Genomic DNA, 72,089 nt, shown 5'->3' on the forward strand with positions numbered 1-72,089 from the left:
GTCTGTCTGTCTGTCTGTCTATCTATCTATCTATCTATCTATCTATCTATCTATCTATCTATCTATCTATCTATCTATCTATCTATCTATCTATCTATCTATCTATCTAATCTACCAAATAGAGTACAAGTACAATTTGTTAGCTACTACACCACACAGCACTGTTCTGAGATGTTACAATTGCATTCAAAAAAGAGGAGCTTGTCGTAGCCCCTTTTCTCCCAGACTTTGCTTTCATCAGGAACTGCGACAGAGAGAGTAGATGTGATGAGGATGTTATTAGATGCTTTGTTGGAGGAAATGGTGGTGCAGGACAGAAAATCTCAGAGGGATTGAATCCTGATCATTGCACCGAAGGTAAAGCTGGGTTCTAACACACGGGCAATAAAGAGTAGAAGTGCAATCAGCAGGAAGCTAGCTTTGTTATTGTATTGAAAATGCAATAAAGATGATGTTATTGTTGCACTAATTAACTTATTTTACTGACTAACAGATGATGATATTTTATATCAATCTTGAAGAAGCAATAAGGAAGAATAACAGAATATCATTTGCATCAATTTAATCATCCTGATCTTCCTGGTTATATTTGAGAAAACAGAGTTTTGAAATATATTAAGTAGGCTTACATGATTATAAATCCAACTAAGCAATAATTAGGCTGCATCTCTGTTATCACTCATTATCTGCAAATGTAGCAGACTTTCCATTTTTAGTATAATCCACATTGCATACTACAGGAACATGTAAACAAAAACTACAGATTTAGAAAAAGCATGAACCAGTGCGTATTTCATGTGTTTAGGCACAGAACTTAAGGTGGGATCTTTCCTTTTTATACATATCGACAAACTCATCTCCTGAAATGTATTATTCTTTCTCTTGTTCACTGGTTACATTTTTTCAACAGGATGCATCTAAAACAAAAAATATACATAACCAACAGAGAAAATGGGATTTATAACCGGATTGAACAGGTCTGCCTGAGGCAAAATTAGATCTTTAGTGCATCCAGATTCAAACAATATGGCTCTTGTGTAGTCTGAATATTCACAAACCCTATGATATCAGGTTTTTGCGAGAGGGATTGAAACCACATTCGGATGGAAGTTTCATATCCAATTGGGAACAAAACCCAATGCGCCATTCAAAATGTTGAAATTGAAAACAGCAATCCCCGAACAGAGGAGGAACGGCATTGCCTTATCGCTATGTGAGGAGTGTCATACAAGTGAAGCTCGACAGTACGTATGTATCGCAGCAAGTCCATTAATGAAAACATTTCACGTGTTGCCGGCTTGCCTCTGTTGCAAATATTTGACGTTGAGCATTTTGCATGCTGGACGACGCTTCCGTTCTGAAGTTGTTGCTGCAGCAACCTGTCAAATGGGTCACTGATGTGACCCAGTCTGGGGGCCAAATCCAATTTGGACACTTGCTAAAAACTTCTAGTCCTAAGAATCAGATTTGAGGAGGAATCTGAGTTGAACCAGATATGCCTGCAGTCTGAGTGTGAGAAAATGACTGGTAGGCACTACAACATCCCCTCCCTAAGTGTTGTATCATATCTCTTTCCCGTCCTGTCATAATTCTTCCTCTTTCACACTGTCCCTTCTCTGTGTGATGAGGCCAGCCCTTCCATGGTGATGAGGCAGACAGAGAGTGATTAAAGTGGGAACTGAACCGGTGGGAAAACTGACCTCAATCAGAGCCATTCTACCAAGAGGACATACGCCTTCTTTTTTTGTCGCTTCATCCATTGCTCCAACTCACTATATCCCAAACTATCATCCCTAATCCTTTATTCTTCCTGACCCGCTCCGTCACCATGTCAGCGATCCCCATCTCTCATCTCCCCTGTCTCGGTTTCCGCTCTCATTTCTCATCTTTCCATATCCACTCTTGGTGATCACTGGCAATTCATCATCATTGCCTCTATTGTTGTGTGATGCTAATCTGCGCTTCTCTGGAGCTTTTCAGTTTGCTATCAGCTGTGTTACAAATCTTGCACGAGGAAGAAGAAAAGAAAATCAGTTTATAAGGAAATGGCACTAACAAGGTCGACTCTGAAATGCTAGCACTCGGAGATAGTAACAGTAAGGGTGCAAAAGGCAATTTTAGAGTTTCACATTTTATTTTGTGCTTGTTTTGTTTATTCTATGTCTGTTCCATTGCAACGCTCTAATACTTTCCTTCCAATTGGTGCACCCCAAAGGACTGCTGCTTTGTTGTCGATCTAACCAGTTATTTTTTATAGCACTTACTCTGTTCAGGGTCACGGGGTGCTTCTGGTAAAAACTGGACTACAACCTGAACTAATCAACAGTCAATCACAGAGAGAACATAAGTAGACAGAAATAATCAATTGTGTTGCTTTTCTTTTCTTCCTTTGTGTTGCAGTTGTTAGGGAAATTAGAAGAGAAATCACATCAGACAGTACAGACGGTAAGTGGAAGTCATGTCATTTTGGAGTTTAGTTTCAAAATGATGACAGGAGACTGGCTGTGAAAAAATGCTAAATCTTAGTGCATGTCCATGTTTTTTTCTCACAATTAATCTACTTCTAACTCTTTTGGAGATCAGGATTTAGTATGAAATAGTCTCTGATTGAGGCAATTTATCAAATGCAATAGTCTTTGATGATGATGAAGATTAAAATATGAAAAGCTTTCCTACCATGTCCTTGAGATAAATGTCACCCATACCATGGATACCAGGATGTGTTGTAATAACAATGTTAAATGAACATAATTCTGTTTCTGTTTTGCAAATATCGGTGTGCAGGAACACTGTCAGCTTTTGCTTTGTTTCTGCAACAGCAATGTGACATATATATTTTTATTTTATTTCAGCCACCACTGTCTATATGAGCCTGTGAGGTGTGCATTTGTGTCTTTTCTGATTGTAATTTCCAATGAAGTTACAAGTGGATAATTAGGCCTCAATTTTTCCATTTAAAATATATTAAACAACAAAGACATATTCAACACTGTTATTTCCCTGGGCCAGTGAATATCCTGACGGGGAATTATTCTTTTGTTTACTGTTATCTTTTGCACTACACTATTTTGTCAGACAGCAATAATCACAAGACTTTTCGCACAGTGGACAGAGGAGGTGCGATAAAGCACACCTTCCCTCTACATTATATTTCACTTCATAATTAAGCAGATATGCATAATATAATTATTATGACTGAAAATGCTGTTATGGTCCCACGAGAGCTCTCAATTTCCTGGTGATAACCAGTGCAATGCAATCTTATTATATTTATGCTCATTAGATTATATGAAATATTGAATTACTCAGGCACCAGAGGCATTTTAGTATCTCTGCTGAGCCGGAAGTGATGCAATCACACTGGCCCCATTTCCAATGATATTTAAATCCTTTTCTGCGTGGATGGTCTAGCCAATTGGCAAGCAACTCTTTCTCCATGCGTGATTTTTTTTTTTTGTTAAGCATGTTTGTGTGAATGCATACTAAATAGGTGGGAGATGCCGTTGAGCTATTTGATGTGATTTGAGAAGATGTGTACTGTGTATGTGTGTGGTAACCCTGCAGTGTTTAATCCACAGTCTGCACAGTCTACTGGGTGCCAATAATCTTATTTTTCTCAAACAATCAAGCTATTTTTCTTCCCCAACAATTTCATATGATTGCAGCAAGTTCTAAATGCTGACACGTCAATAAAAATATTCCCTAATTGTCATTAATGAAAATTGCATTCAACCCTTTGACTTTCACTCATTTACTCATTTTACACAAATTTGCATCGACAAATAATTTCAACGGCTGACTTTATGTGGATTATGTGGAGTACACCGCATCTACTTTTTCTTGAGAATGTCCACATGGTTTTGGTGCGTGGAAATCATACTCTAGTGCCTTCAAACCAGGCCAACTATATTCCGTTGCATTGCTGTCAAAAAATAATCAATTGCTTTCGCAGTGTGTTGTATTTATCTGCATAGTTTCGGGCTCAGCTATCAGTTATGTAGATATATAGCATCTGGCTGAATCTGAGCAGGGAGTAGATTTTTGGTAGAGATTAAATGGGAGCTGCCCTTGGGCACAGCAGCCACGCCACCATCCCTAAAGGAGGCCAGGCACCACAGGCATGTCAGCCCTAATTTAGTGACAAGATCCGCCACGGGTGTAACATGTACTTTCCACATTTACCATGTGCCAGGTCAACCTTTTGAAAGTGATTCTAGTCACTAGTCATTCCTTTTTCCTGTGGTGCATATGCTACGGTGCACCTCCAATTTATTTTGAATTGCCTTTCTCCCCACCATGATCCTGTCATGCTTGCTGCCATGATACACCTCTTCAAACCATTGATTAGTCAAAGGGCAGCTTTTGTTTCCTAACACAGCAGACGCACAGCAGCCACTTAACTGTATCTGGTACATCAATCTCTCTGTGAATGCTTTCATTGACTCAATGCTCAGACTGCCAAACGCTTCATATCATTCATTCACTGTACTCGCCACACTATGATCTTTTGCTTGTCACATTCTCTCAATATCCATGCTGCAATGTGATCCTAAGGAGATTGACTTTGCTCCTTTTGTCTGACTACAAATTTGTCATGCTGCCCAGGGCATTCAAGCACATGGCCATTGTGCATCTGATTTCCTTGCTGTTGGCCCTGTCTTTTGCCAGACATTTCACTCTATCCACCCCCTTCGGTGGTGTTCCTCTAACAATAATTTAGTTGACTTTGTCGTTGTCTTTCGTGGAAACAGTCATGATGTGGTTGCGTGAATACAAGACCGTAAAAATGCTGTTACTATACAAATATTTCTGGACATAGCGATGGTGGAAAGAGTACTTGGATAGGAATTTTGTGCATCTGTTATTGGTTTGAATATTAATTGAACATATTTTAAAATGGAAACAAATATTGGTGCCAGGCTTTGATTTTCCCCCTTTCTCTGTCATGTATTTTTAGCTACACAATTGATCAATGCATCTAGACCAGGGGTGCCCAATACGTCGATCGCGATCGACCAGCCACTATTGGTCGATCGCGTGTTATTAAAATGTTTTCATTTTTTTTCGCACTTGACGCGTGTACAAACAACGGCGCTAAGAACACAACACAAACACGCTAGCTCGCGAGTTCCTTCCAATTGTCAGAACCCTGTTTTTTCTCTTAAACTTAAGAAAGAGTATAAAAAGGAATGGGAGTGGGACAGCTGGCCATAGTAAGAAGTATCACTTTCATAGGGAATGGGAGTCTGACTTTTTTTTCACGATGACACATATACATATACATATATATATATATATATATATACATATATATATATATATTTTTTTAGTGGGTAGATCTTTGTGACTTGGTCATTTCAAAAGTAGCTCGCGAGCTGAAAAAGTTTGGGCACCCCTGATCTAGACACTACAGTTAAAAGTAAAGATTCCTGTCCATTGTCTCACTGAAGGGCGGATTAGAGTGCCAATCAATGGGATGGGCCCACAGCTAAATTTGTCTTTCAGCATTTATTGTGAATAATGGATGATCAAATGCAATTGGAAAGGACAAAGCTTACATATGAAGCGTACGGCATGTAAAAGCTATGATTAACACTCGGATCCTAGCATATATGCTCCCCAACCCCTCCTCCTCATACGCATATACTGCATCAGTGGAAGACCGCAGAGTTTTTAATGTTTATTATTGTGTTTATGACAATTCCGCTTAAGGGGATCAGTTACTGCATCAGGACTTTCCTAAATCAAAGCTTTTCCACTTATCAAATGCATACCTCTTGAGATATTCGTTCCACTGAGCACTGCTTCCTATTATAATTTTATCATGAACATCTGCTTCCTTGCTTGGCACGGATGAAGATGGTTTTTAAGCATTTCTTTGTGGTGAAAGAAATGTAATTTCAGAGTATTACTCATACATGCAGGTAATGCATTTTTTAATTACTTTTAACTTGCGTATTTTCCGCACTATAAGGCGCACCGGATTATAAGGCGCACCTTCAATGAATGGCCCAATTTAAAACTTTGTGCATATATAAGGCGCACCTTCAATGAATGGCCCATTTTAAAACTTTGTCCATATATAAAATATATACATTTGGCCCGCGGGCCGGACTTTGGACACGCCTGCTGTAGTGGCTCAATATTGGTCCATATTTAAGGCGCACCTGATTATAAGGCGCACTGTCGGTTTTTGAGAAGATTGGAGGTTTTTAGGTGCACCTTATAGTGCGGAAAATACGGTAGATTCACTCTCCTATGCACTATTACACTTACATATTGGAATATATTTTTTTCCTAATCACTCAACCAATCATTACCACAGCTAATCATATCATACAAATGGGTGCATGTTAATTACTCCACTTGAAGGTAATCACTGTTAATGAGAAAATGTGCCCATTGAAGACCTTCTTTCCCAAAGTCTTGCGCTACGTTAGTTTTAAGAGTATAATTATAAAAGAAAAACAGTACAAACATTGTTTTCATCCAAATACATGTTGTCCAAACATCAAATGTCAAAAGGCAGAAAATTCATTACACATTGAACCTGTAGCATGTACAAAAGTAAAAGTTTCATTTCAAATTTGACGTAGCTACAACGACAGATGGCAATTTCTAATTGCTAGTTAGACACAAATGTTACGTTTTAAATTTGAAATTCGGACTTTTCGGTAAAATGTGAAAATACATTTCAGCTCTATCGTGTTAATTTGTTCAAATGATGTCTGTCAAGATTTACATGAATCACCTAAGAAAGGAAATTCGACTTCCTAAAAATGTCTAATTGTATAAATTGACATATGTACAGTATGCTAAATATTCACCAAGTGCAAAAACAAAACATAATGCATACTTAGACACTGGCCCTCCATGTAATGGTAAATCCTTGATCCACACGGACTGAAATTGCAGTTGCATCTATAATCAGCTCCTGTAGATGAAGGACAATTAAAAACGTGTGTAATATGACAATAATTGTGCAATTTTAGTTGGTGTAAACTATGGGCTGCAAAACACATCATATTGTTATAACTCACTGAGAAGCATGAATACACTAACATAAAATATAAATTTTGCTGTCATATATCATTTATTCCATTGCCAGCTTGTTTTTTTGAACAAACTCCCCTGAAATGCCCTAAACTCATTTGGTAGGAGTTCTGATGGTTACATCATTGACATAAAGCTTAATTGTCTCTGTTCTTTGTCCTTGGAACAAATTCAAACCCTGTTTTTGGTAAACAAGTGTGCTGGAGCCAAACATTGACCTTGACTTGACACTGTCTGGAACTAACATGGGGGGGGCATGAAAAAACACAGAGCAAAACTGCAGTTTATTATTCTCAGTGACTTTGAAAACAAATGCCACCTCCTTCGCGAGTCATGCCTCATGTTTATCATGTTTGCGCAGAAATCAGTAAGCGACTTCCTTTCAACCCAGAGACATGTAAATTAGATGAATTAAACATTATAATAAAAATCTTGCCATGAAATTCACTGTGAACATATTCAATCAGTTTTGTTAGACATGTTCAGGCTGAGACAGTTAATTTTAGTTTTAATTGTATGAAATTAGTTTGAAACCACAAATTGAATTTGGATATCAAAGTAAATATGTTTTTTGTCAGAATAATCAAACTGGATTGATGTTTGAATTCAGTCAGTCATGACGTTTATATCCTAATCTGTGCTGTTAGTGTTTTTCCTTTTTACTTCTCTTTGTATTAAATACAATAAATTTGGAATGTTACTAAAATGTAATATGTATATAACTAAAAGTGTATTTTAGAAAAATACTCACCTGAGCATCAGCATTATACTGAGGTGTCAGAGGATGTACTGTTTCAGTCACATCCGTAAGAGTCACCTCTGTGATAGTCGTGCTGATCCCCCAGACTTTCACTATGCCAAGGATCAAATGGTCGGCTTCAAACAAGCCGCTGTGGAGAATTCTACCTGACAAAGTGTTCTAAAGTGAAAAGAAAGAATGATAATGAAGAGAAAATGAGTATTGTATGATGTTTAGATGTTAATTAAGAGTTAACCAAGGTTGTTGGAAAGCGTGATTTGCCATTGGACACAAAGTCTGCACGTAGTTCATTTGTTCAAGTTGTTTGATGGGGTAACGTTAGCCTGGGACCTTAAAGAAGGACAAGACTGATCTAAAACAGAAGGACTAAATAAACAGAATAATCACCCAGAGCATGAAGTAAAAAGACTGATAACCACTAACATAGTCTCTCCCCATATATGACTCATCTGGACAAAGTTCCAGACAGAGAGAAGCTTGTGAAGCACCAGGTCACACACTATCCTGTCTAAGCCAAATAACTGCAACGTTATCACATTTTAAAGTTTGATAACTTCTACCAACATTGATGTCTGAGTATAGTAGCATACTGGTGTTCATAAGGATGTTAAGGTTGGCAATATTTTGTGTCACTCTCCTAAATGAACTCTGCCACTACAAGTGATAATGCAACATAATTATTATGGGCACTTTTTGTAGTGGCTTTTTGCTCCAAATGATTGGTATACGAATGCTCATTGATATACTTTGAATGTGGTGAACTTTTGAGACTTCCAGTGCACGTGCGCACTACTTACAAAATGCTCGTGTCATTCTTTGATCTTTAGGCTATTTTAACAAAAACATTTATTATAAGAAACAATTATGAACTAGCTAACTAGTGTGAAAAGAAATGCATCATACTTCTCATTTAAAATATAATGTAATGTTCTATAATCACAAAACGTCTGCGGCCAAAACGTATAAAACCATAGGCCAGAGCACAGACGTTCAAATGTGGGAATACACACACGCGCACACACACAAACACTCACACACGCACAAATGGCATGTGATGTGCTAATCTGCAAGGCAGCTTTGGCCTTGTTGCCCAACTTTCCTCATCTCCTCACATCTGCCCGTTCATGCTCACATGCGCGCAAACACATACACACACTCATTCTTTCTTTCTCTTCCTCCTCCCCTTGGCTGACAGTGTGCCTGCTTTATCGCTGTGTGAAATTGCTTTGGAATGAGCCTGATGGTAGGCAGAGGACAGCCACAGATGTTTGGCTCCGGTCGCTGTATGTGTGTGTATTCAGTGCGTGCGGGTCTGTATGTTTGTGTACGTCGAGCTGTGAATGTTTGAGATTAAATGTATGCTTATTAATGTGTGTCCGTGTGTGATAGTGTGTCTTTGCTTAGATGAAAAGAGGATGGGGCTGGGTTAGTAGCATAAATCCAAGTGATCAGTGGGTTTGTGACACTTCAAACTTAAAAGGGGTGTGGTGAACACACTTGTATTCATCTAAGCAACAACATGCACTTCCAACTCACAAAACAAATGTAGGGGGCAAATTTATATCGAACAATACTGGCTTTAATATTTTTTATTCAATGATGATTTATTGCTGTTTTTGCCATACAGCCTAAAGTAAAGAATAAGTTAATAGAATTCTGGGCTAATTTTGGTACCAAATTACTGTCTGCTTCAGTAGATTCACTGCAGAAGAACAAAAACACCAGACAGATTAAGATAGGAGGCAGCAAACATATTTCAGTAACAATTGCAAATAAAACAAAGAAATCTTGTTATGAATGTTAATAAATTAAAATCTCAGGACCATGAGCTATGAGTTTAATGTGTTCCATGACCAAGCTTGTAACCCAATTTATTTTGATTTTTAATTTTAAATCAATACTCGCCATAGAAACAAATTGAAAATTGAAATATTATCAACCCGTTCCAATTGCCACCAAAACTCCAAATTGTATTTTGCTGCATGTTTTACTGAAGAAAAAATGAACTGATGAATAAAAGAAAAATCATAGTAATGACAATGAAAGAGAATGGAATTAAGTGTTTTTATGAGTGTGATATACGTATGTTGCCTCTTATCACAATCAACCCCATTGAGTTCAACAGATAGGTGAATTTCCTTATAGTGGAAACGAAATCTTACTCCCAATCCCTCTAAAAATGAAAATAACGAACAATTATGCTTTGTTATTGCTTCAGTGGAAAGCAGAACAAACTCATTATGTAACTGTTTTTAACATTCTGTTCCCATGATGAATTGATCCTAAATGACTTCTCCGCCAGTCCTTTTGGACATTATACACAGAAAAACATTTTATCCCTGCATCATCATTATGTACTGCTGCAGTGGTGACAAGTTAATGTAATAAAAGGAGCATAACTCAATGCCCATTATGAACAGGCAGCATAAATAAGTCATCCTTCCTGGGATTGGTGCTTCACAGTATTTTTTGAAGAGGTAAACGATATTAACTTTCAAAGAAATTGCACAAATTCTGTTCTACAGTTTGGACAAATTATTACCTGCAAAGGTGACCTGAAACCTTTCATATTCACCATCCAATGAAAATCAATGAGTTTAAACTATTGCTGCATTAATAACAATAGTGACGATAAAGGAATGAAAAGACGTGGCATTTAGTCAGAGTCTGAACTCACCGATTTCACAGCATATGAGGTCAGTAGATATTGTCTTTTTTCAACCGTGTCTGAGGGGAGAAAAATAATTAAGTATGAATTATTGAAATACAAACCACCCCAAACAGAAGTATGATCTAAAAACATTATAAATGTACTACATATACGGTACTTAATCAGATTCTGAAAAGTTTATTTATTCCTGTGAGGTGATTACAGTAAGATTTACACGTTAAATTGGCCCAAGTTTAAAATATAAATACATCAAAAAAGAGTATTACATACATACATCATTAAAACAAAATACATTGTTTGGAACAATTACCATATTATTAAATGAGCCAAATTGAACTTATATGTAAATGATGTGGCAGGCAAAAATGCTCAAATACCCAAACCAAACATCTGGGGATGAGAGGCAAGAGTCAATTATCATTGGCAATTAATTGATAAAGTAACACATAAAATGTGTAGAAATATTTTGATGGTAAGAAGTTGCTCATTGTTTTTTTTTTTTTAAACCACAGAATCTAATGTGTAACATCTAGACTTTTGCTCACGTTCAAGCATTGCCATCTCATACATAATAAAACTTGTCATCGCTCAGTATAAGTCAATGTCGTCTTTTTTACTAATTTGTTTTTAGATTCAACTGAGCAGTACATTTTTTTATTTTATGCAAAGTTTAACATTAAACATCACACTTTTGTGTGTATTCTCCAATACATGGTAATAACAGTTGTTGCTTAAATGTGTAAATGGCTTTGTAGTTTGGCTGGGTCAAATAACTCATGAATTACAGTTTATTCATAGAGCAGTTTGAAGAATGAGTAAGTAAATACTGTTGCACCGCTTTATGAGAGCAGAGCAAATATTAGTACCACAAACTTGTAGATGTGTTGTGGATTGAGATGCAGAATTGCTGACCATGATAAACATTTGTGAGTCCATTTGAGTGTCAGTTAAATGCATTGCTAATATTGAAACTCAAACAAAACACAGGTAATATGTCACTTCAGTGAGCGGAAAAGCAAACACGACAAATTAGGCCGGACATTGAATGAGGAGGGAGGAAGGAGAGGAACCGACACGGGAAATGAATTCATTATTATCTATTATTCCCCGTTTTTGCAAACCATCTTTTGTCACAGTGTTGTAAAGGCATCGCATATTTACATATCTGGGAGTGTTCCAGTTAGTGGGAACCATATGCGGCGAAACAACTTGTTGAGTGGCGGGCACATCCAACAAAGAGGGCTGTTTTATAGTGTGCCATATGTGTGTGTTTTTTTTTTTTTTTGGTTCCTGGATACAAGGAGTTTATTGAATACCCCAAAATGTATTGTTTTTCAAAATGTCTACAGCCTTTAGTATTTGTCAGAACTAACAGAAAAGTAACTCTAAATGTCATTTGATACACCCCCATTGTAGCTGCCTGTAATTGAACATTTGGAAACAGCAATGTTCTCATAGGTGACCTTTTACTCACCTATTCCATCACCGTCATCCCAGAAGAACAATCCTTGAGCAGTCCCATTGTCACTTAGGGCAACGATCAGTCCCAAAGGATTCTTTCGGCTAAAAGAAAAGTGCTGGTAAGGGTTGCAGCAGTGAAGGGCACCTGCTATATTTATATCATTGCTGGCAGGGACCCACCTGATCTTTACTGCGCTCAATCACACAAAACCCTCTATCTAATTTATTGCCTTTCTCAAGCTTTCTTTAACCATCCAAGCCATTCACCCTACCCTGAGTTGGGAATAAGTTGTAAACTATTTTATTGATCATATAGCAGGCATGCAATTTCTTGGAAAGGCCTTATTCTATTCATAATTCTATGTTCTTGACAACATTCATTCTGATTAATCTATTGTGCATTTTATAGTGTAATCTTGCCATTAACAAAATGTCCAGTGGTGATTGACAAAAACCTCTATTGCCATCGCGCTTGCCTGAGGCGTATTGTTGAGCTGTCATTTGTTTTTACCTGTAGTATGTTGTGTTCTCTGGTTTTTGCCAAGGTAAGATGTATCCTCCTCTGATGTGTAGATTGATATGGTCCATTGGTGTGTTCATCCAGACCTTTTTGCCACGCACTTTGACATCTTTGGCCTAAATCAAAGGGTGATCATGGCAGCTCATTAACTTTATGTCAGCTTGACACTTTGTAAAATAATGACCGATAAGACCAAAAAGGCATTGCAACGGAGGTGGCATCCGCATCAGTTTCAGTGGCTAGCAGCAGGAGGACATCATAATTTCTTTACTCTTCAGTCTATTATTTTGCATCATACTCTTAAGTGAACATTACGCCTCACCATTAAAGCTGGTTATTCAGTTGTTTAGCTGCTTTTGTTTAATTGTATTATTAGAGTGAGGAAATGGCTTAAACTTTTATGCTGTCACATATTGATGGCGCTTTCTGATAATTATAGCCATGGAATAAATTTGGTGATAAAATGATTTCATGTTAAATTGAAGTTGTAATCTGCTGATACCAACAGCTCATAAAAATAACACTGAAGGATTGAATTTAAAAGTGCTTTGCTAGAAATGTGTTTTGATTTGTATTTCTGATGAGCTATTACAGTATACATATATTTTGCAATTCAGTAACAAATGCTGTAATGTCAATGTGTGATGTCCAAGTGGCTAAATCTCTGGACTCACCGTATGATAATCATACCAGCGTGCATCAGGAACATAGGCTTCAACTTGTGTAGCTCCCTGCCAATCACAAAGCCTGGTAAGTATTTGAGAAAATTACACAATAATACCAATGTTTGTGCAAGCGCACCGGATCAAGGGCCGGAGTGATAAGAAGAGCAGGTCCCCAGAGAAATTGTTTGTGAATATCCCAAGTAGTTCTCTCCTTCGTAAACCTGTGACAGATCGGCACATTTTGTTAAATACGACAAAAGAAAAGACTTAAAGATTTCACATCTGTAGGTTATTTTAGAGTTGAGTAACCAACCGGTTTAACAATGCAAATGCAGCACTTGTCTGAGATTTAGAGGTCAGATTCATCAACATAAAACTAATTCAGTTCAAATGTATCCTATTTATTCATCCGTTTTTTTTATTTTACTTACTCATGCAAAAGTGGTCTGACAACCGTGTTTCCTTCTGTATGAGCCTCATACATGAGTGTGTACAGGTATGGCAGAAGTGTGTAACGAATGTTCAGGACTTTCCGAGATGCCTCTGCAAAAGTGGAGTTCCAGGCAACAGGATCTTGTCTCTGAAAACAAAATGTGTTTATGAAATAATTATTCACTAACAAATGTATGCATGCTATATTTTTTTAGTTTTTTCCTTCCATTTACTATGAAATGAAGACAGTGAACTAGTATTAATACAATTCAGATAGTTCTATTAAAACCACCAGAAAAGGGATGTCTGCATGAGAAACCTTAATCCCAAAAAATGGTGGTGACCTAAAGATGAAAAACTGTCAAGGCCAATGAGGGATTGTTGAATTCCTAAATTCCCACCGCGTATAAAAAGCTGTGCCCGATGTTGCTTTTCTTCCTGCTTCTTTTCTAGATGGTGCATAGCCAGTTTGCTCTTTTCCCTAAAGTTTTTGATTCCAAGCTAAAAAACACAGACTTGGGTAATCATCCTCTAGATGTTTTCCCATTTGCAAGCCATTACAAAACCACTGGAATAATGGCATTTGTGTTGGGAGAGGAGGTGATGCGCAGTGGTGCTCAGATCACCTTGAGAATTCAATTAAGTCCCCACCCACAATACATACGCACACACTCACACACAAACTGTCCCGTCGAGTACTTCAGACTCTATTGCAGAGAAATTTTGTCTCATGGGATCGATCCCTGGACGGGCCTTATTGGATTTCTTAGATGTGTTCCAAAGCTCTTAAAGGTCACTGCAAGAATGAATGCCACCAACACAACAACACCGAAACAGTGTATCTTTTTGGAGATGTATGTGTCTGTGTGCGTGCGTGCGTGCGTGCGTGTGTGTGTGCACGTGCATACCTTTGTATTTTTTGCAAAAATTTGGCTCACTCCAAGAGAACAAGTACAAGAAAATATTCAGGTTTTCAACTTTTTACTGAGCACAGGTACTTAGGAGTGATTACAGTATTCAAATTCAGTGGAACACAAATGATCCACCCCAAACCAGTCAGAGGAGTTGTTGGACTGACAACTTGTTCAGATTTTGAAACACATTATACGCAGCAAAACAAACAAATGCTCTGAATTTTGTTTTGAACTTAAAGGTGTATTCTTTCATTTCATCATCAAAAATAATGATTACAACCTGAACCTCAGCTAGCTCCTCATGCAGTATTGCAAAATATGTATCTCCATGTCAAAAAAATGCAAGTTATGGTTTGAAGGTGGAGTGATATTTCTCCGTCATAGTAAACTAAGCTTTAATCATTCCGCTCGAAGTTTACTCACCGGGTTGCCCTTGCCGTTATGGTTTCGTGAATATGGATAGAAGGCACCCAGCTGCATCCAGCGAAGGCACATCTCATACTTAGCTGTATTGAAGAACCCGCATATGTCTGCCCCAGTCTGAAAGTGAAGTCCGATGAAAGAAAAGAAGAGACAACAGTGAAAATAGGGTTGCTGGATTACAATCTCGGCTCAGGCTGAGTTTCATTGTTCTCCCAGTGCTTGTGTCAATTTCTTTGGGTACTTTGGCTTCCTTTCACAATCTAAATGCATGCATAATATGCTGCGTTTACACTAAACTCCTGGCAGCCATGACAGCCCACAACAAGATGAAAATAAGAGAAGAGGATGGCCAAATGTGATTGATATGGTTGGAAGTGAGACAGTGGACATTCATGGTGCAGATGATGAACCGAGTCGGTCGTAATAAGGCACGTTTTCTTTCATTTAAGGGTTCAAACAGTTGGATAGAAATTCATCAGACGTTCACAAACGTTTGCAACCTTTAACAAAAATAAACCATTTGCTTTAATGCATGTCTTTAGCAGCCCACTGATGGAAATTACTTTTTGTTTGAAGAATTGACCCATTTTTTTAATGTTGACTGACAGCAACACGATCCCCGCCTCCTGTTGTAACAGCATGCTGTACAAGATGTCCTCTGATCAAACGGTCCAACAAAATGAAATAACATCACTGTGGCCATGTAATCTACTTAGAGCAGACAAGGTCACATCAATAAGATTATCCTATAAAAAAAAAAAAGATTAGAAGATGATACTTACATACGGGATGCCAAACAGACTGAACTCCATCATACCTGTAAGAGAGGAAAATCGTGTGTGACTTCCCACTTTTCACAAAAGGTATGGGTGTGCAAGCTCATGTTTTTAGAACGTTAAATGTTATGAGTGTGTAATGTACAGTACCTATTATGGATTTATACAACTGGTCCCAACTGGCATTGTTGTCACCTAGCCAATGCCCAGCCCATTTTCCACTGGAGGGGTAAGTGGACCTTGTCACCACTATACCTCGTCTACCAGTCACATTCAACAAGGCGCTGTATGAAGAAGACAAAATGCAGTTATGCGTGAAAAACATTATCTGACATGGTAAGTCTTTTGGCTTTCACCCACTATTTCAGTCAAATTGTGAAATAACATTCTGACATAAACACATAATGTAGGATCTCACTCATAAGTAGGCTTTGTGTGGGACCAGCCATAGAGGCTGTGGACATCATAGTGCCTGACTGGTGTCCCGTCACTGAGGATCTGTTCGCTGTTCATGCACAGAGTCTTATGATTTAATCCAAGATGTTTAGATTCCAAGACTATTTGGACAAAGACACAAAACACATCCAGAGATAAGAGTTATTGTTGCTTGACAAGAAAATGTTAGGCTAAGATGCATAACATGATGTTGTGTAAATCCTACATGGCATATATAGAGGCTTCTCAAGCAGAGGGTCACCCAGACACTGCCCCCCCACTGTGCCATGCACAAAACTGGCAGGTTCATTCATGTCCTGTGGGTAAGCACAGAGATACATTTGAGTGTAAAAGTCCAAAAGAAAATTGGACACAGTTAGGCAGTATAAAAATAAGGTAAATGTTCTGTACTGTTCATGGTCACTCACAATCCACAGGCCATCAAATTTGATAGTTGTCTGATAGAAATCCATGATCTCTTGATGCCACCACTTTGCCGTTGCATTACGGAAGAAGTCAGGGAAGGCAGTGTAAGCCCTATAGAGCTGAGAAGATGTGATTAGGGAAATAATTGCGAAATGTAAACTGGGTTTATTGCGTCATTGTAACTTGTACAAATGTGCAAATTTTCCATCCGAGATCCTGTATATTCATACACAGAATACACATCAAAGTAGGACCTCCAAAAGTGAAAACTTCCAAAGTTAAATGATTTGGAATTCAGCCAATGTTTCCTTGCAAAATAAAAACATTCATTGAATTTATATTATTTCCTCTGCAAAACAATGTTTGGGCAATGATATGGAGCATGGAGAGGATTGTGTTTGACTTTGGATGCTTCACTATAAAACATCACATATCTTTATAATTATCTTTAAACTATACCTCTACTTGAGTGTCCCAGTCCAGAGACTCATTTACTGCAACATTTGGGTAATCAGGCCAAACCTGCAAGGCAATAATGCCAGTTACATCATTTCATACATTCTGTTTACTGTATAAAAAGCATTCTTGCATTTAATTTCTGTATGGCTATTCAGGCCATCTTACCTTTCCCCACACGATGTCATCGCTAAGTTTTTTCGGCCATTTAATGAAGACATCTGCGGCCTTACCCCTATCATAGGCAGGATAATTGGTCTCATTGCCCGAAATGGCTGGGTCCTGGTATTAAAAAAAGGCAACAGCATAAATTAAAAAAGCAACAGTTTCAAGTTGGTAACATTTATCTGTTGGTAACATTTAGTCGATCAAGCTTTGTATGTTTGCCCTTGGTCTATTTGGGTGTGTTATTCAGAATTTTAGGTTTGTTGATTACCAGAATGAAGATGAACCTCATGCCCTCTTTTCTCATGTCATTAACCAGGGAAGGTAGTCCAGCAAACTCTGGGTCCAGGACAAAGTCAAGCTGCTGTTTCATGTAATCAATATCTGCATACTGCACGTCCTGAAGATTCAATTTTAAAAACAATTAAACAAACATCATCCACTATAATATATAACTATTCCATACACCAATAATGTCAATGTTCATGGTATCATCTGCAATTATGAAAAACAAGTCGAAGAGTCTCAGAGAACTTACGTAGGGAATACCCGCTGCCCTCATTTGTGTGTATAGATCTGCTATCTCCTTGTCATTAGCATATCCATACCGACATAGCTGAAATCCGAGGGACCAATAAGCAGGTAGAACAGGTCTTCCAATCAGCTAAGACAAAAAACAAATGAGGAAGTCAAAACACTTCAGCAGAAAAAAAAAGTTTTGGAAATAAATGTGTGTCTATGTGTGGGTGCGTGAGGGTAACATTTTGAATTGTGAGCCTGATGCTGCGCGTGTGTGTTGTGTCTGGCCCTGGGCCTTCGTTGATGGACTGCAGCAGCTGGGAGTTTTTCACTTCATTGCATTCTCTCATTTGGACAGTCTAAACACACACTCTCTCTCTCTCTCTCTCTCTCTCTCTCTCTCTCTCTCTGTCTCTCTCTCTCTGTCTCTCTCACTCTCTGTCTCTCTCTCGCTCTCCCTCTCGCTCTCTCTTGCTCTCTTTCATACGCAAACAAATCATGCAATTAAGAAGACTTACAGCAGTGTACTGCTGGACAACATTCTCAGGTGTAGGTCCTAGGACCATGTAGAAATCTAGGATGCCTCCCACAGTTCGGTAGGTTAAAGCTGGCATAGGTTGAAAAGTCACATCTGTGTACACACGCAAAAAAACACATTTATTTGAACCTATTTCATCATTTTGCTCTGTGCAAGTCATGGTTTTCATGGAGAACAGAGGGGAAAGCCAAGAATAAAATAGTACCAGAATCGTACACATTTGCATAGTTATATTTTATGCATAATTTAGTATGAGTGTGCATACTCATTAAAGTGCCATGTGTATGTATTCATCCTTGTTGTGGGTCGATTTACTAAAAGATAAGACCAACTGCATTCCAACCATAAAATGTAATGGATTATTCTACATTTTTATAGAAAAACAAGCCTTATTGTTTTAACCAATTTGGAATTGGCGTGTGTGTATTATATATCCATCCATTTTCTACACTCCATGTCCAACTATTGGGTAATGAGTGAACTGGTCCTACCTGACTTTGTGTTAGAGGTGGGGTACACCATGGGCTGGTCGCCAGCCAATTGCAGGGTAGATAGACAAACACTAAGATTCAAAACTTTAGGGCAATATACTGCTAAATTAACATACCGTGCATGTTATTGAAATATGATAGGATGCCGCATAGACTAAAGGAAACCCAAGTGGGCACAATCAGAGCATGTACACTTCATACAGGCTTGAGTGTTCTGATTTCCTCTCACCCATTGCATTGCTGTTTAGCAGCAGCACACCATGAGCATCAGTAGTGGTCTCGAGGCCCATATAGAATGGATGGACTCCATAGCAGTTCATCTTGTACTGTAATAAAGAGAGCATGGTCAAGTTTGGGACGTTCATTTTTGGTTGCTACGTTTCTGGTATGTTTGCAGAAGAGCATTTTTGTACAGTTTTAGTCATGGCAGCAGTGCAAATTATAGTGTGGAGCTTTGAGATTCGCTTACCCAACTGAACATTACAATAAGAATATAAAACAAGATGGACGGGGCAACAGGGGATACAGTGATGTGTTAGAGACAGGAAATCTGCCACTTTGAGATGTCAACATCTATGACGAAAGCTCACGGGCATGTCAGGCTTCATCAGCTTCCGAGTCGACTGGTACCTGAGGAGCTGTTAAAATTGCGTGTGCGTGTGTTTGCGTGCATGTGTGTACGTGGTTGTGTGGGTGCTTATGTGTCCATTGCCTTGCTGTCTGTTTGAAATAATTCCAAGGAGAAGACAGGGGTTATGATGTAGTGATGTCACTGTAAGGTACTGGTGCTGACTCATTGTATCCCATGTTGTTATTAGAGGGCAACCTCTTTAGTTGAAAATTATGTAGGAAAAATCATTTGTATTTAAACGACCCAAGCCAACCTCTCTATAAACACATTTGGTGACATGTATAATAATGTGGAAAATTGTATCATCTTAAAATGATAAATTCCAGCTTCTAAGCAGTCCCCAAATCTGATTTTACTTTATCAAATAGTTAAGCAGAGAAGAAAAACAACCCTTCGTTTTGAAACGTGTTTCAGTAAGATACTTACTCCAGGAGGCTGGTCTTTGGCGAACATACCCCAGGTGTGATAGTTCAGGTCATGTTTGTATGTTGAATGTTCGGTCTCACCAAAGCCGTAAATATACTTGGATGAGAGACGTGTTGATACTTGAATAAACATGTCTGTGAAGGTAAAACCTGGCACAGCTGAGTCCCAGCTGAGAAAAAGTGAGAGACTCAGAATCAATCAGAGTAATGATTGTACAGGGAGTTATTCACGTTACAAAGTTTAACACAACACGGTTAATTCCAAAGGGAGTAAGGGCACATTTTCAGGTAAACTAATCAGCCACATTTCAAATGACGTAATCACCCTTCCTCAGAGAGGTCCCAAAATATGCATATAAGTACTATTTATTTTTTAGCATTGTAAACATCACTTCAATGTTCTTAGCTGCAAGTTACTGCCATTTCTTTAGCTCATATGTTGTCACTGACTTCAGAGCAGGTGGTCACACTCATTGACTGAAAGCAAATAACCTCAGCAAGGAGAGTTCATATTGACAAGTATGTTAATCACACATAGGGAAATTCATCTAGCTAAGACACCATATAATTGATTCAATATGAATTGTATGTTTTTGTACCTTTACTAAATGCGTTCATTATGTGTTTGCTAAACCTGCACCAATACAGTATGTTAATTATTGCAATTGTAGAGTGGAGGGGTGTAGAACGGCAGTATGTACAGTACATCATACTGAGAGGTGCTAATGACAGGGCTAAAATACTAGAAATGGCTCTCAGTTTGATGGTATGCAGTGTTACACCACTGTGGTAATACAGTTGGTTAACTGTAAAAATTTTGTTTGTATCTAAACTGACCATAAGCATCTTTGTAAAGAAATTCACTTTTTCTAATGTCTATATTAGATGTCATTAAATTGTCTCGAGGCACCGTATTTTGTTGCTAGGAATTGTGTGCAGCAATGCTTTCAGATTACACATACTCTCCAATTGTAACTTTAACTTCTTGCATGAGTCAAATGTTATATCGACAGCGAACAAAAATGCAACTCAGTATAATTTTGAAAACATGCAGTAGTTGGTAGCTTTCAATGTGACTGCATTGAGCAGATCAGAAAACTATAGTGTCCTTTAACATTTGCACTCACATTGTGGTCCCAGTGCTTTTCCGTATGACCTGGATCCCAAATGGATCACTTTTATAAAGGACTTTGTAAAGCCGTTCGTCCTCATTAGTATTTGGAACAGTTGGGACAGAGAGCGGAACTGGAACCTCATAACGATCAGTGGCCGGGTCCCAGATCTGGACAGAAGGGCTTATTAGTACTTGTGTGGTGAACACACATGATGGAAATAGCTGGTGGAAACAATAATTCAGCATATGCTATTGACTGATTTACTATATGGGCAAAAATACTGGGACACGAGGGCCCGTTCAAGGAAATTAAGGAATCTACGTATAATCCACAAAGTGAGTCTACTCGGCTCTGTTAACTAATAGTTCACAATGATGAGACGTCATGATACATGGACAAATAAACATACCTTGAACTGCAGCATGCTACTGCTGTGGTAGGTGACCTGAACATGGAGGATGTCAATGTCACGAGACTCCGAGTGGGCCCTGCTCTGGTACCTTTTGTTCCGAATGATTTCAACCCAAAAGCCAGACATGGTTCCTTCATTTAATCTGACATGATATCCATAGTCTTTTGGATAGTAGCACCATGGAACCCGGTCAATGTTGCTTGTCTGATAAGGACAGTGAAAGAATCAAGAAGATTTTAGACTAAGAAAGAAAAATTTAGGTATTTTCTCCTAACCTTCCAGATGCATCCTCGGCCCTTGCACTTTGCCTCATCCGCATGCTCCTCGGGGTGGCAGTCAACACGCTGGTACTCCTCTTGCACCACCTCCCAACGCACAAGATACGTCTCCCCCAGAGTTAAAGACAAGCGTCGTATGAACAGCACCTGTGAGTGGTAATATTGTGCAAAACGTTGTCATTATCTACCCTGGGCTTGAATGGCAACCAGCCAACACTGTCGTCTGCCTTTCAATCACAGTCAGAGGAGATATAGGCTCCAATATTCCCACAAACCTGAAATGGGTAAGGACGGTAATTTCGGGACGACTACTCTTTTCCCAGATGCTCTGAACCTGGTGGCTGTAAATGCGACACTGTTCAAATTTATGGATTTTTACTAATGAGGCTCATGCCACCAATAGTCTCGTCACACCCGACAGCTGCAATTGACCAACACGTCACAGTGGACCAATTAAACTGTCTGAGGTCGGGCTCATACTGAATCTTTGTACCATCATGACGGTGTACATGTTTTTGTATTCCAATTACAATGAAAACCGATGACCAAATAGGAAAAAAAAACACTCTTTACATGTGATGTGATTTTTTTTCCATCAGCAAATACATTAATCAGACCTGGAGTTGTACAGTTGGAGATCGATGTAAAAGATGTATTAGAGTTGATTTGTCTATTTAACACAGCAGTTGGTTGTTTTAACACTTCTATTAAATCAAATGATTGATAGAAACATGTTACAAGTTGTTCAAAACAGATAAAGGACTTTCCTGGAAGTTTTCTAGTCATAAAAAAGGTGAAGAGGACAATAAAGTAAGTGCATATTCATTTTTTATGGCTAAATTTAGCTGTTTTGGCTCCAAATTGGGTGTCCTCTCTAGCACTGACATATCAGATTTTACTTTAAAATCCACACCGGACAGTAAAAATAGCCATTACATATCAGCTTCTACTTCAAAAACCACACCAGACAGGAAAATATTAAAATGTTGCTGTTTTATAGCATACCAAAGGGATCGGTGCATCACATTTCTTTTGTTTTATATACACTGTACAGTATAACACCACTGAGAACATGTAGAGCGGAATGAGGCCAGTTCTCTTGCATGGGGAAGCTTTGTACAGACAGGCTTCCTTGAGACTGACTAATGGGTAATGTTTGTACTACCAATTAAGACACATCTGTTAATTTCCAAAGCAGCTTCAACAGCCTCTATGGGGAACTATGACTCACAATCTTGAGGGAGCTCGACAGTCAAAGTACCACCCTAAAGTTTCTGGATCTGTTTGCTAGACATTAGTGATGTTCATCAAAACGTGTTCCTTTCTTTTGAACTCATATTACCGTTATTAGAATGGAATAAAATGTCTGATGGGGAACTTCAAAGTGCAGATGTTTATCTTGGGATTACTGTGAAGGCATGATTCAAAATTTAAAGCAAGAAACTGGAGCCAAAGACACAAATTCGCAGTGAATGTTCCAAGAGTTGTGTACAGAGTTATATATAATAAGCAAACTAGATAAATACAATTAGGAAACTTAATTAAGATAGCAGTGACTGACAATTTTAAGCTTTATTTAACTAATGTTGAATGTGTGGGAGATCAGCTCAGTGCGACGAGAAATGTGAAGAAAGTTTAGAGTGTTTTGTCCTTCACCTTCAGACAATGATGGTGTAAAATCTGATAAATGTACTCTTCTGTGTTTGACCAGAAAAACCTTGAGCATGAAAGAACACTTTTCTATATGAGGAAACAATCTACAATATTGCTTCTACAATATATAATATATGGATGTTTTCTCATTTTATAGGCTCTTGTCTTATAGGCTTTTAACTCATAACCCTGTTTGCACATGAAAGGGTTGTTACCCTTAGTCATTTTTTTCTTGTCTCTTTTTATATAAACACCCACCCACAGTAAATTGTAACCATTTCTCACACTTAGTGGCTAACCTTGAAATGGTACAGCCAAGACTCTAAAGTCATCCTCCTTGCACCTGCACCTAGTTGCAACATGTAGTCAACCAATGAATCATAATTATTTGTATGAAATTGAAAATACTTAATACAAATATCGCCTTTGCAAAGTACCTAAGTAGTTGTAGAATACAGTACCATTTTCATATTTCACTACCGTGCAACATTCATCAGTATTGAGCGCAAAAAAAAAGCACCTCTATGAAAGTTAATAATAGGATGCAAAAGTGTGTGAATGAGGTTTAATATGACTAAACAGTACCTCCTTGGTTGCATCATGCTCTATGCTGGAATCTGGAACAATGGTCGTAGAGTTTCCATGTGACCCAGAGCCCACGTGTGTCACAGAGGCAGACACAAGAGGATGGGGAACCCCTAAGATTGTGATGTTTTCAAAATGTAGGTTGTTGGGATCCCTGTAGCCAGCATGCATCACCTGCATGGTGAGTACCCCCTGTGACGCAGAAAAAGCAAATGCCCACTATACTAACTTACTCAATTATTTTTGCCTTTATGTCCGGAAATTTGACACTTTTCCTTCTTTTAACTTTGAAACTGAGCCAAGATCAGATCGAAAGATAGTGCTGAATTTGCCAAAAAACATGTGTTCGAGGGAGACTTACATGGAGAACAGTAAATTTGTAGTGGATGTAGTTTCCTTTTTTAACAGTGTCTGTGAAAAAAAAAGAGAACAGATGTTGGAATTTGTCACAGTGATTTGACATAGCCGGTGTACTGTCACACTGTGTGACTGACCTTCATTTGTTCAGCTGTGTGAGCAGAATGTTTAAACAGTTTGGTACAAGCATTTTCATTTTGGAAGTTGCGCATCCCTAATGGAAACGCTGTATACGTGCCTCAATCAAAGTTCAATAAAAAAGTGTACCTGAAAGAGTCATTGTCTCTCATATACGTTCACATCGATACATATTGTATCATTTAGAATTCCTCTACTACTAATAGTATGGTTAATTTGAGTAGAAATTATGAACAATGTGATAAAAGTGCTCAAATCTGTCAGAAATTGCCTTTTGAAAAAACTGAAAATTTAATGGCTTGCTGTGCTCTTATTTGGAACAACATAAACACTATTTGTGAAACATTACCTCTGGAATCTCCATCATCCCAGAAAAGCTCCCCTGCAGCCTGGGCTTTGTCATCAAGAGCAATAATCAGACCCATTGGATTGCGTCGACTGTAGATCAAAATAGGACGGAGACAACGTTCACAAAAATTACTCAAAACAGTCAGGGGATGTCTGGCCATTATATCTGCAGTAGCTAAAAATAGAAGACATATTTCCCCTTTTGTTGTTTGCATACATGCAAGTTGAATAATTAAGATATGTGGCGTACTAATGGGTCATGCAAAGCCTTCAGATGATTAAAGTTTGATTTAAATATTATGATTAAGATATTATCCACATTATTAATACATACATCATTATGTATGTATGATCACATTTCCAATTTTAGCCATCAAGGATACAATTATGCATCTTTATGCCATTGTCACCAAGGGAACAGGCTGATTAGTGCAGGCCAGATCCCCCTCTCCCCAGGGGTGTAGTCCTAGTTCTCCTTGGGGACCTCCAGGCATTATCCATCCATCCATCCATCCATCCATCCATCCATCCATCCATCCATCCATCCATCCATCCATCCATCCATCCATCCATCCATCCATCCATCCATCCATCCATCCCTCCATCCATCCATCCATCCATCCATCCATCCATCCATCCATCCATCCATCCACAAGACTCTCAAAAGCTAGCCAACCATCATATAAAAAGTGTCCAATATTCGAGCAATCTCTAACTATACTATGGTACAATGGTTTGGGCCTATCTGGCACCTTTCTAGCCGCAAATTAGCTTTTCCACCTTCAGAAAAAAATTACAGTCTAATAGCTATCTCTTAGAGTAAAGAATGGAACCCCAATTGCTCTTATTGGGTACGGATGCATGCAAACCTGGCAACAGTCCAACCATGTTTTTTTTCGTTTTTTTACTTCAGTTCAAAGTGGTTTTGTAAGTCTGTACCTGTATGTGGTGGTGACAGCTGCTTTCTGCGTGGGGAGAACAGCACCGCCTCTTATATGTAAACCAAGCTTGTCACCCGGTAGATGCAGCTTAATTTTTTGTCTGCGCTCTGCCAATGGTTTCATCTGATTGGTAAGACAAGAGAATCTGTTTTACAAATTCTTAATGCACGTCTGAGTTTTCATACTGCGAGTACACTTGGTTATTTTGCTTAGTATACTAACCCAGCCACTTCTTATTAAAACGCCTTCTGAAGAGTCCTCCACGGTTCCTCTAAATCTCATTGCTGCATTGCTGCTGAGCCCTAGATAGTGCACACTTAATTTCTGATCTCCTGAGGCCTGAACTTTTATGGCAGGCCAAAACAATTTAAAAAGATCTTCTCTCAATCTCATCTAATTCGCCATCCTATTCTAGGTCCTGTTATCCTCTCATGTGATGCTCTAATTTTCTTTTCTCTGCGTTTCGATCGAAGTGTGTGCCATTTTTATTTATTTTTTTGTAAGTACAGTGCTATGGGTGTGTGGTATGGCTGTATTTCTTTATTTCTTACGTATGTTCTTATTTATTTTCACCATTGAGAGATATTTCATCCTTGTGGTAAAGCTACTATTTGAAAAACTTGAATTTTGTATCATTAAACTCCAAAACGGGAATATAAAATGCTTTTTGTTTTGGTTGTTTAAAGGTTAAGGTGTCTTTTGTTCTTCTAGTTATAGTTATTCCACTTTTCTTTCTTGCTGTTCCTCCAACATGTTCTTTTTCACTCATATTGATGCTTCTCTTTTCATTCCATATTGACCTTTGCTGTTAGTCCTGCACTTTTTGCTGCAGATCAATAGCTCCAGTTCCCTCGTCCTCCACCCTAGATAACCACTAAGAACCAACCCGAACATAGGAACCAGCAGCAACGAGAAATCTAATCGTCCATCTGATCAGCGACTGCTTTACAATGCCACTGTGACGTTCAAACTAAGATCCCAGAGGGACTCAGCACCTCTTTTATCCTTTCATAAGGGAGATGGTTCTCGGTTCTCGTCTGCACCCCCGATTTCACTCTATCTTTGTCTCCAGTCGCACTCTGTCTTATCTCTCTTGTCTCCATGTCCCCAACAAAGAGGTTCATGCGCAGACTTCCATGTGAAACTGTGTTCTTTGTGTGCTAATGCCTCTTAATACTGATAAACCCCCTCTGCAATCATTCTCTTGAGCATTACATTCACCATTTAATTGCACCTGTAGAACTGAAGCATTGTAGCTTGATAAATTAATCCAGCAGTGATGCAGCAGCAAAGAATACAGTTTAGCCTAATCATGATCTTCTTTCCCGTTGAGCCAGCTTATGATATTTACTTTTTGTTAAAGCTGTATGGAGGAGATGCTAATTTGGTGTTGTTGACATTTGTGAATCACTTGTTTTTGAATTGGATTACCCTATATGTCTGCACAGAGACTTAAATCATGTAATTGGGGTGCCCATGTTCTTAACTAAATGCTAAATAAACATTTTAATGTTGCTATGTGTTTGTCTCCGGTCCCTTTCCATCGCTGATGTCAATCTCAGACAGGTTTGATTATTGGTCTCCAAGATATAGTTTAAGTAAAAATACTTTTTTTTTGCAAAATTGGAAACAAATGACTATTTAAGGAAGATTTATGAGAGGTAAATTAATAAAAATAATCTTTAATACAGCAAATTGCATGTGTATGTTCTTAATAAATAATCCTTGCAAAAATATATTGAATTGAAATAGAAAATGTGATTCACAATGAGGATACAAAGTCTTACCGTCTCATAGTCATACCACAAAGCGTCTGGGATATATGCGTCCAACATAACCACGCCCTGCAAAAGAAAGACGTGTCAAGACTTGTCATGCATTAGCAAATTTTATTTTCAACCTTCCAACCATATTTCCTTTTCTTCCAGTCACGTTTTTGGTGAGTATGAATTACAGAGAACAAAGAGTAATGCCTTAATCTTGAACTTTCAGCCCATCAACTCATCCATCCATCCATTTTCTGTACCGCTTAGTCCCCACGGGGGTCGCGGGCGTGCTGGAGCCTATCCCAGCCGTCATCGGGCAGTAGGCGGGGGACACCCTGAACCGGTTGCGAGCCAATCGCAGGGCACACAGAGACAAACAACCATCTAACTGTGAGGCGGACGTGCTACCCAAGTGCGCCACCGAGCCGCCCATCAACTCATAATATATTTAAAATATGTGATGGTAGAAGCTAAAGTACACCACAAGGGAAGCATTTTAAAAATATTAACATAATGAGACATAATTACCTCAGATTAAGTCATTTTAAAGTCTATTGTGTGATCTGAGACTTTTACACCGCTTTTTGTGACATTTAAGACTATGATGCAACCGATGATGGAAAAAGACCATATCAAGTGACAACTGGCGACAATTTTTGATGGCTCAAGGTGGCAGACAGACAAGCGCAATCAATAGAAGAGCACCAGCCTTTTGATAGCGCTGTCAGATTATGGCTCTTCCTGACAGGGAGGAAGGCAGCAAAGATAGAGCATGGAATCAAGAAGCCACCCGAACCCTCCTTCTCAAAAAGCACCAATTTTGTCATAACAGTATGTCAGTGGTGTCGAGCCATGGTGCCTATCAAAAGCATGTCACGTGTCATCTCTTTAACAGCATGTTTTTTAAAAGACCAGACAACAACAAAAATATTGTTATATGTGTTTATATACCTTATTTTCCGCATTATAAAGTGCACCGGATTATAAGGCGCACCTTCAATGAATGGCCCATTTTAAAACGTTGTCCATATATAAGGCGCACCGGATTATAAGGCGCACCTTCAATGAATGGCCCATTTTAAAACTTTGTCCATATATATATAAGATATATACATTTGGCCCGCGGGCCGGACTTTGGACACGCATACTGTAGTGGCTCAATATTGGTCCATATATAAGGTGGACCTGATTATAAGGCGCACTGTCGGCGTTTGAGAAAATTGGAGGTTTTTAGGTGCGCCTTATAGTGCGGAAAATACGGTATTTATAAAGATGCGCTGCAATATGTATGTTTCAATTTCAAACAATGACTGCGTGAGCTTTTGGTTTTTGAAGGGTGACATTTAATCCAGAGCACAGGGTTGGGGGACTAATTTACCTTACTGTTACTATTTACTTTACTATTATTGTATGCATAGCAGTCACCATGTTGGCTAATGCGACAAAAAGAGAAAGGTTAAGTATTGCTGCTAGCATTGCTGCTAGTTGTGATTTGGAGACATAGGGCACGAGGCCCGTCTCCATGGTGACATGACCAAAGCAAACACTTTAAACCACAAGGTAGATTAGTTTGATATGCAATGCGGTACTATGATCAATAGATAGAGGTGAGACGATAGCAAGCAACATGGAAAGTGAGCAAGAGTAAGGTGACAGAGATCCTGCATGAAATGGAAAAAGGATCAGACAAAAGATTTGACAGCAGCTGATTAGGAGAATCAAGATAAGAAACGGAGCTCACATTTGATGTAAGCAAGAAAAAAAATTTAGCTGGAAAAAATTGGGCAAAAAGATGAGGTGGATGATGACCAGCGGGGATGAGGTGAAGCAAGTCAATAGATCTAGCCTGTTTTCTACAAAGATCAAGGTTAGTGCAGCTACTTGATCTGAAGGGTGGAGCTTGTGCATCATTAAAGCAATGGGTTGGTGGATGAATGGAATGCTGAATCGAGAAAGACAGTGAATTAAAGTTAAAGGTAATAGTGTAAAGTAGAAAATGAAGGGTTAACAGAAAGAAAAAGTGGGATTTAGCATTCAGCAAAGTATTCACATTTGATTGAAAGTCAGAGGTTTACGACGCTTTAAAGTTACATTTAAAAAATTGTTGTAAACCTTTTATACCTTTGTGTTTTGTGTGCAATAATTTTGCTGGAAAAAAATGTTTCATTGATTTTTTTCAACACTGAGCATTAAGTTATCTTCAATTATGCTTCACTGTCATTGTGTTTTACCTTGGCAGTTTTTTTGTTCCTGTTTGAGGAATGCTTATTCCTGTATACGAGAATGCTGAAGTAAAATAAGCCCCTGGTCCACAGATGGTGATGGAATAATTTGACTGCCACCACCAATGTTGACGTTGGTCAGTGCATCTGTTGTGTTCATGACCTTTGAAAACTTGAATTTACAAACTTTTGTTTTTATTCTTATTGGTTTCAGTGCAAACCTTTATGGTTTTGCCATAATCCCTTGAGAGCAGCACCTTGAAGTATTTTCAACTTTTCCACAATCACACCAATTGAAGTAACTTGATACAACCTATGAATCCAATTTACTCTCCCCCTGCATAATTAAAAAGGGGCCAAGCTAAATTGCTCATTAATCAGGCCACTTTGACATGACCGCAATCGTTGAATCTGTGCACATACAGAGATCCATGTACACTCCAGCGCAGTACAGAAAACTTAGCACTTGCACATTACTACGCGCACTCGCACACACACTTCCATCTACACTTCTAATCTGCTTGTAATGAGGTCAGTGCTCTCATTAGAGCTGAGAGAAAAGAGGGAGGGTATGGAAGAGGAAGAAAGAGGGATGAGAGGAGGGGAGGGCAACAAAGCAAATCCCATGTCATGTTTTCCCAGTGGAGGTCAATGTGTGTGTGTGTCAGATGAGCTGGTCTTCCAATCTGTACGGCACATACGGCCTTAAAAATGTCCCATTTCAAATGTCCTGGTCTCGAGGGGTCAGTAGTTTTAGTGATCTACGATCCGTGTGGTTGCGCACATATTTGTTGTTCGTGTTGACTAACCGGGTCCAGTACAGGTGTGATGAGCAAGTGTTTCCCCCAGAGAAACTGGCGATCCACATCCCAGGTAGCTTTGTCAGAGTAAAACCTTAAGACCAGAAATAAACAATAAAATACCGTTCATTAACATCCAGAAAAAAATGCATCATAAATTAAACAGAGTAACTGAGAAAAAAAAGTTAATTTCCTGGAAGTAACACTCATGTTGTGGGATCTGTAATATTCAAAATGACTTACTCATGCATGAGGGGACGTACTACGGTCTCCCCTGTGGTGCTGGCTTTGAAGAAGAGTGTGTAGAGATACGGAAGCAGTGTGTAACGAATCCTCAGGTAGTGTTTGGAGCTCTCCACCAGAAGTGAGCCTGCCCCATATGCTGCTGGATCCTGAGGCTGCAGACAACATCTATTACTGAGATGCGTTTTGATGAGCAAGAACCTCACTTCCCCTCTGATTTGTTTTAAGGGGAAGCACATTCATGTACTTACAAGTCAGCCTTGCAAGTTGCACTAAATTTCTCACATTTAAATATGAAATTGTTTATTTTATTTTCATTTCTTGGAAACATGGGAAGAAAAAGCGAAAAATAAATCTTTCTGAATTATTTGTTTTGACAATCTGAAAACATAATATGATGATTATTGATTATTGGTTATGTTTCTAGGTCATGAGACACTTTTGTGGCCTTAATAAACATGGAAATGTCACGTCTGCTGCCAGAGCCTTTATTTTCTTGTTTTTCATCAGTAACGGTCTGACTTTTCTACCCACTCCTTTGTGCTCATCTGTAATAAATAATCAGTGTTGGATGTCAGTATAAACACTGCTCTTGTCTCATTGAGTGGCTTCTCTCTGACTGTTAAGTCTCATCTCATTTGCGGCATTCATGTCACAGCAAGTCAAGTCCCAATCCCTAACTTATTTGTCAAAAGAATGTCATAAATTCTGCATCCGCATTGTAATGGTGAGGCCAATCTACAATAATGGTCACAAAGTACAAGAGCTGTATATTACCACGCTGTAAAAGACAAATCAAAAGGTATAACCAAAGCAAATTCATTATGTAGACAGTGGTAATTTTCATTTCTATAAGAAATACGTTTTCAGAATCAATCAATACACTTTATCCGACAGTCTGCAACTAGTTGGTTAGGTTTTTATCAGAGCCAACATATTTTGAAATGCACTTGCACTGATTGCATTTGCTGTCCTTTGTGATTACTACTGATATGTGTTAAATTGTTACTTAGCATTGTTGACCAACCAGTTGAGATGACAACAGTTTCTCTAGAATTAATTATTTCCAAATTCAATTGTCTACTCGGGTAAAAATAGTTTGAGCTTGTCTGAGTGCAAGAAGTTGATTGCCTTCAGGCATAAATGCTATTGTCAGTGAATTACCGACCCCTTCCATTATTCATGTCTCTTGTACTTAATTCTCTTCTACACCAATTTATTTAAGATGGATGGTTTAATACCGCAACGAAAGTGCAACATGACCTAAGAGCACACTACCTTGTAGCCCTGAGCATTGTGGTTGCGGCTGAAAGGATAGAAAGCTCCCACTTGCATCCAGCGACGGCATAATTCTTCACTTGAGTCGTCAAAAAATCCACAGATGTCAGCTCCAATCTGAAATGCATGAAATCATTGTATATTTATTATTCTTGCTGTCCTCCTGCGAGAAAATGGTACCCAAACAGTAAGGTGTAGAAGTATTTAGACACAGTCCACATCATACGTTTAGCGAACATTTGCAACCTTGAAAGAAAGCGGATGAATTACGATGTGGACGCAGTATTCAGCACTTTCAGAAACACTCGCAATTGTTCGCCGCTCAGTGGGATGGTTTAGCACCTTAAAAAAGAGACTTTCTATGTATTCCAGACTGCTTGAGCACTATTGTTTACTATTGCCCATGGTTTACAACAAACTCAGTTGGTGGGAATTGATCAAAATCCCATTTGTCTGTCTTATTTTTCTCCCTGTCAATGTTAGAAATGTGTATTGTGTGTGTGAATACAGAAGAACCTTAAAGTCACACCTTGTCGTCAGTGGCATATTAAGACCACAGAACTGATTGTGTGCGGGTGCGTGTGTGCGTGTGTGTGTGCATGCGTGCGTGCGGGTGTCATGAACTCAGCAGTGTGCTCAACACAGTGCGTGTGTGAGGTATGTCAGATGTGCTAATGCTGCAGGAAAATAAATGTTTTTTCATATTCTTTACGGATGTCATTTGAGGTAGACTTGCCCTCTCTGTCTCAGCATTGGGATCAATTACCAGCTAAAAGTGTTCCGAATGCCAGAATTGCATGGTAATTAAGAGGAAACTTGAAGGAAGTGTTTTATTGCCTCTGAGTAAGCATTCTGACTAACCTTGGCTGCAATTCCGAACTGTGAGTTCACAAAACCCTGAGAATTTATCTTGTCTCGAGCCCACTGATTTTCTCCAAGCCAAGTGCGTTTGGGGAAGGGTATGCGTTTGATGTGACAAAAACCAGAAGTGCCAAGGCCGAGAGAAACAAACAAAGCATATTGTACAAAAGGCTGTGACATCGTTTGCATGTTGTGTTGTTCTATGTGCATGTCTGTGTTGGCAGCGGCTCTGCCTATTTTCCCGCTCCGCATGTCACGTGATTCCATGGGGTGACGCGGCGTTCTCTGCGCATGAGCAGGGCACTCCGGAAGAGAGCAGTTCGCGGTATGGTGGGGTAGAAGTTTTCTAGTTATAGTTGAAGCAAGTAAAAAAGCCGAGTTCATGACCAAAAGACTCCGCAATCATTCCGCAATTCTATCAATCTGCAATTCTATTATGACCTTCAATCCTGCTACTCAATAAACCTGTCCATCCCTCCATCTACCTTTTGGCCATTCCCTGTGTCCAAACGTCCTTTGCTGCCTCCTGTATTCTGACCGATACACCATCTTGTACACTATATACCCCCAGATCTAGCGTATTATCCTCCCCAACATTGGGCGCCAAATCCTCCTTTACATTGTGGTCCTTCGAGCCGGATATAGTGTTCAGGATGGAGCAAGATCAAGAAAGACACCTGGATGTGAGGCCAAAACGTCGGACGCACCCCCCAGCTTGGATGCAGGACTTCGAGGTGGACTACGTGGGATATGAGCACAGCGGCCAACCACGTTGGGACTCGTTTACACCGACCCCAACAGGCAGACCGTCATACCCACAGCAGGGACTAGTCCAGACGATCTCCTTGCGTGCACCTCAATTTCACCCGGAGAGCTTCGAGGATGCTGCTCAGTATAGAGCCCCTCAGCTAGCCTCAAGCTTCACCCGGAGGAGGAATGCGGATGATAGAACCTTATCTGCACCTGTCCAGTCATACCAACAACAGCCAAACCAGGACCAGTACCACCCGAACCGCCACACCGTACAAGATGGGAATGCGGTTCTGCGTGAGACTCACGAAGCCATCCATGCCGGACTGAAGGAGCTAAATAAAGCCCGTAGTGACCTTCAGCAGCTGATTGACGTGGCCCACTCTCTAAGAATAGGCATGAGTCAAGTGAACATCCCTCTACCAGCATGTTCCAGTCCCAAACCACCTGATGGGGCCGTCACCACGAGCAACAGCTCGAGATTCACTGAGTCAGAGGAAGAGGAGGATTGGCCTGCTCCTCCGCCATGGCCTGAACCCGAGGAAGCCCTAAACGCCAACCTCAGTGCCTTGAATCTGGGAGCTCATCAGCTACCTCCTTACCCGACTCCACCGGAGACCAAGCCTCTACACTACAGGCCTCAGCCACAACCAGCCCAATTCCGTCATCCACAGTTCATTCCTTCTAGCCGTGAGTCCTCCCACGTTCCTCCTGTACCGCCATGTAACTTACCCTTACCTCTAGGAGCACCCCCAACTGGTCAATCACATCTTCAAGTGCCACATTCTCACAGAACCACCCCTTACATGCAACCTCCATACCCAGAGCCAGTGTACAGAGGACCCCAACCTACCATTCCCAAGTTCACTTTCCCGGACCCTAGTGAGTTCGCCCGGCTACGTATAGCATTAGAGAACCTCCTCCCCTCCAATGCTACAGAACTCTTCAAGTATCAGGTACTAGTAGACCATCTTAAGTTAGAAGAGGCCAAACTGATATCTGACGCCTATCTAAACTCTCCAACACCCTACACGGACACCATGACAGCTCTCTATGACAAATATGGTCAACCTCATCAGCTTGCCCTAAAGAAGATATCCAGCGTCCTGGACGGCCCAGAGGTCAGGCGGGGTGATCCAATGGCGTTCCAGAAATTTGCCCTTCAAATACAATCACTGGTGGGTCTCCTCCAGACCTTGGGCCACGAAGGAGAAGTTGAACTAAGCTGTGGCTCTCACGTAGCTCGCCTACTGAGTAAGCTTCCGCCTGAACAGCGAGCCGATTTCCGCCGTTCCCAGCCCACTCGATCTGGAGCCACATCCACCTTGCGGGACCTGTCAGAGTGGCTTCGCCACGAGTCATGGTGTCAGGACTTTGACGATCCTACCAGTAGCCGGAGCTCCAAGGAGAGGCAGAGCACTAAATGGAACATTCGTCCTGTGGCTAAGCAAACAGCAGTCCTGCATAGTAGCCAGGAGCCCTCAGTGAAACTAGCTAAAGAGAAACCTGTCAAAGGGAAAGACAAGTCCAAGGTATACTGTGCCTATTGTGAGAGTACAGACCACTACCTCAGCCAGTGTAGTGGTGTAGCCCAGCTCACCAAAGACGAGCTGAAGAGGTGGATCCAAGAGCACAAGCGGTGTTGGCGCTGTGCCCGCCGACACTTCGCCGCTCAGTGCGACCTCAAGAAACCCTGTAACCTTTGTCAAGGCAAGCACCTTCTCGCTCTCCACGAGATTAACATAAGACCTGAGAAAGTTAAGGATGACTCACCTCCAAAGGCTGAAAGCTGCCTGACTACCTGTGCCTCCGAGTCCTTCTACCTTGACCGACCACATGTGGGGAACCGAGTCATGTTGAAGGTGGTGCGAGTACACGTGCACTATGGTAGTCAGAAGTTAGACACCTACGCTATACTGGATGATGGGTCTGAGAGGACTATGCTGCTCCCCACCGCTGCTAAGTCCCTAGCCCTTAACGGCGCTCCCGAAGACCTCCCACTGCGCACAGTGCGCTCGGACATCCAAGTCTTGCATGGCCATACAGTGTCATTCCGGGTCTCCTCTCCCACCAACCCTAATATTATGTTTAAGATCACTGATGCCTTTACAGCCAGCCATCTTAATCTAGCCCCACATAGCTACCCAGTTAGCCACCTACAGAGGAAGTTCAAGCACCTGCGTGGAATCCCTATTCCTACCTTCCGAGAAGTAAAGCCCTTGCTTCTCATAGGTTCAGACCAGCCCCACCTCGTAACCCCCATCGAGCCTGTCAGGCTTGGTCCTCATGGTAGCCCAGCAGCTGTCCGCACTAGACTGGGGTGGACCATGCAGGGCCCGTGTCAGTCGACGGGGCGGCCAGCTCACCCAGCTCAATGCCTGTTCACCTCTGTTCCACCACCCATGGATGATCTCTACAGGCATGTGGAGAGACTCTGGCAAGTGGATACAGTCCCCTACAGGCCAGAGAGGGAAGTGACACGATCCAAGCAGGATCAGCAAGCCATAGCCCTGCTGGAGACGAAGACAGGACGTACCGAGGTGAGTGGCATCCTTAGATACGCTACTCCCCTGTTACGCCATGCGGCTATGCCACTATTGCAAGCACCGAAAGACTCAGTTATGGCCCTGCTGCGCAGCACTGAGAGACGCCTCCTTAAGAACCCTGAGCAGGGACAAGCATACCAAGCGGAGATGCGGAAACTCATCGAGTCAGGCGCAGTGCAGGAAATTAGCGAGGACACCTCATCAACGGAGAGCTGGTTTATCCCCCATCACCTCGTGACCCATAACGGGAAGAACCGCCTCGTCTTTAACTGTTCTCATCAATTTTTGGGCCAGTCCCTTAATCAGTTCCTCCTACCAGGCCCCACTCTAGGTGCCTCACTGCTAGCGGTCCTATTGAGGTTCCGAGAAGGTCCCATTGCAGTTAGTGGGGACATTAAAGGGATGTTCCACCAGGTCCGTCTCCTCCCTGAGGATCGCCCCCTTCTGAGATTCTTATGGCGAGACCTAGAGGTAGAACAACCACCCAAGATCTTTGAATGGCAGGTCCTCCCCTTTGGGACCACCTGTAGCCCATGTTGTGCGACATACGCCCTGCAAAGCCATGTCAAGGATCCCAGTAAGTCAAACGATGACATGAGGTTCTCCGTGGAGCACTGTTTCTATGTCGACAACTACCTGCAGAGTGTGGCTACACCCAGCGAAGCAAAGGGTCGGGTGGACCGGCTCAGGAAACTCCTCGCCTCGGGCGGCTTCGAATTGCGACAGTGGGCTTGCAATGACCCAAATGTTCTCAGCCACCTACCTTCAGAGCTCAGATCCACCAGTCTAGACCTGTGGCTAGCCCAAGATAAGTCCAACCCGTTTGAGTCGACCCTGGGCCTCAGCTGGAACTGGCAGGCAGACTCCCTAGGCTACAAGCAGCGGTTAGTCCCTTACGAGGTACCAACCTTGAGGAACATTTATAGAGTCCTAGCCTCACAGTACGATCCATTGGGATACCTGCTGCCATTCTCCATTCGCGCCAAGCTCATCCTAAGACAGCTGTGGGACAAGCAGCGAGGTTGGGACGATCCTAACCTCCCTCCTGACCTGCTACAGGCTTGGTCCTGTTGGGAGGCGGAGCTCAAGCATCTGCCGGCCATTACCATGCCACGTCCGTATGCGCCTGCGGATAGCCACCGCGAAGGGACCATTCGGCAAGTGCACATCTTTGCTGACGCCTCAGAAAAGGCCTACGGGGCTGTAGCCTTCCTCCGAACCGAAGACAACCAGGGTAAGGTACATTTATCCTTTGTTCTGGCTCGCTCCCGCATAGCCCCTAAGCGTGTGCATTCTGTACCTCGCCTTGAGCTGTGTGCGGCTCTTGTAGCAGCGCAGTTGGCTTCCACCCTCAAGAAAGAGCTTGCTCTCCCAGTACACAGCACAGTATTGTGGTCTGACTCTACCACTGTACTCACCTGGCTACACTCGCAATCCTGTCGATACAAGGTGTTTGTAGGGTCAAGAGTAGCTGAGATCCAGGAGCTTACGGAAGGCTTTGTTTGGCGCTACGTAGACTCAGACAACAACCCTGCCGACGACCTGACAAGAGGGAAGACATTGATATCCCTGTTGGAGCCCAATCGATGGTCACAAGGACCCACCTTCCTTCTACAGGGTCCAACCACCTGGCCAGAAATGCCACACGGTATTCCACCTGATGATGCCGCTGAACTAAGGAAAGGTACGTTCTGTGGGTCCACCGTCACCTCACCTGACATTGCCATTCTACAAGACAAGACGTGCAACACCTGGCAGGAACTCATGGACGCTACTGCAAGGGAGCTTCATGGCCAGGCCCCTCCGATCTACTCACCTACCGCTGAAGAATACCGACAAGCTGAAGTACTCATCCTTCAACGAGCCCAGAAGCAATCCTTCCCAGACGATTGTGCTCAGCTGTCTGCAGGGAAGCCTGTTAAAACTTCGAGTCGACTTCTTACTCTAGCGCCAGTCACCGACACCTCCATCGACCTAATCAGAGTAGGAGGCCGGTTACGCCGTCTAGAGGGCCAGAACGAGGTCACCCCACACCCTATCGTCCTCGACGCCTCACACCCTGTGACCCGCCTGCTCATAAAGAAATATGACCAGGACCTTAAACACCCAGGGCCAGAGCGAGTCTTTGCAGAGTTGCGGAGGACCTATTGGATCATTCACGGCCGTGAAGCAGTTCGTCGCTATCAACGTTCCTGTGTAGATTGTCAGCGCTGGCGGGCCAAGCCTTCCATACCTAAAATGGCTGACCTCCCAACCGCACGCCTCCAGTTGCATAAACCTGCCTTCCACGCCACTGGCATGGACTGTTTCGGTCCCATGTTAGTAAAGGTTGGACGACGCCATGAGAAACGCTGGGGTCTCATCTTCAAGTGCTTGACCACCAGAGCGGTACATCTGGACCTCATACGAAATATGGACACCGATGCTTTCCTGATGGCTTTGAGGCGATTCATTGCCAGAAGAGGAACCCCCTCGGAACTGTGGTCAGACCACGGGACCAATTTCAAGGGGGGAGAGAAGGAGCTTCGGGAAGCCTTCACAAGTATGTGTCCAACCCTACAAAGTCAACTCGCTCCACGTAAAATCAAATTCAACTTCAACCCCCCAGCAGCCCCTCACTTTGGTGGAGTATGGGAGAGAGAAGTACGAGCAGTCAAGTCTGCACTCCGCACCTGTCTAGGTACTGAGCCTATCCATGAGGACGTCCTCTCCACCGTCCTGTTGGAAGTGGAGGCCATTCTCAACTCAAAACCTTTGGGCTATGTGTCTGCTGACCTGTCTGACGTCGACCCCGTGACCCCCAACAGCCTCCTACTGGGGCGGCCTGATGGATCACTCCCCCAGATCGTCTACCCGAAGAGCGAAATCCTGAGCCGAAGGCGCTGGCGGCACTCCCAAGTCCTTGCCGACCAGTTTTGGTCAAGATTCATCAGGGATTACCTACCGGGATTGCAAACAAGACAGAAATGGCAAGCCTCCCCCCCCGACCTCCTGGAGAAGTCAGTGGTCATGATCACCGAGCCACAGTTACCCCGTGCCATGTGGCCTATTGGTCATGTGACGAAGATTCATCGCAGTGACGATGGCCACATAAGGTCAGCTGATGTCGACATTAAAGGGCGGCAGTACACCCGACCAGTAGCTCGACTGGTGGTGCTACCAGCCCTCCCAGCGGAAGTGACTCAGGACTCTCATAAAGACTGATGAGCCTTTGTTTGAAACAAATGTGCCCTGCACATTTGGGGGCGGCTGTACAAAAGGCTGTGACATCGTTTGCATGTTGTGTTGTTCTATGTGCATGTCTGTGTTGGCAGCGGCTCTGCCTATTTTCCCGCTCCGCATGTCACGTGATTCCATGGGGTGACGCGGCGTTCTCTGCGCATGAGCAGGGCACTCCGGAAGAGAGCAGTTCGCGGTATGGTGGGGTAGAAGTTTTCTAGTTATAGTTGAAGCAAGTAAAAAAGCCGAGTTCATGACCAAAAGACTCCGCAATCATTCCGCAATTCTATCAATCTGCAATTCTATTATGACCTTCAATCCTGCTACTCAATAAACCTGTCCATCCCTCCATCTACCTTTTGGCCATTCCCTGTGTCCAAACGTCCTTTGCTGCCTCCTGTATTCTGACCGATACACCATCTTGTACACTATATACCCCCAGATCTAGCGTATTATCCTCCCCAACATTGGGCGCCAAATCCTCCTTTACACATATACAGCAACACCACCTGATGAATGCCTGGACTCTGCAAATAATTCTGTTTTCGCAGAGCTATTCAGAGTTTCCGTTTTGAAAGAACAGTGAGAGGCATTCTGTACATTTTTAGCTGGTAAAGATGCTGGTGACGATAGTGTTATCCTGTTTATCATCAAATTGAATGTCTATGTTCTGATGTCAAGTGTACTTTATGGGCCAGTGGGTCCCATTGGCCCCCATGTCAGTCCAGCACTGACTATTGTTCAGACAAATAAACGTTGATGAATGTAATTGGTTAATTAAAGTTTGAAAGGAGAGGGAATTGTGGTTGCTGAGATCTGCCATATTGAGGCAGATATTGTGGAAAATAAAGGAATGCTAATGAAGATGAGTGAGAATCGTGCGAGGGAAAGCAATACAACAGCATCAATGTCTAACAACTTTGTAGCTCCTTCATGGCAACTAGTAGTTTCTAGTCATTGTATCCGAGGCCAATGAACAGATAATAAGAGCAGTTTGATCTTAAATGAAAGTTCAGAACTCACATATGGAATTCCAAATAGACCAAACTCTAGCATGCCGGGGATGGCCCATTTTATGTCATTCCAGTTGGCAGCATTGTCCCCCAGCCAATGACCTGAATATTTCCCTACACCCGGAAAGGAGGAGCGGGTCAGCATCAGAGTACGGTTCCCACCAAACACACGCTGCAGAGCTCTGAGGTCACAGAGAGAAAAAGCAAAGTGGTCAAAGATGATTTACATGAATATAGAGCCTCAGGACACGTGATTTGGTTGAATACACAGACAGAGATTGTGATTATTTATATCTACATACGTCATGCTTTTCCTTGAAGGAAATCGAAGCTGAATTGATTTTCTCAAATATTCAGAACCCACTTATGTTTACACTGCACTAGTTTCATTAGGTACTTTAAACATCTATTGCTTTCTCTGAGGCAAATGTGAAAAAAATATTGATAATAATAAATAAAATTAAAGCTGAACTAGAGTCAAAAACGATTTTCGTGCCCTTAATAGTCTAAACACAATGTTCTCATCAATATTGTGGTGATGGAATAAAAATTTAGCAGATTAATCCACCTGCTTAAAACATTCTACCACTTCTGTAGTTTGTGATAACATCAGAGCTCACCTTTTTTTCTGGGATTTGGTTAGAAGTTTAGAGAGAAAAAGATTGAGAGAGCAGACTTAGATGGTTAGGGACGCGTCGAGAGATAGTAAGTATAACGGTAGCAGGGTGAGAGAAAGAGAATGTTGATAGTTGTAGTTAGGGAAGACACAAGGGAAGTTGCTGTTAGGGAGGAAGATGCAGAAGTGCGGTGGATTTTTATCTCATTAATTCTGGACTATCGTTTTTAACCCACCGAAATTACATAGATTAAGATGCAACTATTTTTATAACTCCACTGCGTATTTTGCTCTAAATGGTCCTCATTGGTCTAAATAGATTTTAGCCAGTTGGCTTCCAAAGCACAAGTTGGCGAAACACAAATATTGATTTTGCACTCACTTTTCAGTAGCCAGCACCATGGAGTAGCCATAGAGACTGTGAACATCATAGTGGTTCCCCCAGGCCTGCTTGGCATCCATACACAGAGTCTTACTATACATCACCTCATCTATAATCTCTGTTGGAAGGAAAAATTATGGCAGTGATGGGTAGGAATAGATAAGATGGTGAGCCAGTTTACACTATCATACAGATCCGCTAACTGTGAGTGATGACAATACGCTATAATCAACAAACCCTCGTTTGCGGTATATAGTCTCAGTCCATTATTAGAGATATTTGTCCGGGTACATACAGGTGTCATGACGTACAACTCAAATTTCCTGTTATTTTCTGTGCATTTTCTTGTCTAGTTGAATTTCAGATACCAAGAGTCACCCATTAAAATGATACGTTTCACTTAAGTCACTTGTTCCTACTACAGTTGAAGGCAGACCCACTCAGCTGGAATAGGAACAAATTGTTGCCAGATGTTTTTTTTGTCTTTTGCAGGACTGGCTGTTTGTACAACATTTCCACTTTACCCGTGCAACTGTAAAGAAGGGAATCAATCAGATTAACGGGTACACGGCAGAAGAAAAAAGCCAGTGCATTGGAAAGTAATGTCCAATTTTGCAAAATTAGATAATGGTGGTTCTCTTATAAAGCATACCACATTACGTTGTTTACACAATCACCTGAATAATGTGATGACTCCAGAAATTGGACAGGGTAAAGAGTAAAAATGACTCAGGAGCCAGGCCTTTGAAATTCTGCGACAGACTGCTGTACAGAAATTGGATGTGATGGTTGATGGGAGAATGTCTCTTACTTGGAGTGTAAGGAGGATAGTTCAAGTTATTATCGTCACAGCCCTTAGTTGATCCTTTCTTGAAGTTAGCCACTTCATTCATGTCCTGCAATAGGATGAGCCATAATTAGGAACCAATATACCTTCAAAAATTGCAATTATCAATAAAATGATGGATATAGGGGTTGCTAGTTAAAACTGAAGGAGCAATACTAATAGTACTACAATACTAATAGTACTATTCACTTGTAATATTAACTTTTTTCAACTAAAAAGATTGTTTCTTGAAGACAGTTGTTTTGATTGACAGAGGTAGATGAGCAATATTTTTTTTTGTGCTTGTAGTTTGCAGTACAGTAGTGGAGAACTGTCCAGCATTTTGATGTGAACAACGTTTGCTGCTCTTGTGTGGCTAAATAGAGTGAGTTAGTTAAAATTAGAGAACTATAAAGCAACATAGACAGAAGAGTCAAAATCCATCCATCCATTTTCTATACTGCTTGCCCCCACGGGGGTTGAGGGCGTGTTGGAGCCTATTCCAGCAGACATCGACCAGTAGGCGGATTCTCATACTTGGAAAAAATACCATCCATTATACTTTGTACAGATACTTGCTGATGTTGGACGTAAACATTTGGCAAACCCATGCTAAGTTAGACAACCTAATTAGCACTTTGACTTTTTGAGCTCTTATTTCGGAGCTCATTTGATTAATGAATGTCTGGCTTGTTTAAAAAAAAAAAGAATCTGAAATTAACTTTGGTAATACAATTTTCAAATCAGACTCACTATCCAGAGGGCATCATGTTTGATCTTCCGCGAGAATCTTTCATACTCATCAACCCACCAGTCGATGCAATTTTGGCTGGTGTAATCTGGAAACACAGTCTCTCCTGGCCACACCTGAAAGGGACGAAGAGCGTTTGGAGTAAACGCCAACAATAAGTATTCTATCTCCAACAAAAGGGGAAAACAACATACAAAGTGTCAAAAGTTTTTAAAAAATGGTAGGAGAGAAACTACTCAAGTGTAAGAATCCAAGAAAGAACGCTGCTGAGAGGGGAACGTATTAGAGCTCTAGATGTGACCATGTGATCTGAGGCATCCTGTATATCATGCTCAAAGGAAAATGATTTATCCGCTTAGAATGAAAGTGATTTCACTTCTTGGTCTCTGTACGCAATTATGGCTTGTGAGGAATAGCCTTCTAGACAGAGTCATTCTCAAGGTTGGTCTACTTTTCTCAGACTTCCTGCAACAATAAAGTAGTTAGATGCCTTGGTGCATGAATCATGCCTTTGCATGGGCTTGGTAAACACACACACACACACACACATACAAACACAGTCTACTTTTTTACTTTCAGGCAGATGTTTCTGGCAGGTGGCGAGAATGCCATGGTTCTTTGATGCTTGCAATTTTTTAAATTCTGTGCTTTCTCTCTTTTACTGGATTATTTTCCCCTTCCAAATCTGTTACCTTTTGTAGCCGTATACTGCCCAGCTGCCTACTTTCATACTCCTTGTGTATAGTTCAGTACTTATAAGTACTTCAAAGTATAAATGCCAAGAATAAAGGGTGTATTTATATTTTAGAAATAAATAGGATGACATTTTACGTGAATATCAAATTTCCCCACACCGAAATAATTATAATTTTGTATAAAGCGCTGTCTTGCTCTCTCTCTCTCTCTCTCTCTCTCTCTCTCTCTCTCTCTCTCTCTCTCTCTCTCTCTCTCTCTCTCTCTCTCTCTCTCTCTCTCTCGCTCTCTCTCTCTCCCTCTCGCTCCATGCTTAATCTGCGATGTAGCAATGTAGAACATTTTAAGATTAAATACTAATGTGGAATCAATGCATATGTTTGACCTGTTACAAGCAGCATGAAAAGGCGATTAGCAGTGGGACTGCACTTAATCGTGTGCATAATCAAAACAAGGCTGTAAAAGCATAAGAGCTACGGAAGTTTATCCCTCAAACATCCACCCTTCACAGTGGGTATGAGCCTTTTAAAAACAAGCTGTGCATGCGAATGGGCAGAAAAAAGCACACTAGGGGGTTGAACTTCCATTAGGGTGTGTTATGGTTTGATGGAAATTAGGACAAACTAGTCACCCAGACATTAGTGTGCATACAAAATACACTTGCTTCAGAGATGACCTACTCTAAATTACATAGGATCACAACAAATTTCTACCATGGTCCATCTATCCATCTCCTATAGTACTTGGATTACAACATGAACATGAGGCTAACAGACGCATTTTTTTGTATGACTTCCGACTAAATCCTCCAGTGAACTCAACTACAATCAACAGAGATTCCTTATTTGTTATGCTGATTGCAATGTTCAAATGGAAGATTAAGCATAATTACAATTTTGTAATGATCATGTACAGTGTGATACTCATTTTACTCATGTCTAATCTTGTTTAACTTGTGTTTGTGTACTGAACATAGATTGTGCATTTATTTCATTTGGACAAATGACTTGCTAATTATAAGACATCATTAAAATAACTAAGCAGTCCGTGTTTAATGGAGATAAGAACACAATTACTGTCACATGACCAGTATTATTTAAGCCCTGTGTATTTTTATCTCACCTCTCCCAATAAAGGTGTATTGCCATCTTTTTCGGTGACCCAGGCTTTCTTTTCAGTCCCACGGTCAAATGACTCATATGGCGCACCCCCAACTCGTGTGCTGGTGGCAATAGCGGGATCCTGGCAAACACAAATACATACAGTATACCCATAAGGGGAAACATGCCATTAAACTGCATGAATCAACTCACAATGAATAAAAACAACGTAATGATGTGAATACTGGGATATGACACTGGATCATTTGGTAATCAAGTCAGGACTCTGCAGTCAAAATACGTCAATGTTATTTTAATTGACATTTAATAGCTAAAACTAAATTACCACCTTTTCTCAAGGTAATTTGGCCTCTAATAAAATTGAGTCAACAAAAGGCAACAACATATTAGTTGTGTTAGAAAACTAATATGTGGTGCTTTTATTAAATGGCTGTTTATTTCTTTTCAAAGCTCTTTTTTTTAGATAAAATTGATGTGCTTCATTGATGCTGGGGTGTTTCCTACCAGGATGAGGATGTATTTCTGTCCCTTCTCGTGAAGGTAGTCAGCAAACTGAGGCAGCTCACTAAACTTGACTTTATCATAAGTGAAGTCTTTCTTATCCTCCATGTAGTCAATGTCAGTATACTGGATTTCCTGCATAAGGTTGTTCCAGACAAAATGACATACATAAACACAATTTTCCTGTGAGACCAACAGTAAAATCGTATGTAAAAGAAAAGCCTTCAAAAAAAATCTAGTATGCAAGGAATCATGAAACCACAAATTTAATACCCAATTGTGTCACTGTTCAAAGATAAGAATGTACAGTGTGCTTTTTATTTTTGTTTGAAAACTAAATAGCCATTTTTTTAATAAAAAAGGAAATCCAATACAATTTGAACAAGACAATGACTTGAAATTCTCTTTGGAAGCACGTTTTTCATTGAACAATGACACTGGGTATTGCGCTTCAAAAAGCTTGGACTGCTGCATGATGAAGAGGACTTCACAAGCTGATCCGCAAGTTGACCTCATGCATAAACAAGAGAGACTGAGTAAGCATGGAACGAAGGAGGGGCTCTTGTGTTCCGACACTGAAGAAGAAGGCTTTGGTTGGTTTAGTGCGTAGGTCGAGTAAGATGAAGATTGCGATCAATTACTTTGCTGGAAGGCTACTTTGTAACTAGCCGTGTTTGGCAGGAATAAAATATTTTTAAAAAAAGAAGAAAAAAAATATTTACTGGTGTTTGAATTAATTTCAATCTATTTGTGCGATGTCTGTCTTTGTAAATATCCAATAAAACTAAGTCACTATGTTCAGTCAGACTCTTCTGTCAATTGACATCAGGAGTTCGCTGCATTGGCATCCTGCAATCTTTGGGTACACAGTAGATCAGGGGTCCCCAAACTTTTTCCTGTGAGGGCCACATAACCTTTCCCTTCTCTGATGGCGGGCCGGTGGCAGTTTGTAACAGAAAAAGTGTGACGATCGTAGGGGAGCTTAAAAAAATTATTGTTTTCCAGAAAGCCACACATAACCAAATAACGGTTATTTAATAACCCTTTCCAGGTTCTTTACAGAAAAAAAGTCAGGAAACAAATAATAACACTATTAATGAAATAAATAATAACTAAACCCTCTCTGAGTTCTTCACAGAAAAAACAGGAAATAAATAACTAAATAACTCTCTCTGGGTTCTTCATAGAAAAAAAACCATGGAACATTAACTTTCTGTTGTGCCATGCACAATCTTAACAGATAAAAGTTCAGCTCAGTTGTCAGAGCAGAACCTCTCTGACACACATGAGCAGTCTCTTAAAGTTCCTGTGTTCCTTCCTTATAATCCTTTTGTAGGTTCCAGTAGGCTTGTAGATACTGCTGTCTTTTTTGTTAAAGTTTGATAGTGCGTCATAGTCTGGAGTAAAATTTGTTGTGGCAATTCTTAGGCGAGATCCGAGGTGTTGGTCCGTTTACCTCGATCTGTGACGGGTAGATGTTGACGTTCATGTGGCTGAACGTCACGTCGCGTACGTCGAGCCAAATTGGCAACTCTTTTAAACGCTCGGCACTGTTCACCCTGCTTTACTTGGGCGACATTTTAACGGAAGGATTCCAGGGGAAGGTTTGTGGGTGGCTTTAGCGCAAAACTGCATCTGAAAGCTCAGCGCGCAAATTACAAGAATGCTGTCGTCACAGCCCACGCTCTAAATTCGGGACTGATACAAATAGAGCGCGAGTGCGCCATGTCCGTACACGCACTTGTGAGTGTGCACCGAGCTTTCTGACACGGCTTCCGGTAGTAAATGCGCAGGCGAGCGCTTCCCCATCTACTGGGGAAACGCAGTCATTGCAGGCAAAATGAGCAAAAAAAAAAAAAAAAAAGTTTAATAATACAATTTATTCAGGGTTGGCGGGCCGGATTAAACGGTCCCGCGGGCCGTATCCGGCCCGCGGGCCGTAGTTTGGTGACCCCTGCAGTAGATGAAAGATTGAACAAAATCAGTGATCTATTTTATTGTATCTAGTCATCAGTTAAGGTGGGGCAGTTTTGATTAGGCGGTGATACTGTGAAATACAACACTGATGTTGTGATAACATTGTCTGAGAATATGAACTATAGAGATTAAGATAAGGAGTTTATTTTGGCAATTAATTTAAAAACAAGTGTCATGCCTCAGTTCTCGTGTCCAGGGTGACTTTTGCCCCATCAAGAAAAAGCCTTTGAGTCTCTTTACTCAAAAAAGGGTATATATCAGTCATCACTGATAGAAGAGAGCAGGTTTCATATTTTGATCAGGACGAATAAAATGATGAAAGGAACCTGTCCGATTGATCTTTGATCAGCATTAACATTCACTTGCACTTGAAAAATAGTGCGCTCACGTTTGAACCTGAATTGAGCCCAGCAGAAGCCCATAATTTAGTAGAAAGCCGAATAACCCTGTCCAAGCTAAAGGCTGTTGCAATCGCTCACACTTTCTATCCAACTGCTGCTTTCACCTCCATATTCGCGGATTGCCTAACAAGTCAGGTGTATGGAACCATAAACTGATATATAAACTGTTAAAGAATAACACAGGTCAGGTCGCAAAGGTGAGGAATTGATCTTCACTGAGGATTTTACCTGTGCTCCTATAGAAACCACACATTCTTACTTGTGTTTGTTTTAGCATTATTTGACAAAATAACAGGCTGCACATTGTATTGAGCTGCTCTTATTTTTGTCCTCTTCTTTGTAAAGAAGGTCAGGTGGAAAAGCTAAGAGTCAGTGAAAGAAGATTTGTGTCATCACAGAGACAACATGCAAATCTACCACAGTTAGGCCGAAGTAGAGATTCGAACGCTCAAACTTATGTATTATGTACAGTATTGCAAGGGTCTGAAAATAATATAATCAGAGCAAACAAAATCTTACATATGGAAGGTTCACTTCACGATTCCTTTCCACTGTTTTCTTGACCTCACTCAAGCTACCATAGTCCCACCTAGATAGCTGGAATCCCAGTGACCAGTAGGGCGGGATGACAGGCCTGCCAATAAGCTGAAAGCACAGTAGGTCAGGAAAAACTAATCATAAAAATTGTCTGTACAAATATAATAGACAATCATGTAGGTAATCCCAGGTTATCATGACAGATTACATTGCCAACACTATTTACTACATTTGAACAAATTGTCCAATAGAGCACATTTCTTGAGATGCTTTTCTTAATTTTCTAGGCGTGTATCACCTCGAGAAACTCCTGCACCACTTGTTCTGGTGTATCCCCAAAAAGAACATAGAAGTCAAGAATTCCTCCAATTGTTCTGTATGTCACTGCAGGTGCAGGTTGCAAAGTCACTTCTGAAAATAGACAGTAATGAAAGCCATTAGTGACACTTTAAAGAAAATCTTAAATAGCCAAATAAAGCTTTTGATGTGTGCAACATGCTGGACTCAGTAATAACCATGTTTTTTTTTTGTTTTTTTAATATTGTTGTGTTTTTCACCCATCGCATTGCTGTTCATAAGGAAGACCCCAAATGATTTTCCACTTGTGTCTTCCAGACAGAGGAAGAAGGGATAGTGTCCGTAGAGGTTGTGTGTTCCCTAGAGAAAGAGGTAATTATGTTTGGTAAACGCGGCAGAACAAGATTGCTTTGTAAACATTACTTGTAATACATACTCAATTGAATTAGTTAATCATTAATCAAAATGAGAATCTATTAGGTTCACACCATTGTGTATGTTGGTTGGTTGTAGTGACAGATTACAGTTAAGGAATAATGAAGATTGATTTATGAGCGTAATCTAAACTCCTCTCCACATTTGCAGGTGGAAAGCGGAACGTTGAAACAAATGGGAAACAGATGGTTTCTTGCTCTAAAGTCTCTCATGAAAAAAACTGTACTCACAGCTGGAACCCCGGATCAAACATCAGTTTTCTTTGTTCCGCTTTATAGATGTTTTATCAATGAATGAAAGTTCATAACGCAACACTATATATGTTTTTGTTTGCAGTTGTCTTTCATAAAGTGTAACATGTTTTTGTTTGTGACTTTTTTTGTGACTTTTCTGTTTTCGTAATGTGCACTTTTTGCATGTGTTTGAGTATATAAAGGCAAACGACAAAATAGCATTTACACACTCACTCAATTATGTGATCACTCACCCCATTAGGAAAAGCATCTCTGGTGAAGATAGGCCAGGTCTTCCAGTTGATGTCATGGCGAAACTGTCTGTGTACATGCTCTCCGAGACCATAAATATTATCAGATGGAAGCTTGGCAGACAGCTGTAGAAACTGGTCTGCAAACACCAGTGGTCCCATTCTTGTGTCAAACCTGGATGTAATTTGTGACCAAAATATAAGAACATTTAAAATTGGAGGCAATGCAAGGTTGTCAGATAATACAATAGCATTTTTAGTAAGCAAGTGAGTCTAAACTCATCAATACACTGGAAATTGTAAACATTTTGAGATTATTTTGAATGTTTGTAATGCTGAAGATTTTACAGGATAGATTAGACACAAAATTTCATCCAATGCTGAGTCATTGCGGATGTGTCCGAGTGTAGGTGCAATTTAGGGCAGGGAAATCCCAGATATATTCCAGGTAATGGTCAGGCCAAGGTTCTGCGCGCGATTTTATGATCTACTACAGTTTTTATTATGTGAAAGATAAATAATAGTTGATAATCATATGTATGTTTATTTGGTTTGCTGAGACCTTGATGTGCTCTTGACTATGTGAAAGGTCAACAGAGTTAGATTTACAGTAGCTAGATGTAAAGAGCTCAAGCAAAACTTGAGTATTCCACATGCACATTGTACTATTGTATACAATACAATACAATACATTTTATTTGTAATCCGCACTTTGTAACTGACTGTCCAAAAGGAAACAATAGTACATTGTTATATTTACAGAAAAAAATAGTCAATCAGCAGTATAAGAACTTACAGGACTTTGTTGTTCTCTTTCCTGCGCACAACCAGCCCAAAAGGTTTGTGTGTGATCTCCAGAGTGTTGTTAATGGGAGTGGTCGGGTGCTTGCTGAGGCTGTTAACATGTTCATGGGGCACCTCAAACCTTTGCATGTGGGCGTCAGATATCTAAAAACACAACAACCACAAGGAGAGTAAATCTGAGATTATGTATAATATTCATGTGACAGTTTGTCTGGTTTTAAATGTGGGTGGGTGGGGGCGGGGGGTTATAATGTCAACCTTAAAACGAAGTCGATTGCTTGATTGCATTTCAGCTTGAAATGACAGTTCCTGTATATCTGCTCCAAACAAGGAAGGGGATGTCATTCTCTTCAGATGTGCCTTCATTACTGCCATAAAAGATAAATAAAATAAAATAAAAACAAGGTAGAGGTCATAAAACAGAGGCGATCAAAATGTAAAGACAACGTGTAATTAAGAATAACAAAAAATGAATAAATACATATAAAAGAACTGATATTAATTATTGTATTGTTCCTCTGTCTGTGCCATGCGGCTTTTTATTACGACATTTGACACATAGTGGCTTTGGACAATCAAAATTGATATTGCATTATTTTAAACTACTACAATAGAATGCAATGTTTAATTCAATAGGTCTGATTTTTTTACACAGTATTTTTTTTTTCCTTGTGAATTGAAACATTAAATTTGAATAATAATACAAATACCAAAATCGACTGTCTGTCTAAGTGTTCCATGCTCATCTTTTTGCCTTTGTGTTTTTCATTTGCATACTATTTCAGGAGCAGCACATTGAATGAGCGGTCAGCACATTTGCATGGGTTCTGTAGGTTCTCCAACCCAAATGATAAATTTGACTTTTGACTACTGACTCAAAATTGTCTTAATGTGTGGACAATTTTGTGGGGGCAAAAAGCCTGTTGGGAGAAGTTTCAGCTCATTTGTGGCCCAAATGAGGACAAACACTAAAAAAGGAATGTATGGAATTAGTAGTAAATAGTAAAGTCCTGTTTAAAAAGTGCAGCCATACATTTAGCTGTAAGGGCCAGTGGTGTCCATCATATTTTCCAGATGAACTGTGCAAGTCCTTTTAAAAACAATAAATTTCCTACATGATTGCAACAGTAGTATTGAGCATATTTTATGTCACTTTGTCATTTCATATCTCATACAGGAAAAAAAAAAGACTTATTCGTTGATCGTTGCAAAGACTTTACACATTGGATTTGATTAAATTACAGCTTGGTTAAAGAGAGGTGCACAAGGGAAGTTCCCTTGTTAGGCAATGTCAAAGTTATGCAATGGCAAAGATGACCTGCCATATTTTGCCCTGTATTTTGTCTTTCACAGTATCAAATCTCTCAATACAGCTGAAAGCTGTATTATGGTGATAAACCATCAGTAACAAACTTAAATTAAAGCAAAATGATTCCAAGCAGGAAATCTGCATTTTGCAAATTCAATCAGCCTCTCAGAGAGGCTGCACATCATGTTTCACTGACAGACATGCCTGAGGCAAAGTGAGTGATAGAGAGAAAAACGAGATGAGAGTAAGACAGACAGATAGCAGTTATATGACCACAGTTGGACTCCAAACTAAGCTGAAGAGAAAAATAAATAAGGTCAGTCAGTGAGCAAAAGATGAAACGTAAAATTTATTTCCTTATTAAGTCCACCAACCGCACTAAGATTCGCAAGAAATTAAGAAGTATGTCCATCAGTAAAGCAAATTCAATGAATCAGTCAAACTTCTGTGTTTTTGCTACCTCGATAAAAAAAAATACTATAATAATGGGAATAGAAAAATAATATTGAAAAAATGATGGAAAGGAAAATAATATAATAATGTCAGTTTCAAATATACAAGGTTGTTATTGGTTTTAAAATTCAAAAAGAGAAAATGAACAGTAAGGTCTTATCTGGGATGGTTTATAGTAATTGGGAACCAAGTTAAAAGTACCGTATTTTCCGGACTATAAATCACAGATCTTTTCATAGTTTGGCCAGGGGTGCACTTTATACTCTGGAGCGATTTATATGTGAAATTATTAACACATTATCATATAATTTCAGGGCAGCTCGGTGGCGCACTGGTTAGCACGTCCGCCTCACAGGGTGCGGGTTCGATTCCACCTCCGGCTTTCCCTGTGTGGAGTTTGCATGTTCTCCCTGTGCCCGCGTGGGTTTTCTCCGGGCACTCCTGTTTCCTCCCACATACCAAAAACATGCTTGGTAGGCCGATTGAGCACTCCAAATTGCCCTTAGGTGTGAGTGCGAGTGCAAATTGTTGTTCGTCTCTGTGTGCCCTGCGATTGGCTGGCAATAAGTTCAGGGTGTCCCCCGCCTACTCCATGATGACTGCTGGGATAGGCTCCATTACGCCCACGACCCCCGTGGGGACAAGCAATGTAGATTATGGATGGATGTCATATCATTTCACATGTTATTTTCACACTAAACCGCAAGAGGGCGTTCTAGGCCTGTGGAATGATTGGAACAGCAACTGACGTAAGTCACTCCCCGTTGGATCATTGTGTGTTGTTGTCGTACTGTCTTGCTGTCGTCATGTCCTGCTGTCTTTTTGTTTCACGTCCCGGTCAGTCAGTCAAGTTATTGTTTGTTATGTCATGTCAGTTTGCCTTTTGAGTTCCCTTCAATAAACCCTGGTCCATTTGGTCACCCTTCTCCATCCGTTCCATAACAAGAAGAGGAAGCGCAGCATCTTCTACCTCCGAAGTTAGCGGAGTTGTTTAAAAGTGACACAGAGAATGAAGATTTCATTGGATTTGGAGTGACATGGATAGTTTGGTAAACTTGTGAGATGTTATTTATGCTATAGTTATCTGATAACTCTTAATATGCTACATCAGGCAGTTTTCAGTTCGTTGTTTATGTGTCATGTAACGTTAGCATAGCGTGCAATTATTCAGCCTGTTGTTGGCTCTATTCTATTTTTATTTTAAATTGCCTTTCAAGACTTCAACTGTTCTTGGTGTTGGATTTAATCAAATAAATTCTCCCCCAAAATACGACATACTCCAGTGCAACTTATATATGTATTTTTCTTCTTTATTATGCATGTTATGGTCGGTGCGACTTGTACTCCAGAAAATACGGTAGATTTTCACCCCTCACGCTTCATAATTTAGAGGTTAAGAAATTATATATTTACCATAAGGATCCGGTTGCTCTACTGATTCAACAATGTATCCATGGTTGGTGGAAAAGAAGCACCAAGGTACGTTTCGCTCATCTAGAGGCTGCCAACAACATCCACGCTCCTGGCATCTTCTCTGTGAGAGCCACATAAAGTTAGGTGTTTATTTTTTCTTTTCTGAAATTGTATACAGACAGTAACCTGGCCTTGGTATTATTGCAACAATATGGAATTGATCCAAATAAAGAGATGGTGTATATTGAACTAAATCTAACACACAGATGGCCTTTAACAAGGTGTCAAGGCCCAAACAGCACATTACTATGATAATAATTGTAATAGGCCTATTGTACATTGAACATTTATATAAAACTAAACATAAATCAACACAGAGTAAATCTGATTACCCCCTTAAAATCCCAACATATGAATGCTGTTACTATCACAAGTAATGTTTGTATTCACATAATCATTGTAACTTAGTAATAATCTTGATTAGCTGCAATGGCTGTCGAAATATCAAAGAGAACCATGAAGGCACTAAAGTATGTAAAGGAGTCCAAAGTCTATAAATATGTAAACCCTCACATATTGACTGACACACATACCTTGGAGGCTCCAGCGTCAGGGAAACAGTCTACCCTTTCTGCAAGCGCAATATTTGGGCACTGTGGAACAAACACCTCTGTTGTCTCTGCCAAAACATATGATATTTCCTCATGACAAACACATAAATAACAGTTGTAAATACTAAACGGGATGACCGTATTTTGTGCTTTATTCAATAGTCAACTATAAAAACATAATTAGCATAGATTAATCAGTCATTAATCAGAATTGTAATACTCAGATCCCACAATACACAGAGCACTTGTTCAATCAAGTAAGATTCCCTAGTGGTATTGAGCAGTAGTGTTGAGTTGTACTGCACCATGCTAAGCGATGATTCGAATATTTTGGTTACCTCATTAGATGCATAAAAATATGGTCAGTATGATTTAGTTGACTTTACTCAATACAGCTATGGCATAATTTAATCAGTGTACCTAATATTGTGGCCCATGAAATTGAACTAAAGTTGGATTTCCATGCACATGTAGATTCACTCACCATCCTTGATGGTCCCAGGTACGCCCGTAACAAAAAGAACCAATAAAGCAATCGCTATTGCAAACATCAATGCGAAAATGACCATTAAGATCACCTCCAAACCCGAGAACCGCCTTCTCCCCATCTAAAAGACACAAAACCAAAGGCATGCAAAGGTCAATAACCAATTAATGACACCTTGATTCCAAAGGCAAGGTCTCAAAGGTCAGATATAATTTCATGCTTAATGAGGCCCACGAGCAGCACACACACTAAAACAAAGCATCAACATTCACACAACTGACATACACATATGATGTGTGCACATTTACCTTCGGAACAATCAGCAACCTTTAACAAAGCCATACCAGCCACGTTTCCAGATAAACTTACCCAGCTCTATTCTACCCTACTCGCCTTTATTGTTACCTTCTCCTTTGTGGTTCTAAAAAAAATAATAGTAGCCTGCTTTCAAAACGTGACTTTTTCTATTTTGGAGTCCAGTAATTGGTCCAAGACAATGCTTTACTTGCATTTTGCTTGCAGACACAAACAAATGCTTTTAAGTTACAGTCTGCAACGTACTAGCCACGTAAACGTACACGCTTGCGGCGGATGTCCCATATTTTCAAAAACAAAAAGTCGACCATGCATCTTCACCATGTTTGCTTTCACTTTCACAACCGTGCGCTCGAGCGACCGTGGCTGTAACGTGACGTCACCAGTAAGGTGAGGTGGGCCTTTCAGGTTGTGTGAACAACTATAGTTACTATACCATCAATAGAAATGCTCCTGAAAATGTTAAATCTATTTTCTGTTTCCTGTAACAATCAAACATCCACATATTGTTGCAAAATCTCCAGACAGGTATGAGCAAGTCATTTCAAAGACATTCATTATGTCACTTCATTAAGCTTCAAAGACAGAAACAAGTTGAATGTCATGCTGCTCATCTGGGTTTGTGTCTGTTTGGGTGAATTAGACATTTATTGGCATGCTGTTTAATGTGCTGTGAAGATCAAGCGAGGGCAAAGAAAGAGACAAATGTGCCCATGGCCCTGTGTGATTCTGAGTCATATGCACATGAGAAGAATGAAAAGGGCCTGAAAACATTCAATTTAACGAAGAGACAAGAAAATATTGCAAAACACAAATGAATGCGTTTTAAAGCATTGTTTCTCTGCCGTTGTCTCACAGGGGCCCAAATTTTCCAATTGTAGCTAAGACGCCAGCTTTAATAGACGTGAAGAACGATTCAGAAAACCCACTGGTCAAAAATAAACTTTAAAAAAGAATGTCTATCATATTTTAACTACACGTGCTCAGGCTACATATTCAAAATGCCTTTCAGAGGACCTTACTTAGTACCTTACTGTCTGATGAACTCACACCACTCTTAGAGTCTCAGAGTCATTACTGTGCAATAACATCCTGCTCTCCACACCTTTTTTGAATTTGTCTACACTGTTTGTACTATGTGTCCTCTCTGCATCCATTGCAGCCTGCTCATCCTGGAAGAGGGACCTTCCCATCTGCGGTCTCTTCTCAAGGTTTCTCATTTCCCCTAGCTGGAGTTTTGAGTTTTTCCTTGCCCTTTTGGGAGTTTAAGATCAGGGGATGTTTGAGAATATTTGCCATTTTTACCATGTCCTGTGTTGTTAGTCACCTAAATGTTGAACAGAGGGTGTGATCTACCGAAGTCAAATTCCTTGTTTGGCACGCTCAAACATGGCAAATAAAAACTCTTGAATCTTGAATCTTAAAATGTCAACAAGAATGCAAAATATATTCTTAACATTGACATCTATAACAATGAAATGTCCTATCTCTGTACCTCTATAACCCAAGGAGACCCCTGCAAATTTTTACCCCCTGTCTATGGCCCACCAGATGGCAATAACCATACTTCCTTAGATCAACTTCCCATGAGCTCACGGTAGAAGAATGAACAGCCTCCATCCAGAGTTTTGGTTCACGTGCACTGCCCTCCATAAGTATTGAAACAGTGAGGCCAATCACAAGGCTAAGTATTTGGCTGGAGACTGTTTGTTGGGGACAAACACATTAAAGAGGAACAAACATTAAAAGAGAGTAGAAGAAGAAATGGATGCAGAAGAATTAGTAAATAAAGACTGCAGTAATGGCAACTCATGTATGACACAGCACTGCTGCAGCTGCTAGAATGCGGCATCCGCCACATCAAGGATTTACTATTTAGTTTACAAAATGTCGGAGTGAAGCAGTGCGCGCTTGGGGCTAATTTTCCAAACGCCCCCCACGGTAAAGTAGCATTGATTTCGGGGGGTGAGTCCGAGCTCAACTCTTCTTGGTCTAGTTTTTTGTAAAACAGATGACGTGTTTTTTTTGTTCTTCTTCATGGTGCATTTTTTGACTGGTACGACTTATACTCTGAAGCGATGTATAGTCCGAAGATGCAGTATTTGTGGTCTCTGTGATTGAAGAGTAATGATTTTTGTAAATTTCAAACAAATTGTTACTATACAAGGCAAGAGAGCTGTTCATAATAGGCTGCATAATGAAATATGAATTTCTGCAGCTGCAACAGGTTTGGAAGTGCAGTTGTATTATTCATTTTGCGGTTGCACCTAAAACGACTCCCACGAGCACTTTGTTGTTTGCTGTGAATCATTTAGCAGTCTGACTATAATGAAGACAGTTAATTTGTTGTACAAACTAATAATGTAGATTAAATATAAATGATTAATTCCTTGTTTTAAAGAAATAGAACTGCTGTTGCTGTTGTCTTACCTTGGCTCTCTCCAGTGTGTCCTGGGCAAAGTTCTCTTCGAAGTGCTTGAGCCGAAGCCAGATAGCACCTTATATTACACATGAGCTATTAGGGCCCAAACACACGCACACACGCATGCGCACACTCGCACACACTCGCACACACACACGCACATTCACAAATATACACACACACTCACACCCCACTTGTTTAACACTGTGCTATTTCGGGATGACGATACATGACTTGCTCAGTAGAATAATGTACCAAGATGAGATGAAAGACCCAATGAATGACATAGGCACAATGATTGTTTATCATAAATATGTTAACAAAATTTGATGAAAATTTTGAAATCAGGGACCATTTTGTCAAAATACTACACACAATTCTCACAACCACACGAGTAGCAGAACACCAACCAATCCTTTGCAAAATGAAAAAATGAAATGTATCTCAAAAAAATGTTTCCATTTTAATCATCCACGACTGAATTTTGTTTGAACCATCTACATCATGATGTTGATAACCTTTCAGCGTTTCTATTTCTCAGTGATTATTGTAAGTGAAGTATTTATTTATTCATTTCAATCATTAATTTGATATATTTTTATTTCTTTGAAAATACCCAATCTTAGACTTAGACTTAGACTTAGACTTAGACTTAGACAGACTTTATTGTCATTTTGTATACACTCAGTGCACACAAAACAAAATTACGTTGCATATGGCTCTCAACAAAGGAATGACATTTCGGGTGGATAAAAAGTGACATTTCTATATAAATATGAAATAAGATAAGATAAATAAGATAAATGTAAAGTGCAGCAATGAATCGAGTCAATATCTCAACAGAATCACAAAAAAAAAGTCCTAGCTTTCATACAACCACGGTTGTACGTGACACTGTGAGGTCAGTAAACATCAGACAACCATCCTATACAGGCAATGATTTGTATTCTGCTATACAGCAGATGTGACGATTACAGTGAAAATAAAAAATAAAACAAAACCTGGAAAATAAAACTGAAATGTAAATACAGTCCAGAGTCTGACTAGATGAGTCTTGCCAGAAAATTAAATCAAACCTTGACATGCAGGTCTTGGTTAGTTTTGTGTTTTATAGTTGATAATGAAAGGGAGACAAACTTCAACAAATGAGTTTGCAGACGATAATAATGGTTATCCTTGTGGCTTATTGATCGCTTTTGATCTCAGGTTTTACTTAAATTAGACTTTTGTTTAAAAGATTTTGACAGTTGCACGTGTTTGGAAATGAGTTCTCGTTGAACCTTGTGAAAATGTTTTGCCATTTTGATCTATTCTATTTGCTGGACCTCTGTGCATTTTATATTCATTCCATGTGTTACAATGACTCTACTGATACAGAGCAGACACTTCAGAAGGCAGAAGTGTTTCTAATATTATTTACTGAACCGCACGAGGATAGGCATATTAAAAGTGGCTCTCACTCTGATGCAGTCTAAATTTAAGCTCTGACTGCTTATGCAAAAATATAACACTTATCAAATATCTTCCTGACCTTGAGTTGAGCCTTGCCCAACAGTGAAGTATTTTGGATGCCAACTTTTATACATTAAGGTCTGCTTTTAATTGAAATAAGGTGCGCAGGGATTTGTTAGCTTTTTTTTAATGAACTCTCAGTCCCCATAGAGCTATAGTTTTGTTCATCTCTCACCGCCTTTGTTTCCTGGCTTCTATCTTTGTGCAGGAAAAAACAGATGACTGACATTGTTGTTACACAAAGACGCAAAGCTTTAGTATGCTTGTTACAAATATACAAAATATTCATCTCCCTTCTTTGCATTGTATATGTTTAGGCAGTTGAGATTTGATTTTGTCCATGGTTTCCCAAGACCATCCATCCATCCATCCATCCATCCATCCATCCATCTTCTGTACCTCTTGTTCCCACAGAGGTCGCGGACGTGCTGGAGTCTATCCCAGCAGTCATTTTCTTTTAAGTTGGTAAGGCACCACTGAGTGATGTAAAAATGAAGCTTCATGACACTACCTCTGAAAGCACACTCACCATTTTTTAAACACCTTTCTTGAAACCAACAGTGCCATGTAGAGGTATCAAAAAACACAACTGATTCATGAAGCAAATTTGAAGCTTCATTTTCCCATCAATAGTGGAAATATTTTTCTGTGTTAACCAACACTATGATGCTTATGATGTGATTTTAGAAAACAAAAAAGAGGCTTCACGTTCATTGTACCCGCTTGGTCTATGCAAGTAGTAAAAAAGACACTTAGTGCAAGTGACTGAAATACTCTTCCAATGGTGTCTAAATATATGTAAAATGCTTATGTGTGTACAACAAGAACATTAGTACCTCTTGAATAGCGCCATTTTCCTAATTCTTCACTGATCATTCTGCTCACTCATCAGAGCTTCTCTTTTTACAAATCCAATTCCACTCTGCCAGTGCCAATTTCAGGTGCTCTCCCTCTGGATTGCAGCACCGCGCCGATTTCAATAGAACAAACTGAAATTGGCTATTCAGTCCCCTGTATCGATCCTGTCTTGTTAAAAGTAAGCACTCAACGTTGAGAGCTGCCAACACAGTCAGCCATAGTTTAGGGCTGACTCTGTGATAAAATGTGTGTGGTGTGTGTGTTTGTTTGTTTTGTCAAAAAGCAATGTCAAAGTACTTGATCTGCATGTTAAAGAAACATTAAACACCTATTAATGTATCCATTTAAACTCCAATTTTCATTGATTCGAGTACAGAAGAAAAAAAACAGTTAACAAGAACACAAATGTGGTCAACAACAAGGTCAAGGTTAGTCAAGATTGTTTTCTGTGCACCACACGGCCTCCTCAGTCTTGTAGCATGTCTCATTTCAGTTGTTGATGAGACCCACCACAATCATGTTATCCTTAAACCTGATGAAAGTGTCGGAGCTCTGCGTTGATGTGTCGTCATGAGTCAGCAGTGTAAAGAGAAGGGGCCTCAACACATATCCTTGGGGTATTCTGTGTTCTAGAAGATGGTGCTTGATGCTTTTGATGCCAACCTGTACTGCCCGTTAGATCTTCAGCAACCACTTGTACAATGAGATGTTGCGTCTCAGTCGGTCCAGTTTGTGGAACAGCTGTTGGTGTTGAATGCTGAGCTGAGGTTTATAAACAGCATTCTGAAGTAGGAGAGCTTAGTACTGCCTGGATGAGTTACACCATACCATGAAGAGTGACAATACATTGTTCTTCTCCATGTTGGATTTAGAGCATTGTTGTGAATGAATCAACAGTGCTTAGACAGTAGTGTTTGTAGCCCTGTAGTTCACTTCATTACCTGAGTTTTGTCAATTCTCAAATACTGCAATAAACACTCATTAATACTAAAGCGAGAGTTACTATATCAGCGAGGATGTGAATATATATAACATATATATAACTGACCTTGTGAATTGTGCTCTTGTATTCATTTGAGTTATAGAACATCAGAAGCAAACACAGGTGTGAGAGAGATGAATACAATGTTCTCCGCAAACATCATGCTTTGTTTTGGACTCAATTTAGTATTCCATAATCTATTTAGCATTAAATGCCTGATGGTAAGTTCATTCCTTTTGCTCTCATCATATTGCGTGAGCGGATGCTGTGCCGGTAGCAACAAGGAATTTCCTCGTTGCCATGGTAACTCTGAGCTGCTGAACTTTTGTCAGGTGCCAAGAGCTCACTTGCAGTAGAATTGTGTTAGTTATGTGAGTGTGCATGCAGGCGCGTGTGTTTGTGCATGCTACCTTGCTGAGTTTTTCAAGGGTAGAAAGGAAACAGTGTGTATACTTATCTTTGTGAAAGACTGCAATTCCCCTTTTGCTCTCTCATTCTCACTCTGGTAGCAGCCGTGTCTCTCTCTCTCTCTCTCTCTCTCTTTCTCTCTCTCTCTCTCTCTCTCTCTCTCTCTTTCGCTCTCTCTTTCGCTCTCTCTTTCGCTCTCTCTCTCGCACACCCCTCTCTCTTTCCCTAGTTTATTTCTATCTGTCTCTCGCTCTGTCTCTCTCTCTTAAATATATTTCCTATATCTTGCAGACACACTGCTGTTGTATGCTTCACCTTTTCATTAAAAATAGCTTAAAGGGACTCCTCATCTTCATCACCTTTCTCCTCCCTTTTCCCTTCATCTCATTTTACCTCCTGCACAAAAAACAAAAAGTAAATGAACGTGCACGTTGCTTTTACCCTCTCTTTCAACAACCTTCACCATGAGATACACGTTCTGTGTGTACACACTGTCTTGATGTTTTAACTGGCTATCAAACGCTGCTCTCAACTTTCATTCCTTTTTTTCATTTCTATCTTTCTTCCTTCACCTAATAATCTTCACAATACATTTGAGGAAATATGTCCTTGAGTGAAAGTGTATTTCTGTTACAATCTAAGTCTGGATGCAAAAAGACAAGTTAAACACTGCAGAAACAAATAAATGTTCGTTTTTGACACGTTAGCTGTATCCAATGGAGTTTTGTGCATGTGTGTGTGTCTGTGTTATATGGGGTGAATGGCTTGTTGTTAGACTGTGGCTGAGCCTGCCAACACAAAGGCCTTCTCTTAGACTTCAGTTAATCAATATGCAGCTCCTCCTCGCATCACTGTCCTTGTGTTATAAATACGTGTACACACACACACGCACACACTCTAAAGGGAAATGGACGCACACACTTCATCAGAATTCTGGTCCAACGTCACTACTGCCCTTGTATAAATAAAAAGTACAAAAAGAGTTCCGGAAAGCACAGATCTTGAACAGGTCTACAATTCCAAACATAGGTGGAGATGTTGATATCCACCTCACAAACACATCAGAAAGCAGGAGATACCTATTTAAATGATGTTACATAGCGCAATACAATCTGCTCACACCAACTTATAGGGCATTGTACGTATACATACTATATTCTATTAGAACTGGCCTATTTTCATGCAAAATTAGTGCCACTGTGCCTGTATGAGCTCCCTGGGCACAGCCCTGCTGTAATGAGCTTCACAAAAGTGGCTGCAATACACTTTGTAAAAGTGGCTGACATGCTGCGCTGAAAATCTTGTATTCAAAATGAGGACGACTTGTGGTAAGGCTTAAGGCAATTGGTAAGAATTGTAACAGAAGGAGCTAAAGTATTAATATTAAATATATTTTTTTTAGCTGTAGTTGGAATCAATGAGTGCAGATATACAAAATATTCTTAGTTTGCATAGTATCCATGCAGAGACAAAATGGTGAAAACAATAAAAGAATTAAGGCATTTGAAATTTGAGGTGACATTGGATAGTCAATTAAAATGCGTAGTGAAGGTAAAGAGATCCATATCATTTAAGATCAAAACAACAACAGTATCCTTTAGCTACTTGTAATTTTCTGCTCCTGCTTTGACTCATCGCAGGAACACTGCATCGAGGACGGACTATCAGGTAACCTTTGTGTGTAGGCCTACAGTCAAATTTCCACTTAATGTACATCTCATGCATGAGATTGTGTGTCAATGGGTTAATTGTTCAAAGTGGAATGCTTTGGGATTATATTAAAAGGTATATTCCTTAAAAGTAAGGCAGCATAATGTGATTAGGTAATGTGCCTTGCATTTAAACAAGTATGATGTCAAATAGGTTGTATTTCACAATGTAAATGGGCAGTTCATAAAAGTATTACAAAGCCCAATTCCAATTAAAATGGAACATTGTGTTCCAAATATAATGATGTTCAAATCCTTTTCAAGCTACTATATTCATGTGAATACACTAAAAAGACAACAATTAACCTTAAGAATTGCCTTTGTGATCATTTTTAGCTTGGTAGATTTCAATTACTTTTCTTCTTATCTGTTATTTGAATTCTTTGGATTGTGAAATTTATTTTTCAGATCTTTTAGGTCTTTTGTCGGACAGGCTGTCAGAGGGGTTATATTTAAGTAATTCCTTGTTTGAAGATGCCTGGAGGTAACTGCGCTTGGATGTGGTTGGATGTGGTCAGTGAAATGGAACACCTTTCCAAAAATGTGATTAGCTGCGGGGGGGGGGCATTACCTTTTCCTCATAAGGAGGTTTAAATACCATTTATGTCATTTAAAATATGAAGTTAATCAAAACTAAACTAAACTTTACATTTTTGTTGCCTTTACTTACTGTGATGGGCTTTACATTCAATTGGGCAAATTAAAAAAAAAAAAAAAAAAGAATTCGAGAACGAGATGAATACGTCTTAACGGTACTCTACTCCCTCGTTACGGGGTGTGATAAAGACAACCAACACTCAACCTGGACAAATAGATGTTTAGATGACCAGGGCAAGCACGAAGAACTAAAGGATCACGGTGGTGTGAGGAAAAGGTGGAAATACGGGAGATGCATGGAGCAGAAGACGAGAATAGCCCTCCAAGTCAACCAACTGGCCATGTCTTTCACTTGGTCTGTCTCTTACATCACTTGGCCTGTCAACCCTGCTGACCTGAACAATCCATCAAGTGCTGCTCCAAGGGATGTGGAGGAAGATAAGGTTGTAAGGTGAAGGAGAGAAAGAAAAGACTGATTGAGAGACTCCAGTCAGAAAGAGATGACACCCACCCCAGGTTAGCTCAGAACAGCACCGGAACAACGTTCCTGGGTAAAGTTGTGACACTGGACCTCATTCACCAAACATTGGGTAGAATGACATTAACTGGCATTGGTACTAATAGGTCTGAAATAATGAAATTAAAACATCAGCAGTGCCACTGTGTTAATTTGGCCATAACCTCAACAATTACCAACACCTTCCTATGGCATCACCTGCTATTATCTTGAGTAAAAATATGAGGCGTCCATGTAAAGTGCGACGTTTATCTGTTTAAGTGGCTAACAATTAATTGAGGCTCTGCATCACTGAGATTGGGGGCCGTTGTTTGAGGACATAGTGTGCCAATTAGGATAAGACGACGAGCGCTAAAACAAAGACTGCACTTCATTTCGAGCAAGCTTTTTATAGAATTCCATTTTTGAATCTCAAGGGGCCTGCACCCCGAGTTGGTTCTCTGATGGTAAAGTGTTTGCTAATTAAATGAAGCGGCAATATTTCCTTGTGAATGCTGTGTAACGTGTTTTATTAATGTGAAAATAATTTGGAGTAATGGCCAGTGAGATTTTTGATAAATCACCCTGACATTGCTTCGAGTGGCTCAAACTTATCACCCATGTTTGCTTTAATAGGCAAGCAAAGCTATTTGAGGTTTACATTAGGTTCTTCTCATCCACCTGCTCAGTTCCTCCTATCACTGCACAACCAAAATGGAATCCAAACTCCACACAAACAAAACTAAACATTTACTCAGGTGAATCAGTGGAGCATGCTATATAGCTATACAGTGCTTGACTTCTTCTTGTCCATTACTTCACTTGATTATGGTGTGTCTCCTAACCCCTCCATCGAATCTTATCACACCTTTACTTCTCATTGCCTTGCAGGATGGAAAGTGCAAGAAGGGAGAAGACCAGCGGGGATGAGGAGATAGTAGACAGAAGAGTGACAGGAGCTCATAGCTGTAGAGGCTGTGCGTATGCGTGAATGTGTGTGTGTGCGCGTCTTTTCTTTTTTTTTTTCTTCATCTCAATCCAACTGTCTCCCCATCATGCGTTCTCTCTCAAACACACACACAGCAGGGGGCTGTGTTCCTCTCTGTCTAGTTCTGTTTCCCTAAGGGTTCTCCTCACCACTCATACATATTTGAGATCTGGTGCTGCCCTCTGTGCCTGACAACAGAATTCCTTCAAGCACATGCATATGAATAGACATATTTGGACTAATATTTTGCACGCCAATCAAATTGAATACCCAGAACATCACGATTAGTCGGAGGGAACACTATTGCTCACAACTTCATAAGGCACCAGAGACTTAACGGCAAAAACAAACAAACGGATTAAGAGAGAAAATAACACAGTGTAGTCTGTACAAGCAGGCACAAGAATGGATTGATGGATGGATCATGGTGACCAGCAGTGTTTGTTAATACAACCGCTGGTTGCCATGGAAAGCCGGTGGCACCATCCCAGCACAGCATCTGAAGGATACAAAGTGGAGTCGTCAAATTGCCGCGTGCGGCGTAGTTAAGGGAGTATAACTATTTTTTAGATTGTTTAGTGCCAAATAATTTCACCATGGGAATGAAAGGTACATAATTATGAAAACTCAATTATGAAACCATCAAAATGACAGCTCGGTAGTTCTAGCGTTAAAGCTTGTCGCAAAAGGTCTGGGCCCGGATGTAAATGTATGACTCATACCTTGAGAAAATCGGGAAATGCCAAGCAACTCTTTATTACCATGGTAACTATGCACCAAGTTCATTTTACATTAGGTCAATCTATCACAGCACTGGCCTCATGCACTCAATCGGGCAGTGTTGAAACAGGTGTTTTGCATGGGTGCTTTCAGTATCAATATTACCGCTTACAAGTCATTTTTAAATCCCTCCACCTTCTTCTGACTAACAACACCAGCATCTATATGAAGAGGCATGTGAGTTGGGGGATGCACGCAAGTGTGGGTGGTTGTGTGCTGATCTTCTAAAAGCAGTCAGGCCTTAATTAAACCAACGCTTGTATTGTTGAGCTAATACTAATGATGCAAGTGATTCACAATCATTAGGCAAAAGTCTCCACAAATCTCTCCCTCTCTGCTGCAGTTGCTGGATCATCAAAATATAAGTATATATATACACACACACACAAACACGCACGTAATATTGTATATTATATTATATTATATTATATTATATTATATTATATTATATTATATTATATTATATTATTTTATTTTATATTATCCATCCATCCATTTTCTGTACCGCTTAGTCCCCACTGGGGTCGCGGGCGTGCTGGAGCCTATCCCAGCCGTCATCGGGCAGCAGGCGGGGGACACCCTGAACCGGTTGCCAGCCAATCGCAGGGCACACAGAGACAAACAACCATTTGCACTCGCACACACACCTAGGGACAATTTGGAGCGTTCAATCGGCCTACCAAGCATGTTTTTGGGATGTGGGAGGAAACCGGAGTGCCCGGAGAAAACTATTATTATTATTATTTATATTATATTATATTATATTATATTATATTATATTATATTAATGTACACAGTTCAGAGGTGCAGGCTTTGATTCCAGCTCCTTCCACGGTAGGCTGATTGACCACTCCAAATTGTCCGTAGGTGTGATATTGTGAGTGTGGGTGGTTGTTTGTCCATGTGATCTGCAATTGGCTGATGACCAGTTCAGTGTGTACCCCGCCTACCACCCAAATACTACTGGGGTAGGCTCCAGCACATCTGCGACCCTTGTGAGGATAAAGAGGAACATAAAATGGATGAATGGATAATAATAATGTGCTGTATGTTGGATTTTGTACAGCATTCTGTCACAGTTCAAACAACACATTTATTGAAAAAGGAAAATGTTAAACGTACTCCATGCTTTTCCTCCAATGAGGAATGTTTGAGTGCATGCTCACATGTGCATTATTATACACAGTATACCCTAAATGCATAAAACATGAGCAGGGTACAATGTGCGATTTGAACCCAATTGACCTGATAAATTTGATGTTTGCTTCAATGCTGACCTCGCTTCTAACATGCATAATTTAGTTCTTGTGTAAGTAGCCTAGGCTTTGGTTCAGTATATTGTACTCTGTGTTTACAGCATCAGTGTGTGTTTCCAACTTGTTTGTATTGATCACAGAGCATCCTTTTGACCTCCGCTTTCTTTGCTCACCAGTTTTCATTTATCACCTCTGCTCTGCTTCATTAGATGTATCCATTATTCTTTAACGCTTATTACCCTATGAAGAGTCAAGGGAAACCCGGCCCGATCCCAGATGACAGTAGGTGTACACCATGGACCGATTGCCAGCCAGTTGCATGGGGGATGCAGTGAAACATGTCACCCATATGTCAAATTGGAGGCTCCAGTGAAGCTGAAACTTATTTTTTGTATATGAAGAGATGTCAATGAAAACAGTAAGAGGACGAACACTTTCACAAGATTCTGGTTTGCTAATCTGGCAACATTTTACGCTGGATGTTCTTGTGTAAAGTTAATACTATATTTCTAAAAGAAACAATGCACATTAGCCACATCAACAAAATTTGAAACAAAATACACAAACTAGAGATACCCTAGTTGTGTTTTTTTTTTAACTCTCAATCCATACCATTCACACAATTGACTGATAATCCATCTATTTATGTCTATCAATTCATATTGTTGACAATAATTCACAATTGCCTTATTTGCCAGCACACAACAATGCGTAAAGCCTTTTAACACAATACTCATTTTAGGAAACACCCACATTTTTTTATATAAACACATGCTTTTGTTCAGACAATAACAATTTAAGTTGTTACCTGCTGACAGTTTTGACTGATACTCCAGTCTTCTTCAGAGCAGTCATCCGACGTGCTGCTGACGTGTCATTTATCCATTTATGCTTATTGTTATACATCGATCAAAGTTTAAACTAGTCTAGTCTGGCGGTTTGTACAGTGGAACAATAAACAAAAATATAATAAATATAATAAAGGGTTGAAAACAACCCTTCCATGTGAATAATTGGAAAAAAATGAATTGAAAAAAAATGTAAAACCACATTTGTTGTCAAGTGTCACCTCATTTGTAATAACTGCATGAAAAAATATGCCAATTAAAAATATGCTGCGGTAAGAAATTCAAAACAGGTCATTCTGAAGTGTAAAGTAGGCCTTCAACTGTGGAACAAAGACTTATGTTTATATGGGTTGAAGTTAAAGTGAGGAAAATGATGCCACATATTTAAGTCTCCTAAAGAATCCCCTCCCCGTTTTCTGAAATAGTGATAACTTTTCACTTTGTGTCCTTACATACACAAGACTGAAGCAAACTGCTTGCTGTACTGCTGAGTCTCAGGGGACTCAAATCATTTGGCAAACAAAACCACTTTACAGCTCAAACAAAATTCTCTCTTTCTCTGCTCCAACATAGCAGGTCAGTAAGTAATGTACTTCAGGCACTTGTGTTTTCATTTTTTAAAGTTAAAGTCCCAATGATCGTCACACACACATCTGGGTGTGGTGAAATTTGTCCTCTGCATTTGACCCATCCCCGTGTGATTTTGATCCATCCCCTGGGGGAGAGGGGAGCAGTGAGCAGCAGCGGTGCCGCGCTCGGGAATCATTTGGTGATCTAACCCTCCAATTCCAACCCTTAAGGCTGAGTGCCAAGCAGGGAGGCAATGGGTCCCATTTTTATAGTCTTTGGTATGACCCGATTTGAACCCACAACATTCCAGTCTCAGGGCGGACACTCTACCACTAGGCCACTGAGTTGGTTTAAGGACTGACTTGTCTCTTCATTTTGGTTTTGGTTGAGTATTTCCAGCAGAAGTGATTGAAGGGACAATATTACCACAATTCTGTTCATAGCAGTGATGCATTGACATTCTAGAAATGCATAGTCCTATAGATGTTCCAATTCTGTGCGCCGCAAAGGTTGAGCAACAGTCAGGTTCCAACCGAAAGAAGACTGCAATTTTTTCTTTTAATACCATCCATCCATCCATTTTCTGTACCGTTTTGGCCCCACGGGGATTGCGGGTCTTTTAATACCAAGGAACCCAAAAGTCATCATAACGTTATTACGACTCAAGAGACATATTTTCCCCATTTCCTCCCCAAACCTACAAAACTTAATTGTGATACAAATAAAACATATACCATAGATTAAACAACCTATTGAAATATCAATACAACCAGTGAGACACATACTACAGTACATAGGGGCAACACACACTAACACACATGCGCACAAACACACACAAATGAGGATTTGGCACATTTGTATGCACCACCTGCACTAAAGTGCAACTTCAGCATTACTTTCAGACAGCTTGGCTTCTTCAGCAAACTGGAGATAATTCCCTGTTTACCCAACAGCATATCACATATCTCACCAACCAACACACATGCAATGCGCTGCAATGTAAAGATTTTTTTCCCCTGAAGTCACCGCTTTTTTACGCTGTCTGCATGACACTAACTCTCTACTTTGGACTTTTGCTTTACTTAGTAATTTGGACGATTACCACTTTTCTCATTGACAAAAAAGCAGAAGATCGCCACTTTCACGACATTGGTGAATGTAGGAGGACTAGTCCGTGTCAGCCACTTTCTCTATGTAGTTCAAAATGTATCCAAATGCGTCACATCAGGGTGAACTGCATCAACGCCAAACAGACTTTATGCACAGGGACTAAAAACGAAGTCCACTGCCACAGGAGAAAAACTGAAAATATTACATTTAATCTCTAAATGATTGCAAACAGGAAGAACAAAGCAGACAAAAGTTTTAGGATAAAAAGAGAAGACCACTAGCAACAGCTGTACGTACATGCACCATGCAAATCTGCACACACAAAATAAGCCTTCAATTTAACTATAAATGACAACAGTTGAAATTACAAGACGACACCAAACTAAACATCTATTCAACACGAGGATGATAAAAGAAATGCAAAACCGAAACTAAAACACCAATCCCAAGGGCATGCCTGCAAACACATTTCAATATTTTAACAAAAGTGGCAGTCCAAAAACAATGATTACTGTCACGGCTTTTTATTTTTTTATACTCCAACTTAATTTCCTGTGTACTATGTTGGGAATCCTAAAGTTAACGTGATTGATAGAAACCAGCAAGCCGATCAACAGAAATGGAGCAAGTATCACATGCTCACACACGTGCACAAACACTTTTGCTGTTTATGACATTATGTCAACACATCAATAAACCCTACGAGAAATATCCAAAGACAAGGTTAACTCCCCTGCAAAATTCAATCATGTCTGACGGCACAGGGAACAATTCAAACATACTATAAAATGTATGAATGTCATTGTTTACATTTTACACAGGCGAACCTATCAGGCAGTCTTAAATGAATCCCTCTGGTTGCTATTATGTAATATTCCAGCAAAGTATGAAATCCCTTGGAGATATTAGTGCAGGATAAAAAGAGGATAGTGAGAGTTGTGGTCATGTGGTTGAGAATGGAAGCTTGCCAAGATGTATAGAACCTAGCAACTTCCTCACCCTCAACGAGCCCCAATTCATATTTATTTATTTATTTATTCATGGGGGGACTGACATTGAAGGTTGGGGTTAACTGATGCATGATGATGGTTTTAATCAAAGTGAGTGCAGAGTAAAATTGCTGACTGATATTCATGGGAAAGGCGAGGCTGCTTGGCGTTGGGTGTGTCCCTGGAAAAGATCATAAACAGCATTAAACAGTCGCTTTCTTGGTGAAATTGAAATGTTTGATACTAACGGCATTATACAAGCTTGATATTGTAGAAAATCTAATGTCCTTCAAACCCAAGGGAAAAATTTGCTTGAGGTTCCTTTTTATGTAACATATGTCAAATAATATTGTTTTATTGTGGAGCGAAGTCACATGAGTGTTTTTATGTGAAAGAAAAATGCTTGTTTCCTTTGCAAAACAACTCATTTCTGCGAGGAAGAATCAAAATATTAGTCAAATATCGTTCCCAAATTTTCAGCAAGTGTTTTTCTTTGATTTTACCCTGATAGATATTTTCATTACATTTGGCAGCATTCCGACACATACATAATAGACGAAACAGCTTCAACTTGTTTATTCTGCCAATTCTGACCTTACCGTAACATTTTGAATAGACAATATAAGAAGCAGTGGGTTTTTTTTCAGGGGGAGTGTTGAAATTTATTATGCACTAAAATAACAAGAAAGTAAATAGAATTCGTAATTCTGAATCTACTCTCAGAGGCAAATCATTTTCGTGTTGTCCTCCAGTGGACTAAAACAACACTGCTAGTTTTGGCGCATTAGCGCAATTACATATAGATTGATAGATAGATAGCTTCTTAACACTCCAGCTCACTCATTCTTTGACAGGTTACATCATTGAAAACCGAACACTGCCAATTGACACACCTACGTATATTTAGTTTAGTTTGGGCATCATTTTGGTTTTTCCCCAAGAAAATTAAACACGTAGAAAGACCAGTGTAGTCTTGAAATAAATGTGATCAACCAACCCCAAAAATATGAAACTTTTTTTTTCCTTCAGTATCTCAGGAGCCTGAATTCAGTAGTATTTTGTGCAAAAGTAAACAGGAAGAAAAGCAAAGGTGACTCAGTAATATTTTTTTTAAAGATTGTGCATTCACTGCCGTTTTGCGAGAAAACAATCCAGTTCAAATTCATTTTTACTGAATTCTCCTGAACCCAAATCTAGTTTAAGATTCTACTTTCACCACAGCCATGGCTCGTGAACAATAACACAGACCAGTATTCCCCAACGCACCTCAACGTCTCCTGCCATCTGTTTGAAGTTTCTTTTTATTAAGAAGGCTATACCAGACGCATAATCACTGTACATTGATTTAACATTACCTTTACAATTAAAGTCTTCACTGAAATTACAGAATAAATATATGCACATTTTTTCTTCAAATCTTTGTGTGAGAGAGAAAACATTAAAAGTGCCTCCTACAAAGCTGTTAGTGGTTGATGATGGGGCGAGGACAAGTAGGGGGGGCAGGGGCAGGATCCAGAGACAATTGTGTGGAGAGTGGAGGTTTAACAAAGTGCATGGAAATATCCAGAAAAACTTGAGCGTTGTCTGCTAATAATATTCACAAAGGTTTGACCATCCGTGCCTCATTGGCGCATCTTTTATGAGAAGCACCCTGATAGAGACAGAAGTCCTAATTAATGGTAACAACCATAGTCATAAGATATAAAAATTAAATAGAACACTGAACTGTTAATACGTTGCAGTATCTTTGTTCACAATGTGATGAATTGCAACTGTCTCAACGCCACCCCACACCCCTCATCTTCCTGCACTGCTGCGAGTGCATGCAGCAAACTGCAGTTTGTATTCATATTTGTTTTATCCAT

At 40.1% G+C, this 72,089-nt stretch overlaps 2 protein-coding genes across 4 annotated transcripts in view; both read right to left on the reverse strand.

The window, feature by feature from the left end:
- Positions 1-5,669: 5,669 nt before the first annotated feature.
- Positions 5,670-57,234, reverse strand: si (sucrase-isomaltase). Of its 3 annotated transcripts, XM_061281360.1 has the most exons (48): positions 57,130-57,234; positions 54,382-54,505; positions 53,880-53,965; positions 53,287-53,407; positions 50,370-50,479; positions 50,104-50,255; positions 49,311-49,482; positions 48,649-48,748; positions 48,390-48,502; positions 48,074-48,199; positions 45,180-45,311; positions 44,677-44,796; positions 42,864-42,977; positions 42,096-42,180; positions 41,285-41,402; positions 40,297-40,468; positions 31,898-32,014; positions 30,620-30,774; positions 30,386-30,470; positions 27,376-27,432; positions 25,587-25,711; positions 24,649-24,737; positions 24,166-24,215; positions 23,805-23,996; positions 21,564-21,713; positions 21,286-21,492; positions 20,889-21,043; positions 19,763-19,931; positions 18,935-19,031; positions 18,195-18,307; positions 17,696-17,821; positions 17,429-17,557; positions 17,161-17,274; positions 16,996-17,058; positions 16,539-16,655; positions 16,337-16,427; positions 16,094-16,232; positions 15,826-15,959; positions 15,682-15,716; positions 14,900-15,016; positions 13,562-13,710; positions 13,267-13,351; positions 13,140-13,196; positions 12,457-12,581; positions 11,959-12,047; positions 10,491-10,540; positions 7,805-7,972; positions 5,670-6,934 (listed from the first exon to the last, which is right to left on the reverse strand). In XM_061281360.1, the coding sequence occupies exons 2-48, from the start codon at positions 54,503-54,505 to the stop codon at positions 6,857-6,859; spliced, it is 5,472 nt and encodes a 1,823-aa protein (XP_061137344.1). In that variant the 5' UTR covers positions 57,130-57,234; the 3' UTR covers positions 5,670-6,856. The 3 variants fall into 3 exon arrangements, 2 of the variants coding, with proteins under 2 accessions (XP_061137344.1, XP_061137345.1); XM_061281361.1 differs by lacking the exon at positions 23,805-23,996; XR_009714734.1 differs by lacking the exons at positions 5,670-6,934; positions 7,805-7,972; positions 10,491-10,540; positions 11,959-12,047; positions 13,562-13,710 and having other exon boundaries at positions 12,498-12,581.
- A 13,631-nt stretch (positions 57,235-70,865) lies between these two features.
- slitrk3a (SLIT and NTRK-like family, member 3a) overlaps positions 70,866-72,089 on the reverse strand; it is a 6,718-nt gene continuing 5,494 nt past the window's right edge. Inside the window, exon 4 of the mRNA XM_061281362.1 lies at positions 70,866-72,089. This exon is cut by the window's right edge and continues 3,232 nt beyond it. The gene's annotated coding sequence lies outside the window, so the exon portion shown is untranslated.

This window comes from Syngnathus typhle, linkage group LG6 (genome assembly GCF_033458585.1).
Source record: "Syngnathus typhle isolate RoL2023-S1 ecotype Sweden linkage group LG6, RoL_Styp_1.0, whole genome shotgun sequence".
Taxonomy (NCBI): domain Eukaryota; kingdom Metazoa; phylum Chordata; class Actinopteri; order Syngnathiformes; family Syngnathidae; genus Syngnathus; species Syngnathus typhle.

Excerpts from the sequence above, each read along its gene's own strand:
- si (XM_061281360.1), bottom strand. The coding sequence starts at position 54,505 with ATGGGGAGAAGGCGGTTCTCGGGTTTGGAGGTGATCTTAATGGTCATT. Across the intron at positions 19,932-20,888 it reads AAAAGCACTGGGACCACAAT|CTGGGACTCAGCTGTGCCAG; the intron begins GTGAGTGCAAAT and ends ACTTTTTCTCAG. Across the intron at positions 16,428-16,538 it reads AATTTGATGGCCTGTGGATT|GACATGAATGAACCTGCCAG; the intron begins GTGAGTGACCAT and ends GCTTACCCACAG.